Source organism: Triticum aestivum, chromosome 2B (assembly GCF_018294505.1).
Source record: "Triticum aestivum cultivar Chinese Spring chromosome 2B, IWGSC CS RefSeq v2.1, whole genome shotgun sequence".
NCBI lineage: Eukaryota > Viridiplantae > Streptophyta > Magnoliopsida > Poales > Poaceae > Triticum > Triticum aestivum.
Genome location: NC_057798.1, coordinates 706,400,408 through 706,463,586, shown reverse-complemented (window position 1 = coordinate 706,463,586; position 63,179 = coordinate 706,400,408). Strand labels below are relative to the sequence as shown.

The 63,179-nt window shown below is 45.3% G+C and overlaps 2 protein-coding genes across 3 annotated transcripts; both read right to left on the bottom strand.

Moving 5' to 3' along the window:
* Positions 1 to 9,268: 9,268 nt before the first annotated feature.
* LOC123046854 (uncharacterized) lies at positions 9,269 to 19,516 on the bottom strand. 2 transcript variants are annotated; one of them, XM_044470285.1, is made up of 5 exons: positions 19,173 to 19,516; positions 16,218 to 16,428; positions 9,799 to 14,508; positions 9,631 to 9,697; positions 9,269 to 9,542 (listed from the first exon to the last, which is right to left on the bottom strand). In XM_044470285.1, exons 1-4 carry the CDS (start codon positions 19,353 to 19,355, stop codon positions 9,678 to 9,680), a joined length of 5,124 nt encoding a protein of 1,707 aa, XP_044326220.1. In that variant the 5' UTR covers positions 19,356 to 19,516; the 3' UTR covers positions 9,269 to 9,542; positions 9,631 to 9,677. The 2 variants fall into 2 exon arrangements, with proteins under 2 accessions (XP_044326220.1, XP_044326221.1); XM_044470286.1 differs by having other exon boundaries at positions 9,269 to 9,523.
* Positions 19,517 to 25,134: 5,618 nt separating this feature from the next.
* LOC123046853 (peroxisome biogenesis protein 22) lies at positions 25,135 to 29,562 on the bottom strand. The gene is made up of 9 exons (XM_044470284.1): positions 29,207 to 29,562; positions 26,706 to 26,936; positions 26,577 to 26,624; positions 26,422 to 26,478; positions 26,240 to 26,341; positions 25,962 to 26,027; positions 25,760 to 25,861; positions 25,558 to 25,680; positions 25,135 to 25,386 (listed from the first exon to the last, which is right to left on the bottom strand). Exons 1-8 carry the CDS (start codon positions 29,354 to 29,356, stop codon positions 25,567 to 25,569), a joined length of 870 nt encoding a protein of 289 aa, XP_044326219.1. The 5' UTR covers positions 29,357 to 29,562; the 3' UTR covers positions 25,135 to 25,386; positions 25,558 to 25,566.
* Between the last annotated feature and the right edge of the window lie 33,617 nt (positions 29,563 to 63,179).

The window sequence follows — 63,179 nt, the reverse complement described above, 5'->3', positions numbered from 1 at the left end:
ATCCCTCTATACCAATTATAATCCCCACATCAGCTTGCGTGTAAAAGTTTTAAGTAACCTTTTCTAGATGTAGCATTACTCGTGTTTTGTTATGCACAAACTTGCATTTTCTCTTCTCTAACAAAACTAAACATTGACACACCATACCGCACATGACACAAGTGACCCCCAACAATTAATACAAAAACCAATGCACACCTTGGAAAAATCACTTGCGTTTTCTCTTCTTTAACAAAACTCAACAGTGACAAACCAACCATCACATGTCATAAAAGTGATCATGTTACAATGGTTATCAGGACAGTACCACATACATGCTAATTGCAAAAGGAGCAAGAGGAAACTTCCCCACGGGGCTGTGATGCTCGGAGAGGTAGCTTAAAAGATAGTAAATGCCTACTCTTGAAAAAAACGTCTTACACTTACATTATGGGACGGAGGGAGCATCAAGAAGGACACTCTAGTGTGGATTTTAAGAACACAGAGGAGACGTCAAGGCAGCACATGTTGGGTGAATGGGTGTTGTCTGGGCTGGGAATGACAGAGCAGAGATGTTCCAGTGCCCCTTTTTCTTTGAGGTTTTCATGCTTGATGCATGCCTGGTGTACTTGGAAGCACAGAAACAACAAGTTTTTCAACAATGTGCCGCCCAACCAGGAATTCATGGCTGATTAAGTCAAGGACCATAAAATTATTTCTTTGAGGTTTTTACGCAGTTCAAATTGCGTTCCATTTCAACCATAGGCTTCAAAGTAGTAACACTTCCTATTGTAAATATTTTGCCCCGACTATATTCAGTACTACAACGCAGTCAGAGTATGTGTCTGTTTTCTCGAAAAAGGGAGTTTCCGGCAAATTCTCATGCTAATTTGGTGCCCAAGCAAAATTTGATTGCACAATTCATATCACAAATGGTGATCGCACTACATATATTTCCAATGACTATAGTTGTAGCTAGTATCTACAGAGTGTTATTTCACTAGTTGTAAATACAAAGAAGAATTGCAACTTATGTTTGTGCAATCACGAATGCTATGTTGTATATCTCAAATCTAATCAAAGGTCAAAAGATAAAGTTGCCCTACTGATATGATATTACTTATAAGTTTGCGACCATTGAGGTATTCCAGATCATACTCACCCCCTCACGCCATTTTCTCTTCACTTTCCAACTAGGTTGCACATTACCCTGATAAAGAAGCCCCCCTTTGTTCCTACAAGCATAGGTGTGAAAATAATCAGCTCAACAAGTAGCATATGTATGCTCGAATTAAGTAACAACAAAGCACGGAAACAACTCGCTCACCAAGTGGGACGATAGCAACAGGTGAAGATATGGTAGATGAGGCTACAAGGACTCGGTACACCACGTATGACACACCCATCCGCTGTTGGCAACCATGTCCCAGTGGCAAGGTGGTAATGCCCAAGATAAATTTCCTTGTTATGGAGATGTACAACAGAGTCGCCCACAATGGTGGGGTGCACTCTACTGCTGACACTCAAGACCCTTTCTTCAACAAAGAGAGCATTTCCTCCGATGCTCGTTACTGGGGCAATCCTGTCTAGGATAATGTCAGATAGTCTGTAAACCTCAACGTCGAGTGAACCAGAAAGGTAACGGCCGATCACCAGGATCTCCGAATCACATTCTGCGAGGTAGTAATAAGGCTTCTGAGGTTTGCCTGCCAGACATGTGGCAATCAACTTAGGTGCCGGTAGATAACACAAAATTCTATCAAAGTCCTCCTTCTCCCCGTGCCCCGGCAAGTCAATCTGGAAAATCTGAAGCTCGCTGCCATTTGTGGGAGTGTGCAAGGTGTACATCTTGCCTTGGAATGACAGTGGCCTCCAACCATTTGATATGCGCCATGTCGAGAGCCGCCATTGCTGGTCCATGGTGGTGGAACACGCTACCCGTCCCAATTTAAAGAGCCCAATCATGGCGGTGACGGCTCCATCTGCGCTCACTGTGAATGAGGTAGCACCAACGGTCCTCAGAACGTTCCAGCTGAACATCTTCTCCTGGGAGGGTGTTAACCCTGCTAGAAGGGTGGCGAGCGGAGGGAGGTCCACACATAGTTGCCATGTTTCCGGTACGGTGGGAACGAGGAACGGGAACGGGGGACGAGAGTCGGAGGCTGGAAAAAATAGGGTACAGCGGGGTATACATCTCTAGAACGATTTATCTAAAGTGGAAACGTGATCCATTCAATTCCGGTACGATGAATCCGGTACGGTACCATGGAACGAGGAACGTGAATCTTTACTAGCTGGCTGCATCGTGGATCCATAAAGACTAAAATAAATCATCTCCTTCCCAATGGAAAATTTATTAGCAGCCTTGGAGTAATTGGAGAGCAGAACGAGGAGTTATTTAGGGGAGTGAAAAAGAACGGGACAAGGAGTAAAACGAGGAGTTTGTGATTGATATGGCTGACCTTTTGCTTACTCGATCGATTCAAGAACCAAGACTGTCGAGTCGCCGAGCCTGAATCGACGAACCGGCTGCGGAAACGCCGAATCCGCATCGAACCTTACCGAATCGACCCCCGTTCCCGAATCTGATTCTGGGTCGATGAATCCGGATCGAGGGACGGTCCACCGTTTCCCGTTTCCGGCTACTATGGGTCCACATTGTCGTCGGTGAAGGGGTGGAGGAGGCGGATGACGGTGTCCTCGTCCCGCTGCAGCAGCAGGATCCCGTCGACCGAGTCGAGGACGCAGTGGTTGCTGAAAAGCGGGAGGCGGACGCGGACGATGGCGCCGGTGGACAGGTTGATGAAGCGGATGTACCCGCCCAGCTTGCGGTGGCCGGGGTGGATGCCGTGGCCCTCGGGGAGCATCATCCAGCGGCGCGGGTGGAAGCGCGGGTCGTGGAGGCCGCGGCCGCGCGGGGAGACGGTGGCGGAGCGCCAGTAAGGGCAAACTGCACGGAATCGGACATAGTCAAGCAAGTCAGTAGCCAAGACCCGCCAGCCGATCAGGCTGACCAAGTCTTGGTGCAGCGACGCCCACGAAGATGCATCAGATTGCAAGGTGGCGGCACGACGGCGCTTCCTGCACGCAGTCATCGCGGAAGGGCGATTGCTGCTGCAGGCAGCCAAGGCCGATGGGCGCTTCCGATTCATCGATGAGCAAATAGCAGACCTGGTTGGCAAAAGAAAGACAGATCGAAGCGGAATAGATCAGATCGTGGAATAGCATAGATCAATCATACCACACAAGAACGAAAGAAAATAAATTATGCCCGCGCACCAACTGACTTTCAGGTCCGGTCAACGGCGACGTGACCCGTCCCAGATCCAGCCGAGGCGGCGAATTCTTCCATGTATCGGCAGTTCTGAAAGATCTCTACGGGAGTCCGTACGTAGTCGTTTCGTTACCGGCGCGCGACGGGGAAATTTTTTAGCCTAATCGGTGTCAAATTTTGGCAACTGCCAAATGCTGGCTAAAGATTGGTTGCACACCAACTTTTTTGCCAATCTTACAAAAGATTGCCAAATGTTGGTAACATTTGATTTGGCCAAATATTGGCACTGCCAAATCTCTACTCCTAATGGAGCAGTTGGTGAATAGTCCGCCGGTTATTTTTCGCTGGTTTTATTTCGCCTCACCATTTTTGTTGGTTTTATTTCGCTGGTTTTATTTCGTCTCCCTCTCACTTGCCTTTTCGCTTCACCACCCACATAAATCCATCAGATTAGTTACCATATAAAAAATAAATCGCAATCAATCAAGTATTGATTGGATATTTCCTTATATTGATGTGATTTTCCAATCAAGTATTGATGGGATATTTTCTTATATTGGTGTGATTTTCCCTTTCTTATCATCAATCATCTCTACTGCCTAAAAAAATGTGTAGCTTTCCTTTTTTTGCCAACCGACCGCGTCCCGTCTCCCTACATCCGCCCTCGTTGCTCTGCCTCCCGCACGAAAAAAAACCTCTCGTTTGACCTCTCCCATACCCCGCACGATGGAAAAACCCAGCCGCCTGCTTCCCCTCCTCTCGACCGCTCCATGCGTCCAGATCGCGGCCCCATCCCCATCCTCCTCTCACGTCACGGCGGCCGATGGACTGTCGCCACCACCCTCCTACTCTCTCGCCGCCGCCGTCCTCCCGCTCGCTCACTGCCACCGTCGCCACCAATCCTGGCGAAGGCGCCGTTGCTGCTATGTCACCTCCTTTCCCCATCCAAGCCTGACCATGGCAACGGCGCCCTCTCATGTGTCCCGCGGTGAGGTTTGGGGAGGCGCGACCACAATCCAGTAGGGATCTCACCGCGGACCCGCCTGCTGGGATGGGTGTTGCCTCCGTTGCGAATGGGATCGAAGGGAGGGACTACTTCGTCGTCAAGGTCACCGAGGCAGCGGCCGATTGAGAGCCCGGTTGTGAACATGGGAGTTCGTCCCCATGGAGGCGGCAGCCGTGGAGATTGGATGTGAAGCAACCCCACTTGCCGGCAGTGGAGGCTTGCCGTACATGTGATCCTTTCTTCTCCCGGTATCCCCATTCCTTGCCTCCCATTACAAAAGCGAGCATGAATGAGAGCAGGGGCTGATTTTCATCAATTCATTTCTCATATTTTTAGTTGCTTTTTTGAGATTATACAAGATGCTCCCAATCTGTTTTGTCAAATTACTTGGATCCTTTTATGGAACTGACAGCCATCATATTTTTCACCTCATGTTATTTCTTAATCCTTGTCCCACTAGGCATCCACTACATGTTTGGTAATGACGTGATGTTGAGGCGGCTAGGAGAAGCTCAGCAGCCAGATCAAGGGCTGTCGAGATGGATCTGGGAGCCAAGCAGTAGTTCTTCTGTTAAATTTTGGTTATTATCTTTTCAATTGTTACGATTGTGGGATGGTTGATTTTGACTCGGTGTAACATTTACATTTGTTTCCCCAGCTTGTTGGCGTAGATGCGTGGCACTGCAGCAACTAATCAAGAGTGAGGACAGTGCACATCAGAGCTACACTGAATGTAGCGAGCCAACCATGAATTGGGTATGTTCACACGAGGGATGGGAGAGGAGAGGAACATTAACATTTTTCATGATTTGGATGAAAATTTCAGTTTGTAGTTTCTCCGTACGTGGCAACACACTAGCGGTACTCATGGGCTTAGGATGAAAGTAGGTTGGATGGGAAGGCGGTTGTTGCCCTTGTCCCTTGGTGCTAGCCTACCGTGGCGGCCTCACTAACTTGCTCATTGCGAATACGAGTTCGTGGGGTCACGAGTTGCTGCAGATTTGTTTTTATCACTTTTTACAATATTTATTGATGTATCCCTAACTCATCGAGTCATTTTTAGTTTTGATTTCCCATATACGCCAGCCTAAATATCCCATGGTCAGAATATTTGCATGGTTAGTGGACATTGTCCCTTTCTTTCGTATTCAGTGATGGATGAAAAGTCAGAAATGACAATTCTGCTGTATTATTCAATTCGGACTAATGTTTAGTATTTTATATTGCCGATAGAAATAATTTTATCCGCTTGATTTAGGAAGTGCACATAGGTAGGTCAACATATTTTGTAGCTCTTTCAGATGTAAAAGCATATGTTGCATAAGAAATTACTATCTTTGAAGCATACTCACATTTCACTAACAAATAGGGGGAGGTTCAGACTTCAGAGCAATGATAACAAGGTTTGTTCCTCACTCTTTTGTTGGAATTTTAGTTCCAAGTTAACATGATTTCTTATCCGCTTCATAAGTCATGCATTTGCTTAATTAGGTGATAAGTAGAGCAAAAAAATATTGATCATGTTATTGTGGGGTTTGTTTAAACTCCAGCATAAGGAATTCTGGTTTAAGAAAAAAGACTTTTGGCTTCTTTAATTACAAGTTGATTGCAACATCGTGTTAGTATGTGATTTCTCATATCTGGTTATAATATTTGTGAAGACGTGCATTGCACGTGCACTTGGAAGCGGGCCCGTGGCCCGCGTCGGACGGCGTCGGCGCTGACCCGGGCCACCTCCTCCGCGTATTCTTGGAGCTGTGGTTGGCCGATTTACATGAAATTAATTCCCTCAGTTCTGGTGGCAAATAGAATACACATAATCCATATTGTTATGCACAAGTGTGTGTGTGTGAAATAGATGGATTATGGTCCCGTACCCAATAAGATGGATATGTGTGTGTGTTAGAGAGAGGGAGAGGGGGAGAGAGAGTGAGGAAGAGGGAGGGAGAGTGTGTATGTGTGAGGATTTGATGGTAAAAAAGATCGCCAATGTCGTAATATTGAACTCTTAAAGTTAATGTGGCCCCGTTGCAACGCACAGGCGTTCTTCTAGTGTTGGTAACAAACCAACTAGTCTCTTTGCCCGAAAGGACCATCCGCCCAGTCGAATTGACAAAAAAGAACCAACTCTAGGTGGGATGGACAAAACTACTATGGCGGCAGGTGCGGCAGCCGACACGTGGCATCTGCTGCTGTCGAGGCAACGAATCTAGACAGTGAGTACTAGGGGTACAAATAGGGACGGAACCTAACTACGGCACATGTGTAACACTCGCATTTATCGACTTCAGGCCCCTCTCTTAGAGGTAATAGCCCTACGTCTCGTGTCCGGAGGCTTGTGTCTTCTCTTGGGGTATATGATTACAGTAGGTTGCGAACCCTTGTCATGGCGATGGAGAGGGTTTACATAGAGTGCGCCCACCCTCATCAATGCTATGTTACAAGGGGAGATAAGAGGGGGAGTAACTATAGGCGTTACTGGTAACTGCCACTATAACTACACTTGAAGTCCAACGTTAATCCCCTCAACCGTTGCGGCTCCCACATCGCCCCTCCGCCTCCTGTGTCCGAGTGGTGTTGGTGAGGCTGACTGGTGGGAAGACGTCCGAGTGGCTAGACTGTATCCGAGTGGATACCCTAGAGTGCACATCTGAATGCGCTTATGGTCCGGAGACCTTCCAATGATGGTGTTGGACCTGTAGTGCAGAACCAGTTGTCATGGGGGAAGGACATGCGATCAAAGACATTAAGTAACCACGCCCTTGGAAGCCGTGGTTTTGTTGGGAAGAAGCTCGTGTCGACAAGCTGGACGCTATACTTGCAGCAAATGGCATCCCAAATCACTTCGAGCAATTCAAGGACCCCCTCGAATATAACTATGTCAGGGGTCAATACCATTATGATCATAAGTCAGGGGATTTTCCGCGGATCACCAAACGAGGAGACTCGAAGAAGAACTGAAAAGGCAGCACGGAACCTCAGAGCTTGTAAGGGTCCACGACCGGGTGGAACCCTCCTCTTAGCCGGTCGATCAACGTGATCATCGGCAAGGAACCGTTAGCACCTTCGGCGGGTGGCCGTGTGAACGGCGCCATATGCGGTGCCAAATGGGACTGTCATTATCCCGACGACCACGAGAGCTGCAACGGCAGAAAAGGAGAGCCAACAAGTAGACCGTCGAACAGAAAATAAATGCATCCACGGCCGCAACAACAACCGACATCGAAGCACACATCAACACGCAAAGCCAAGCCCATGCCGAAGCCATGCTGCCTTCAATAATCGAGAGCCTGAAGCAATGGATCAAAAACAACGAAATAGAAAACTTTGTCATCATCACCCAAGGATAGCAGTTGTCTCTTTCATTGGCAACCCGTCGCCAATGGCTGATCTCAATGCTCTTATGGAAGACACTCCATAAGTATATTATCATTCAACCATTACCGTGGTGCTGGTATGTGTGTTATCAACTATGATGTGTGTATATTATCATATTATTTACACATAAGTTATCGGGATGTGTCTTTTAACGATTATTTTATCGGGTGAAAAGTTACCATGATATTTGTACGTCAATTATCAGTTCTGTTGTGCGTATATTACCATGTTATTTTCACAAAAGTTATCAGGGGTGTGTTTTCGACAAAAAAACTCCCTTGGTCAAAGTATTGCAGTATTTCGAGTAAGTTATCAGCTCCGCAATGTGTATATTACCATGATATTTACACAAGAGTAACCGCGGTATGTTTTCAATGCCGACACCAGTGAGAAGTGGTATCCACTGTGGCTGGCGTCAATGCGGGGCGGCCGCTCTAAAACAATTGAATGCGGGCAGCTGGTATCGAGTGGGAAAGCATGCGGGCAAGGAAGGAAGGTTTTGGATGGGCCACGGTTACTAGACGCAGGCGTGACTGCGACATGGACGTCTGTAACCTCCCCCCCTCCCCCAACCACGGCTTCGTTTCCAGTTTGCAAAAAAAAGGGCATTCGAACTACCGAACGGTCCGATACAGAACCGTGTAATTCAGATGGTTGCCGACGGTTCGAGGTTCCGTATTGAAGATGCTCTAATTTTGTTCATGAGAGAAAGACATTTGATTGAAAAACACTGAGCAAAGCCTAAAAAGGAAGGACATTTTTTAGAAGAAAAAAAACCATATTTGGCGGACATTAAAATTAAGGGCCCACTATCAATGGGCAAGAGCAAATGTACATCTCGGTTGGTTACGTGAGCAAGTTGTGTTTGCTTTTTCTTAAAATAAAATGAGGCGGTAAGTACGTGTGAAGCGGTTGGGACCGTGCGATTCTAATCTAGCGACAATGAAAGCATTCGGATCTGTTACAAGAATCCTGTCGTTTAGAAAATAGCTTTTTCCTATATACTCCCTCCGTTTCAAAATAGATGACTCAACTTTGTACTAAAACTAGTACAAAGTTGAGTCATCTACTCCCTCCGTCCGAAAATACTTATTATCAAAATGAATTAAAGAGGATGTATCTAGATGTATACATGTATGTTGGAGAAGGGATGGATAACCGCATGACAGTTGCTAAACTAAGGCAGTTGTTGATTGACCAGATATTATTAGGCCTATAATTAATCCTTAACAATGGCAACAGGGATTTGATCTGCTATATATCATCTTGACAGTTGGTTGTCTACATGTCGAATGCCCAGTCAAGCAAGCAGAGACGCTTGCAGTCCCAGGCATCCGCCGGGGCATATCAACAGAACATTTGCAACTGTTTGGCCATCAGTAACAAGCACAAACCGTGCAAAATATTCATTTATATATGCTGAAAGATTTCACAACCAACCAACCATTCCTTAGCTTTCATGATTCAGTAGCACACTAAAAACCATGGGCATGCTGAAAGATTTGAAAGGCAACCAGACGTCTCTCATTTAGCAGGCCACCACAACCAAACTCACACATGGTCCAACATATATTCATGCTAAATAACAAGAGATGTATCTAAAACTAAAATATGTCTAGATACATCCCCTTTTATCCATTTTAATGACAAGTATTTCCGAACGGAGGGAGTAATAGATGATGGTCACAAAACATGAAAGGATAACACACCAGTACATACGAGTGTCATTTCACACCGAAAAAAACAGACAGGTTGCGGTTCATAAAGGGAGAAAGCCAAAACAAAAGTTCACAGCTAGTAATCGCGACAAAACGTATCCACAAGATAATCGAGTAGGCGCATTGTTGGACCCTCCAGATTTAAGCACCAATTAATCTCCTGCATACCTGGCCATCAGCAAGTAACCTGTAAAGTGAGCTTACTACGTAAGCTTCCATTACAATTACAGAGGTGATACAACTTCTACACAAAAACAAACAAGCAATGCACTCACCACTTCACTCCCATGTGTCGCATGCGCAAGAGCAACTCCAGAGATCACTAACGGTTCCTGCTACGACCTGCATGCATACAAGCGTCAAAGAGTTGGAGAAAACTGCATAAGGAGGTAAATACTTTCAGACTCATAAGATGAGAAATTTTTTGTTTATCAGTCACATACCTAGCGATGCAGTGTTAAGGAATTCTTCGTCTTCAGGGAAGAGCTGCAGATTTTTTGATTTCAGAAGGTACTCGACAGCGGCAGCGTGGAAGTCCATCAAGCTACCAATTTTAATGAGCTCCGCGAGCAAAGGGATCTGCTCCGCCTTCTCGAAGAGCAGCCCCTGGGATACCTCATCCGCAAAGTTCGTCGCAAACTCCAACTTCTCCTTGTAGCCTGGTGCACGCTTGCTTTTCTGCATGTACAGTTTCGAGCTCTCCCTCTCCCACCGGAGCTTCCGTGTGGCCTTCACATCCAAAACGGCCCCAGTGGACAGCTTCACCTTGTATCCCACCGTGATCGGCTCGCTGGTCTCTAGCACCGTCACATTGAGCAGGCAGGAAACAATCTTGTGCCGCTCTTCAGCAGAAATGTCGAGAGCAGGATCGGCAAGAAAAGCAAGGACCAGTTTGATCATACCAACATTGATCACCTTACCCCGAGCAGCTTTTGTTGGACTGACATTTTCCAATGTGAGTGAATCATTCTTCCCAACAGCTTTGGATATTGCCTGAACTCCAATGCTACCGTAGATGTTGTTCAGCTTTGCTCGAGACATGGAAGGCAGGCTTGAAGATGGATACCAGATGAACAATGACCGGTTAGGAAGCTTGTCGAACAAATCCTTGAGAAGTAGATCATCAGGAATAAACACATCCACTTTCTTTGACAGAAGGATGGTTCCGTCGGTACAAACTGGAACCTTGACACAAGCAGAAAGAAGCTTCTCCGTGCTTTTGCTCCAGTTCTTGGCAATGAACTGCCAGAAAGCAGAGCAGTCAGCTACAGGTAGCGCATCGACAGAGCTCTCCCATGTGCTCCATAGTTTGCAATGATCTTCAGCGCTAGGACCATTCCTCACACCAAAAACATGTGAAAAGAAGTCCAGCAACTTCTTGTCATAATATTTGTCCAAGACATGCAGCTGCAGGCTGAAAAGGTTGTCCTTATCATGAAGAACACAACCCAGAGGACTCACCCACTCTCCACTTTTCTTTTTATTTGGTATCCAGATCCAATTACTCGTCTTGTTTGCAGGCTCCCAATTGCACTCCTGAAGGTATGTGTAAATACGAGAAATAGTAGCCTTGTTTTTGTGGCTTTTCAGATGCCGAGCAACAAGCTCATGTCCGTGTCTAACATCCACAGATACTCCGATTGCCGCAAGGGCATCTCTGAATGAGGCTATCTCCGAGCCATAGAATGCTTCATCAATGAAAGGGCCATCTTCTATGCGAATTGAAGAATTCTTTGGATCAAACAGGATCGACTCATCGGGACATCGGAACCCCACTTTTGTCCTCAACCAACTGCAGCCTTTGATTTTCTCTAGAAAGCCCTTTGGGAAGTTACTTGAAGAAGCCAACCAGCTCTGAATGGACATGAGCAATGACAAGACAGTAGCTGCAGACATGTGCAAAGGATCCTTGGGAATGTTGATGCCATTGATAACAAACCTAGCACCAGCTTTCACTTCAGTAGTAACACCTAAATTCTTGAGCTCATCTTTATAACCATGTATTTCTTTGCTTAAACCGTGGTTAGAGACACTGTCATCTATGAAAGGTAAGTTTGCTACTGACGATAGAGACTGCCATTCTGCATTAAATAAGATTGCATCTTTGGGGGATCTGAAACCCAACGATGTGCACAACCACTTCTCATTCAGCATGCAACTCAAGAGCTCGACGGGAAGTGCGCCCTGTGTTTTCAGCTGCCGATAACATGCTAGCAGAGCTAGGACACTCGCCTTTTGAAGTGATGAATTCAGAACCATCTGGTTGAACAAGTTAGCTATAGCCTTCGATGCCGCCTCCAATCTTGTTATCAAGCCAGTCTTTTCTAACTCTTCTTTGTAGGGACTAATCTTACTCCCATAAAATCTGAAATCAACTACAGGAACCCCATCAAAGACCTTTAGAAGGCACTCCCATCGAGGATCCACAAGAAAAGATTCATTAGGAGCACGGAACCCCACATTGGTCTTAACCCATTTCAAATCTTTGAGTTTTCTTATGAAGGCGTCACATGAGCTCACATGCCGGATACATTTGAGGATTAGTACAGTAGCCTCAGGAGTAACAGCAGCTGAACTGAACTTGAAATTATCAATCACAAGTTTGTAGCTGTCCTCAAATCCAACAAGAACACCGAGCAATTTGAGCTCTGGTTTGTAGGTAAGGATGTCCTCGCCATAGAACCTGACATCAAGGAACGGCTGGCTGCTGATGCAGGATGCAACTGCCCAGTCTGAATCATAGATGATACACCCAACCGGAGACCTGTAGCCGATAGTACTCTTCATCCACTGTCCATCTTTGACACTGTTGATGAGTTCGCTTGGAGACAGAACTTTCTCTCGAAGAAAGCGAATCAGCCGAAGCAGTGAGTACACATTCTCTCTGGTCAGTGTATTGCTTGCGGCCATGGACATGAGGCGGCTGCCGATGTACGCTGACGCCTCCTGAAATTCGAATCGAACTCCGATCGCCTTGAGTTCATCCTTGTACATATGCAGCTTGTTCTGATAAAAAATTTGGTTAATCATTGGTATGTCAACAAAGGAAGATCCATTTTGCAGAAGAACTCCCCACTCAGAACTGGACAGAAATGATTCATTTGGTGGCTTGTATCCAACTGATGTCCTCAGCCAACTTCCCTGTTTTACACAAGCCAGAAATCTAGCCGGTAAATGTACTCTTCTTGACTTGAGATTCTGTATCCATTGCAAAAGCAAGATTGCATTGTCAACAGTCAGAGGCGATGAGACTGTAGGAAAGCTTGCATCTGGAGGGTGTATGAACGGAATGTCTGAAGCCTGCAGTTGTGTCTTTAGGAAAGCCAAGAGCTGGTCTTCAGGTGCATAGATCCCAGCGTAACTGCCTGACGACTTGTAGTCTGCTGATAGTTCAATGTAGTTCTGGTTCCTCCATGGGTTCGTGCCCATCAATCCTACCCATTTACTGCCCTTCGCAGGAACTAGAAGGCTGCTTCTTGTCTTGACCACACTGCCATAGCTGTCGATTACCGGCATGGCACGGCACAGTTCTGCCAAGTGGTAGCTCTCGATGTGACCCTTCTGAGACGAGTGGTACAGAAAATGGGCAAAAGCAATAACAGGCTTGCTATCATAATTCAAGGAATTAAGAACCGCTAGTCCATAACTGTAGACAGACACAGCCTCCACCTTTGCATAGCTCTGAAGCCACTGTGTCACTGCTGTTCTCTGTGCGAAATTTTGTAGAGCTTCCTGTGTGCTGGGAGGTACAAAAACGCGGTTAGAAGAAGGGAACTCCCGGTTCCAGCTGATAAGCCAAGGTATGCACTTCTTCTCAGATGCAATGCACAATCTGTCACTCAATTGAGTAGCTCTAGAAACGCTCCGGAAAGAGAGAGCATTGTTCCGATCAACATACTTTAGCAGGGGAATAGACATCATGTTTGTACCGGAGAAACAGTTCTGCCAATTGTCGGCGACAAAGGATAAAACTTCCAGATAAATCTGTTCATTTACCTCCTTGACAAGATTCGAGCCCTCAATGCATTTGGCGTACCACTCATTGCTCACACTTTTAACACCAAGAAATGATAGCACGGTATTATACGTGGACTTATCGAAATGAGAGCTCAGAATGTAGCTTCCATGGGTTGAAAGATTCTTTAGGTCAACTCCAGATTCCCTTGCCTTGCTGAGAATACTCCAAAAGGCTGGTTTCAGTCGTCCAACCTCACCTGGCTTGCAAAATATTTTCTGCGAACTATGAGACTCGCATGGCACTATATCCTCGACAAGAATCTTGTTTTTGATGCCAGATCTAACCGGCTCAAGTACTGGGATTGGTGAAGGATTGGCCGGCAGGAAATGAAACATAGACGGTAAGGACATTGCTGGTGCGTCAGCGCTAGATTTCACAAGCGCGACAAAAGCATTCAAGAAAGCACTTGGGACACACTCCAAAATCCCCTTGTTCCAGGGACTGTCAAACAGTATAGCCTCTCTTGAAGATGCAAGGAGGAAGTCGGCCTGAATGATGAATGGGAAGTTCGTCACCATCTCAGTGGGAAGGAAAGCATAGACCCCAGGTGATATCTGCTTCCCACGGGATAGACGCTCGCCGTGCGGGAAGGCCAGGGTGATGACCCACTCGTCGATCTCCGCACGTTTGTCCACTCTGTTCTCTGGTTTTACTGGGAAACTCTGCCTCCACATATAGTAGCCACACTCTTCTTCTTTCCCATTCTCTTGAGCTGATAAATGGACCGTGTAAGACTCTGCGTGCATGTTCTTCCTCGCTTGGTAGTTCTTTTCACTAGATATTGCAATCTCACTGACTGTGCTGCCTTTTGGATTGGAGTTGGCTTCCTGTACAGAGAGCCGCCTAATCTTTGACAGAAACAGTAGCATTTCTGGATGCAAGCTCGACAATTGCTGCTTTACGACACTAACCTTCTTGTCCTTCAGAGGCAAGATGATAGTGGTTGTTGGGAGGACCTTGGATCGCCCATATATCTTTTTTATGTCTGAAAGGATCTGTTTTGACTCAACCCACTCAGGGACAATGTATCCAATGTTACACTCCGAACAAGGCTTCTCATTGAACTTGATCTGGTAGCCATTACTGAATATATGGGGCTGGCTCGATATCAGGAAAACGCTCTTGAACCCGATACCTACATCAAGTGCAACAAGGTATCACAACATTGAAGTCATAATAATACCGAAAAAGGCTTTCGCCCCGTGAAGTCATAATAATATAAGAGGTACAAATGGTAAAGTAGGTAAATAGCTGTTTGTTGTAATTCTTCAAATGAAAGGGGTTAACAAGGATGACTGCTGAAATAAAATGCATTTGTGGATATTTTCACATCTTATAATGCTAGGCATGCATAAACTAGAAGATCGAAGCAAAATGAAGTGAAATTTCGACCATGTTATAAATCTGGTTCAACCTGTCAAAATAAAAAATGTATAGTCCAAACTGTCCCAACATCACAAACATGGTCTAAAATGAAATTTAAAGTTTAAGGTTTAAGAATCTCCAAGTTTAAAGTTTAAGAATCTCCAAGCTATTGATGCAGACTACAGTTTTTTTTTGTTAATAGCACATAGAGTTAAATAAGGGTATTGTTGCACTTCAAATAATAATCCAAGCTGTAACAAGTTATCCCATATTGTCCAACCAAGGAACGTTCAGTTAACGGTGCAATGATGTTCATCAATGTGACAAAATGACGTTTAAACAAACCATGATGTGAGACCCGCTTTGGCTGTGTTTGGCAAATTAAGGAAGTTCCATGGGAGCTCCCAGAAATACAGTTGTTGCCAAGGAAGGTCTAGGAGGGCAAGAGATCCCAGAATTCCGACGGCAATAGTAAGAAAAGAAGTTACACCTTAACACATAATAAGGATCAAGATGAGTGATGTATAGGATTCCACTACATAGTATGTCACATAGAGTGTTTGAAGTACCAGCCTTCATCAGTTTCAGTATTTTGGCTCCGTTTCTACTCTGTTTTACAAACTGGGTGGGATGTTAACACTTTCACTTTGCCTTTTGCTGACATGGATACCAATCTATGTCTGTGAACTTGGATGTATCAAACAATTTTGTTTCATTGAAATTGAGCTAGGAGCTCTCCCTACTTTCCTATCAAAAAATTGAAGTAGCAGTGACAGATTATCAGCCTTTTTATTGATATAATGGAGCATAAAATTGGGTGTCAAAGCCTAGCACTCTGACAAGTAGCAAGTCATTAATTTTATAGGAGCATCCAAAAACTATTTGAGGTTCATTGACGGCTGGATATAAGACTCCTAGGGGCGAGTTTACACCCATTGGAGGAAAAAGGTGAACAATATTTTCTTCACTTCCCAATAACACCGAAACCATAACTTAGTCTGAAATGATTTCTACAAGATTTGTCACATGCTCAACATGCACAAGCAGTGAAGAATATTTTTTACACATTTTTTTAGTATGGAAGAACTTAAAACTTGGAAATCTTTTACAAGAGTACGCATAATCGTCACATCTTTTTTCTGACAGAGTGTTAGTTTGAGTGCATGTTCATGGCACCCAAATTCTAAGGCAATACAGTACATCATGACCCACCCAAAACAAATATTACAAAATACATTTAGGTTGAGGATACTGACCCCGTCTAGAATCTAGTTCATCACCATCCTAATTAAGTACTGATTAATATTTCAATCATTTTACATGTCATCTATTAGCTATGTCAGTTATCATAGTGCTTGAGAAGAATAGTTAGAAAACCGATTCCTTGCTGAAATTAAAGGAATAACACCAAAGAGTAAATTCTCTCGTTTGCCAAAACAGAAAACAAAGGGATTTTATAAGTGGGATGCAAAGATGTACCTTTCTCTCCGATGTATCCCTTGTCCCTGTTTCCTTTTTTAGTTGACTTTCCAACACGACAAATGGATTCAACATTGGATGGAGAGAAGCCTTTCTCATTGTTGAAGATGAGCAAAGTAGATGATGCACCAGATCCAGTAACATCATTGGATGTAACTAGAAACTCCAAAGATGGCGCTACTCCGCTAGGGTACTCATTATCTTCAGCATTCTAGTTTTAGAGGAAGAAAGTATTAAACTTAAAATATGGCATAAAATTTTATTCACTAACAGGAGAGCATACAAGTGAAACATGGCGATTCTGCTAGTCTTAATTGTAAGATACACATCAAAGAAAGGCTCTTTACAAAGTGACATAATGTAACTGCACTTATATCTGTTGGCTAAATAAGATTGAGAAAAAAGCTGATCCAGCGAAACACTAGTTCAGCAAATTTTTGTTGCATTTCACCAATCTTAGTAGCAAACTTCTGAATTACAGTTACAAGGAAAATTAAAAAAAAAGTATTGCTTACGGAATTTCATGCCATCCTATCATGTTTTGGTTCATCACATAATAGCATGGTGGGATACCTGTCCTCTTCAGTGCAAATCATTGTAGTATCAATATAAAGAACACATTTGAGCACTGTGAAGAAATTTCACACTTACAGCCCACTTCTTAGAAACAACATCCAATTTTGTCTTTCTTAGTATGCTTTCTGAAAATGGTCTAATGTTGACGCAATTATTCAACATGAAAAGCTATATACCTACACATATGACAATGGATATGGCGGAAAGATAGTCCCTGCATCTGAAAAGATATGGTTTGCCACTATGTATATTATCCAGTTTATGTAATTCAAGTTTTCCATTATTCATATTACTATTGTTCATATTACTATTAGAAGTTGGTGCTCATTCTTCCGATAGTCACTTCTAACATTAAAAGGGTATACTTTTTTTTTGGAAATATGTTAAGAATCAACTAAGGAACAAAATGAGTTATATTGTAATTTCCTTTGTTGTTTTGCAATCTTCCTTAACTGTTAGAGACTGATATTGCCACACCGATATTTTGCTACTAATATCGATATAGGTCATTGACTCATTGATGTTGCTAGCTTATTGCAAAAAAATCCTATCTTATATTTCTATTGCAAGGAATACCAAGGAGCAAATTCCTGGCTCTGCCACTGCCGTGCAAGAGCTTGATTGGTCTAAAGAAATCATTGCGGTTCTAATGGCCAAAGTTAAAATTGCGCAATATGTACTCACATGTCCAAATCATTGAAATAGATAAATGCGACAACTTGAATGATGGATGCTTGCCTTTGCTTGGGGTATGGCTTGTGTTTTATGCCATATGTTGTTACACTACTACACATACAATATTTCAGTTAGCTTTCATGTGGTGATAATAATATAGTTTACTAGCAAAATGTTTGTGCATTACCACTTAACCATAAGAAACGCGAGGAGCTACCTTTGGTTCAGGAGATCTTAACAATATGATAGTGTCTTGCGGCTATTGCATGGTTCATGATTAAAAAAATAGCCAACATATAACAAAAGATCATGTTGCAGTCGTTGGAGAATCTTAAGCGGCCATAGTAGGTTCATTGAAGGATTTATAATGACAAACATTTTTAATTTTGAAACATGGCAGAATGGCATGAGTAAGTTAAATGCGCAGGATCCTGGATTAGGTAGGAGTGACAATGCCTATTGTGTGTTGAAATTGCAATTTGTTTGGTATGATATAGATCTAGAAGAATTGATTGAAACAAAAATCAAGACAATGATTTTGAGTTGGATCCACATATTTGCATTTCTAATTTGTATTTTTAAAATAGTGTTAATGTCATATAAGGCTAGCAGTGTATTTTTTTTATTTGGGATTGGTCTGGTACCAAGAAAAAGTAGCATTTGTTTACTTATGTCTCTTGGAAGGGTTGCTGGTTCCACATGTTGGTAGAAGCACATTTGTCTATCGTGGTGTCCCACTTGTGAACTCATCATCAACCCCAACATTTGTAAGTAGGAAGGACAATTCGTTCATTAGTTATTACAAGCATGCATTACTTGTCTAATTTGCTCCTTTCATGAATTAAATAGGCCATGAACTAAACACTTATTTTTTGTAGCAAATTCCTGAGTTCCAAATTCCTTGCATGGATAACCACGGTATTCAAAGAGCAGGTTTTAAAAGGGTGGAAATCACCTTCAAACTAAAATGTTAAGTTGAATCTGAATCTAATCTGTTTCACAAGTATAGAACCATTTCTAGCAACCATGTATTCCCAAACAATCTCTTGTGATGAGCAAAACACAAGAGTGACTTGGCATTTACAGCATGCAAAACTCAGGAGAAATCCTCCGAAGGAAATACAGGAACAGAAGATAACACTTTGTATGCTACAAGAAAATGTAAAGCATTTTGTTTAATTCAATAAAATCGTTTGGGGAGACAAGTAATTTTTTAACAAAAAGGAAGTAAAAAAGAAAAAGAGTGTGGTTTTGTGTAGCTCTGTAGCTTGAGCTACACGGGACTCGCAGGAATTAATCATTGGAAATTTGATACTCCCTCCGATCCAAAATAAGGGCCACAGTTAGTTTTGAACTGGGTTTAGTTCAAAACTGCGACACTTTTTGTGGATAGGAGGTAGTAGTATATAATACAAGAAGAAAAAAAAAGGTCACTTTGGTAGTGATGAACACATGGATATCCATTTCTGTACAAACCAAGTAGATGGGGTAAAAAACGTACTAGCTTGTTTTATTGGGTTGAGACGGCTTTACCGCACGGTAATTAAACTGTCTTATCATTTGTAGGCAAGTCCGAAATTAAATTAAAACCACAACGGTGGAGACGAATTTGACTGATTTCTTCTTGAAAATTGTGCAAATTGTAAATAAATCATACCAGTCCTACTAGAAAAAGTACACTGCGAGAAAGAGGAGATTCGTCACCTGGACGAGCTCCATGAGGAAGTGGACGTCCCTGGAGTAGAGCTCCTGGCTGAGGTAGTTGACGGCCTGGTGCATGTCCTCGGCTAGCGGGTTCTGCTCGCCGCGGCCAATGTAGTAGCGGTCGCGCCGGATCCTCTCCACGTGCTCCCGGGCCGCCGCCGCCATCGCGGCCGGCAACGACATCGGCGCGGCTACGGAAGGAGACCCACCGCGCTGCGCTCCGAAGGGGAAGAGATGGTTGGGGGTTTTGGTTTGGGAGCGTGGAGGCGGAGGATGGTGGTTTCTGGTTCGTTCGGAGGTGGTGGTGCGCCGTAGTGGTTCCTTTCCTGGGCTTCTTCGCCGGTATTTACAGCCAGCGTTGTTGGGATCTCTTCCTTTTTCTACGGAGCGGAATCTGGAAAGGTCGCCGCCATCTTCGCTTCGTTTTCTCGCCCTTTAGCATTCCATTTTTAATAACGCAATCGAAAAACTCAGTTGTACTATTAGAAACTAGGGTTCGCATGAACGAGGCAACTAAATTTGTAGGTATTTACAGCCATCTTCCTTTTTTTGTAGGTTTGCTTCAATAAGGTAACTAAATTAACTGTATATTCCTTTCTGTTATAGTCATGTACTCAGAGCAAGTATAGATATGATGATTTTCTTTAACACAGTACAGATGTAGAGATTCGTACATACGCATATACACTCATTCTATAAACACATGTACACACACCCTATCTACCCCCTATGAACACCTTCGAGAGACTGAACCGGCATATCATCTTGAGATTGATGAAGTCGTTACACACATCTTCGTAGTCGACGAAAACGTTTTCTTCCATTGAACGCACATTGTCGAAAGGCCTGAATAAATCTAGGAAAATGCGAGCGCTAACATCAAGTCTAGCATTTGAAGAGTAATTTGCAAAAAACCACTACATTGACGCCTAAGTCTGCGCACTCGAGGCAGCGCGTCCCTAAACACGCAGAAGCAAAGGTTTTCCACACTGCTCTGCTGGTGCGAGGCGGCGGCGGCTGCGCCATGCAGCACGTCGGCGAGCTCGACTAGTCTCTGTTTATTCTCCAACCAGCTCATGTCGCAGCTGTTGCTTCCACGCCGGTGAACGAGCTCCTGTTCCGAGCGGCGGGGCGGCAGGCAACCCCGCACCGCCGTGCCACCCGACCTCCTCCTCCGCTCATTCTTATGTTATCTCTCCTTTTCCCTCCCAGAGCTCCCTCTGTTCTCTCGTAGGTGCCGCCGCCATGGGCATACCCGAGCCCCCCCCCCCCTCCGTGCTTCCCCTCCACCGTCATAGACTAGATCTAGGAGCCAGCGCTGCCAACACAGCCCCCCTCGCGTCTAGAGCGGCCGTTGAGGAGGGCATCCTATCAGTCCACCAACGAGAGGAGGCGGGTGGCGCGTGCAGGATCTCGGCGGCGAGCGACGCGTCTCGTAATTGGGATCATTAGCTGGAGGGGCACACACCGCCAGCGATGATGTCAGCTGGCAGGAGGAAGGAAGGGCGGTGGCGTGCGGGATGGCAAGATCCCAATCTAGATTGGGTAGGGGATGGGTATTTGTTTTTGGAGGGAGGGGTTTTTGCAAAAAAAAAAGACCATTCTAATGCCATCTACCGTGAATCATTATGCCACATCATCAAATTCATGACCCACGTGTCATAATCATCATCAAAATGCTCTAAGCCATTAATTAGTATTTTTTTCGCAAAAAAATAGGCTTAGAATCAGTGGTTTTGTCCCAAATTTGCAAATTGATGCTTTTCTGGATACCTGAGCGTCAATATGGTGGTTTTGTACAATTCATTCAGCATTTGAAACACTGGTGGCCGGGATTCCATTATCTTTCTAACTATCCAAGCACTGGTTGATTTACATAAATATGATGATATTAACACGCAAGTTGTCACATCATATTTTTGCTGAGTTGGAAAAAGGGAACGGAGAGATAGAAGAGAGGTGAGACGTAGGCAGCTGCATCACGGGTTATTCTTAAAAAAAATGCAACACCGGCTCGTAAAAACTGTGAGAATAAAATAGGTCGTCCATTAGTAAGTAGCAGTACATACCTATAGTTAATTAATGTACATATTGACTAGTATTATATTAGCTATCAATAACATTTCACTAAGATATACTTCCTCCGTTTCAAAATAGATAACTCAACTTTGTATTAAATTTAGTATAAAGTTGGGTCATCTATTTTGAAACAGAGGGAGTACTATCTAGTAGTTGGTTATCCTCGCTGTAAGGCGTCCTCTAATGTTGTTGGAAAATCAGTTGCCACCCATCTATTGGATTGGATTTAAGCCGGATCATGAGCCATCCAATCTATGCAACCAAAATCCTGCACATACAACATGTATGTTGTGTGTTATTTGCAACATTTTTCTTGACATAATTGAAAACATTGAGAAAAATATTCCAACATTTTGTCACACACAAGAAAAAAAATGGCATGCAACTAGAACCCCATTGATTGTGGCAGCTCTTTCAAAAATAGGTCGGATCATGAAAAGACAAATACATCTAGCATACAGAAACAACAAAGAGTCTTGCTATGCGTATGACTCTTGCTTGTCCGATTTCATACGACATAGCAGATCAAGCCATTCAACTCCTGATTCAAACGGCAGCACACCACTAGATTAGGCATCATATAGAGTCGGACAGAGTAAAATCATACGCACAGTAATTCCGAACAACAAAAGACAACAATATATCGCTTGCGTGTGCACAAAACAATATGAATGTTTGCAGCATGTCAAAACACCGTACACATCATAAAAAAAATCTCTGACTTTCAGGGATCTCTCGCCATAGAGAATGAAGGCGCCGCCTTCTGCTGATTTGGGCTCACCAATCATGGATCCGGCTCACTGCAGTCCCATCAGAGCCGGATTAAGAGACCCTAGACCCACTCCTTCCCATAGTTCCAACATATTCCAAAAGAGTAATGGCTTGACAGCAGTCTCAGCCACGAGTTACGCATGGTGCACGGAAGGAGGACTAGAGAAGGAGCTTTACAGGGAATCTTACGAGGGAAAAGGTCGAGAAAGACGCTATGGAAACAAGAGGATCACAAAAGTAATGTGTTTTTTCCTCAGATAATAAGTGACTGGATTTCCCTCCGGGCACACTATGATAAATTTTCTTTTCTTATATAACAAGAGAATTTTAAAGAAAGAAGATTAAGTGGGAGAGGAAGGAACTATAGCATGCTGGTGTTACTTCATGAGCAAATATTGTAGATAATTCAAGAAGTTCTTATATACTTAAGTTCTTATTATTTTCTCTATATATGATGTGACTAGATTGTAGTGCATGTCTTAAGGCGAATTTGTTTTAAAAGAAATCATATTGTGATCAAACAACTATAACAATAATTGCGTGTCAATTCATCTTTAAAAGTAGTTTATTATTGTGACCAAAAACTAAAATGCATCGTGTTCTAGGCGGACATTCGCATACAACAATTGAGTGTCGTTGCTCGCCTGTCGATTTCGCCGTAACAAAAAGGCTCATGCCCAAACCCGGTGGGTATCTTTGCCCCACGGATATACGAATCAGGTATATCTCATGTATGCATATATGCATATATTTGTCTCACAGATAGCAAGTTCAATGGTAAACCCAAATCTTGGTGTTGAAAATATAATGGAATATTGACATAGCGACATTCTTATGTCTCTACCTAATAATAAAGTAAGGAGTGCTTCTGGCGATCCGTCACATAATTTTGCAAAAACAAAACCATGTATTTTTTGTGAATTAATCCGCAGTACATACTTAAGTCACAACCAACCCGTTATTTTACTTCTTTTTGGAAACCCCCCTGATTTTTCAGGTAATTCCCTGTAGATCATATTTAAGTCAAACAAATATTTTTTTAAATTATCCATATCTTTTAGACCTTAACTTTGATTTTTGAACATGTTATATATTAATTTTGATTAGAAATATATGTAGAATCTGAATATGATGTTATTTTTACCTGTTAAATATTTTTGAAATGTTATTTTGGAAGATATTTAAGTCAAACAAATATTTTTCTAAATTATCCATATCTTTTACATAACTCCGATTTTAATATGTTCTATAGGAAATTTTATTAGAAATTGTGTAGAAGCTGAATATGATGTTATTTCTACATACTAAATATTTTTTAAATATTATTTTGAAAGCAAACTTATACTCTATGGCACATGGTCCGTTTCTCTACCGGTGGTGATCTGAATTGCAAATAAACACCCACTAAAACATATAGAGATGAAAGAAAACATCGATAACCATACATGCACACCCCTGAAAAAACCTGGCAGGAGAAAACAACAGATTTCTCATCGGGGGAGCACGAGAGAGTGCGCGCGAGAGAGAGAGACGCCTTAGGATTAACCACATTCAAACACGTTTTTATTTGTGTGAACACAGAGGCCACCACCGGCGAGGGTGAGGAGGATAAGTAGCAACACAAATGTGATGCGTCGCTAAAATAATGGACGTGGACCTATTGTGGTCTTGAGTGATGGTTATTGAATTAAGAGTGTATGTTATTTTCTTCCGTTGCAACGCGTGGGCTCATTCAATGATTCAACCACATAATATGGAACGATTCAACCCATCAAGCTTATGAGCATGTGCTTTTTTATAACTTTTCAGACATTCAGGAAAACATTTTTACATGTTCATATATAATTTTAAAAAATGTGTATTTCCATGTAAAAATGTATGCCTATATCTATAATCTAATAATAAAGGGTTATTGTTTCTGATGGTACATCACGGAAATTGCCCTCAAAATTGCAAGATATTACCCATCGGTGTCACTTATAAGTGATAAAAAAACGTTTCACAAAGGGGAATCCCCCGCCTGGGCGGCCATGCAGTAGGGACCTCCTATACTGCGCTCTATGTGCTAGGAGAAGACGCGGTGCGTCCGTTTGGGCCGGCCCTTGTCCAGCGGCCTGTTTTTAAATTTTCGTTTTTTATTTTTATTTTTTCTACTTCAAATAATTTGGAGTTCAAAAAAGTTTGAAAAATTAAAAAAATGATAATTTTGAAATAAAATGCTTGTGGGTTCAAAAAATATTCACAATTTTGTTAAAACATGTTTGCTTATGCGAGAAACGTTTGCAATTTTGAAACAAATATTCGGGAAATAAAAAATGTTCATGATTTTTAAAAAGTTTGTGCATTAAAAGATTTTAATGAAATTGATCAAAATTTCGCCAATTCAAAAAAATTTTATGAATGGAAAAATATCCTAAAATTCAAAAACTGTTAGTGACTTACAAAATAGTTTACTCATTCATAAAATGTCCGCTGATTCAAAAAGATGGCCATGCATTTAAAAAATGTTCCTTAAAAATATTGCGTTAAGTCAAAAAAATGTTCATGAATTTCAAAAATGGTTCCACCAATTTCCTAAAAATGTTCGCCGATCCAAGAAAATTGTTTTTAAAAAACGTTTGCGAATAGTATAAAATGTTCTTGATTTTAGAAAATGCTCAAAAAATTATAAATGTGTTCATGAATTTGAAAAATATTCACGATTTCAAATATGTGCATGAGTTTTAAAAAATATTTATGATTTCAAAAATTGTTCATGATTTCACAAAATTGAGAGCGCTTATCTCTGTGATGCAGCAAAATGTGGTCATGGCCATTGGAAATTATTAAAAAAATCTCACATTGCAACGCACAAGCCGTTTTGCTAGTATATATAAAATAACATATTTTGTATAGGCTAAAAGAAGCCCATTTTGTTCTATGTATTTGTTTTACACCACATATTAAAATATGTATACATTTCTCAGATTCTTTCGAGGTACAGAAATACTGTTTTGGAATCATTATTTTGTCAAAAGAATGGCTACATGTACGATGTAGCCCAGACCCTAGAACTGTGGAGGTCAAGGGGTGGCATCAATATCATCTATCTCTGCCGGAGCGCTAGTGCTGGTGTTTGTGAAATACATATCATCATCTTGACAGCTGTTTACTTTGGTTATACAGGGACAATGTTGATACATGAATCTACAGGTACTGTCTTTCTATCCATAGCTTATGGGGCATTGCAGAACAAGTTTAGTACTAGCCACAACAAGACTTTTACACACAATACAAGAAAAACGAATTGCACCATTCAAGAAAATAAATTGAACAATGATGTTCCTCTGCGCTCTCACTATGCCACGGCTCACTTGAGTCTGACCTGCAAATTATGCACATTCAAAACATAAGAGCTTTTCAGGTAGAAGAGTATATGTATTTTCTGTTATCTTGAGCTCTCACTTTGGTTATATAAGATGCGTCGAACCAATTATTTAGTTCCATAAAAACACGCAAATGCACATGTAGATCTGTATATTAGTTCCTGTTGTACCTCACTTTGTCATCTCTGATCAAGGCCTCCAAAGAACTGTTCCAAGCTTGCAGAGCTGAAAACATTGGGTGACACCCTTTCCGTTTGCTGTGGCGAAATGTGCAGCTGATACTTGATAAACCTCTGCAATGGAGATAGCAAATCAAACCTCTGCAATGGTGATAGCAAATCAAACCTCTGCACTGGTGCATTTGTGACTTACAGATAACTGGTGAACAATTTCAGGACTCGAGTCAATGTGCCAGTCAGGTTCCAGTTGCCGGACGAAAGAGGTGCGGCCAATTTCCGTACTGCAGAAGAGAACCTGCAGATTTCAGCAAAGAGTTATATTTCAAACTCCTATTCCATATATCCAAAACTAAAGTAGTAATATATGTCTGTTTACAAGGTCTTATGAAGTTTACCTTCTCTCTCACCAAACCGCCACCGGTAAAAAGCCCAGCTTCACTTAGGGCAGACAGTACCTTTTCCTGCATCAATTCAAAGGTGTGGGGGTCAAGTTAAAATGGTCTGCTCCAAACACTAAACTAGGTAATGAAGCACATACTTGTAATAATGCAAACTCTAAATTCCAAAACAAATGAGCTGTAGTGAAATGAAAAACATTATTTGGCATGCATATGATGATGGTGCACACCATAATAAAGTAACAAGAGAACACGAGGGCTCTTTCAAGACCTACCTCACTTTCATCATCAAGAACATGCTCCATCAGATAGACATCACAAATTTTTGCAATTTCTAGAAGAACCTCCAAGACAGAAGGTCTCACTGTGACATGATTCTGAAGAAAGACAATACATCCATGAATTCATTAGTTAGTCAATAAAAAATAGCAAAATTTGCTGAAGCATTTCTGCCCACCTGGAGCTCCTCTGGAGTTGTTTCCTCCAAAATCACACCAAGTAACCGGCAGGTAACCTGAAACAGTTCTTCCCACATTAGTGAAACACATGCCTTGGTCCAACAGGATGCTCGAAATTTTGTAACAACACTAAAAGCAGTGGTTTGCACAGTACCCTTCGCCCTTCGCTCAGTTTATGCCTGACAAGCTGCTCAAGAGTCAGCTGAAGAAGAAACAGGCAACTATCAACCTCAGGGTTATTTAAACATTAACATTATTTAGAAATAAACAAAGAAAGCACTACATTTACTGGTTGGAAAAGCTGATTGATCGCTTCATGTGCTCTTGAATCTACCGATGAGCAGGCATTCGTTCCGACCAAAGCACCTGGCTGTGATCTACTGCTTGTGTTGCTAGATGATGGAGCATCCCGTCTCCGTGGCCTCCGAGGTTGCTCTGGAGGAGCTCTCAACAGTTTCCAGGCAAATACAATTGTGATGGCAATTGCAGCAAGTGTGGTAAGCGAGCGAAGCTTCTAAACGAGGAAACAGAAGAAGTACTTCAATAATTCTGGCAACAAGGACTCAAAATAACATATCATAAAAATGGCAAGTCATGGGACTTAGCACTTGAGAACCCACAAAACTTGTGATGACAATTGCAGCAAGTGTAGTAAGCAAGCGAAGTTTCTAAACGAGGAAATGAAAGAAGTACTTCAATAATTCTGGCAACCAGGACTCAAAATAACATATCATAAAAATGGCAAGTCATGGGGCCTAGCACTATAGAACCCACAAAACTTGATATATCCTTTTGTTCTAGCCAAGTAACACACAATGCACTGATCAGTCCACTGTTTGCATCAAACACTTATACTTTGTGGAATCATATCGTTGTTCAAACAGTGTTAATTTGCAATTATAGACGTCACAGGTCTTGATGTCTTGCATGAAGTGCTTACTTATGTTGCTTTGGTGTTTGAAACGGAATGTCTCATTACCAGAGCATTCCGTTTCGCTACGGACATATTAATTAATGTGTATTCAATTTATAGACACAAGTCATATAATTAAAAGAAAGATAAAATGTGAAAAAATGATGAAAGGGTTAATGATAGCTTGGCCTAGCATTGTTTACAACAAGAGAACGGCAAAGCCTACAAAGCACCAGGTCGAATATTCCATGTATACTGGCTCTCGGTAAAAGTAGAACCTCAGGACAATAGTACCACCTCGCTATGTGGCACCGATTTGTCCGGCAACCAGCGTGTCGTATCAAATACTGTATCTGATAAGGATACATTCCCGATATGTATCAGTGGAGTATCGGTGAGTATGGCAATAATAAAGTATCTTAATTTAGATACATTTCAGAAGCTTCCCTGATCCTTTCTTGTACGGCCTGGCCCGGCCCAGCAAAAACTGAGTAAGGGGCATATCCTAACCATAGCCTGTCCCCATCCCTTGTGTCCAGCCTCCACTCCGGATCCTCTTCCTCCCTGCTGTACCCACTCTTGGCGGCGCCACCAGATCTAGCAGGCAAACCGGCGACAAGCCGGCAGTGGGCTACTTGCCTCCTCCCCCTCTCAGGCTCTAGCAGCAGCACACTGGCCGCAAGATGGCGGTGTGCTCCCCGCACCCTCCCCTTCTCAGGCTCCAACAGCAGGCCAATAGCTCGCTCGTGGCAAGCCGGTGGTGGGCTCCTCGTCTCTTCCCCCCTCAGGCAACAGAAGCATCTCACCGCCATGCTCCCTGACTCCTGCCCCCCTTAGGCTCCAGCAGTAGCTCGCCGGTGGTGGGCTCCTTGACTCCTTCGCCTCTCAGGCTCAGCATCAAGGTATGCTCCAGTGCACCCACTCCTCTCCCACAGATTTCTATCTAATGGCAGTTCCCCTCCTGTAGACTAAAAACATCTCCATTTTTGTGTTCTTTTGCGCGCTGTTTCTACTTAATCTGCACCTTCACTATGAATGGGAAAAGACCAAAAACATCAAATTAATCTGCTGTTCCTAGAAGAAAACTGTTTCTTGTTGATTTTTGGCTGCTTTGCTATTGCAGTGTCCTGGCTGGAATTGCCAGAATTATGGCCCGTACGGAATGCATGCTGCTGCGTGCTGTTTTTGTTCTGAAGCAGAATGATCAGGTAATTCTGGCCGGAATGGAAGGGGTTAAATAGGTATGCTCTATTGATTTAGGACATCATAATCTATCAACTAAAGAATATTTGCCATTTGGCAGTCTGACCTTAATATATAGTAAATTCAGGCATAGCAAAAAACACCCCGTCACTATCTGCCCACAGCGGTATATCATCTCGAGATCACATAGTGGCCATCCAAAAGTTTGCATCTTTCTGAGTAACCGGCAATCCTATATAGCAGTACTGACTGATTCTTTCAGCCAAGGAGACATCAAAATCACAAGGACCAAAGCAATCCCCTGACCTTTAGCCGAAACCGATCACGCATTACCCTGAAAAATAGGAGACATGCTTTACAGTTCACCTGCGAATCCCCACCTTGTACATGCCCGAAGCTTGCGCAGCAGCTAACAAGACATTACTGAATCGATGCTTCGCAACCTAGGCACTAATATCTAGCGCAGCAGAACACCCGGTGGCCTATACACAGCTAAGAAGCATCAATGAATGAGCAATTGACTGCGCCCTTTACTGGTTCTGAAGTGTGACCTTTTTTCAGATGTACCCTGAAAAAGGGAATTCCTCAGCTACGAGGTAGTACTAGCGACAGATCATTCAGGCATCAGTTGACGGGACGGGAGCGAGGCCACAGATCCGAGCGGAAACCTGGCGGTCGAGGTCGAAGGGGAGGCGATCGGAGTAGCGGGAGAGGACGTCGACGATGCGCCGCACCAGATCGGCCAGCTCCTCGTCCTTCCCGCCCCCGGCCCGCGCCGCCGGGGACGAAGCCGCCGCGGCGGCGGACTCCGACGCCATCGCCGCCGACGAGACGGGCGGCTCAGACAGACAAACCCTAGGGGTCCCTCCTAGGCGCTCGTCGGTCGCGGCGAGGCGGGGGGGCTGAAGTGTAATTTGAGGTGGGGTTGGAGGGGGCGGTGGGCTGTGTGACCTGTGAGATGTCGGGGCGAAAGGAGGAAGAGAGAGAAAGAGGAAAAGCGGCTGCTTCGTGCTGTTTTTGTCACGACCTGGCGTGGGAAAAAAGCTCGTTTTCGCAGTTAAGGCCTTGGGTAAGGGGAGCTATTCCGGTTATACCCCGGGCAGGCCATGGGCCGGGCTTGGGAAGGCCCTACCTGAAAATGCCACGCCCGGCCCGGGACCAAAAGACGTTTTTGTGTTTCATTTAAAAGAATATATATATATTATTTTTTGAATCAAATACTACCTCGGTACACTAATGTAATACATTTTTGTAGTTCAATTCAAACTGCAAAAACGTTTTACATTAGTTTACACAAGGAGTAATAGAGATTATACACGTGTTTTCCAGAAATTACAAACAACCATATTGTTCTCCATATGTACAGACAGTCTATGCTCTGCCTCAATTAAGACACATGAGTGTACCGAGGATTGCTTCGCATGTTAGTTTGGAGGAAAAATGAGTGAGCAAGTGGTAGAGAGAAATGTATAATACTTAGGGGGGGAAACACAAGGATTGCTTCGCATGTTAGTTTGGAGGAAAATTTTCATCCACTCAACCCTCTTTGTAGAATCCCTTTGTTTTTCTTATGGCATCAAACACTCTTTTGATCCAAATTCATGTGGTTTTCTAATCCTATAGGATTCAATATGACATGCCATTCTAATCTCATGCTTTTCTTATTCCAGCATTCTGAAAGGACTCGAGGCCAACATAATGAAGTGTTCTTATCTGCTTGGTAAGAAATTCATGAATCCTAATTCTTGCATATTCTTTCCACCTAGACTTGTTATGCATAAACATAGGGAAAGGGTGTGTACGAAGCTGTGTTACGATGTGCAAAATTAGTATGTTATCTTCTCTTCCTCTCTTTATTTTCAAAACCAGTGTCATATTTTGTTGTTTAGTTAACTTATAACAATGATGGCCTATGTACAAAAATATGGAAAAAAGAAAACTTAGATTCTTATGACTTAGTCAATGAATTGAGATGAATACTTTTTTTGTAGACAGATCCATTCAAACGCAAAACTCTTCCCATAACTAATCCCCTACACATCACCATCATCTGTCCCAACTTCCCTACTCACACCAGGTCTCCAAGTTGTGGTATAAGACGCCACAGAGTGCATGAAGATAGTGTAGTCTGAGGGTAGGACCATCTACGAGGGGTGTGATATCTTCCTATTCATGTTAAAATAGCTTATGTGTGCACCTATGACTTTTTGTGTAGTTTTTTTGTTGCAATCGTTTAACTTTGCTTTTGTAATGTAACAAGCTCTGATAGTCAACAATAGCATGCTGCCTCTTTCCTAAGAGCTATCTACATATCCAATTTATCAAATAATTCGAATTCCCTTTCTTCAAGCATGTATTATAATAGGGCCTTCACTTGAATATAGCTTTTGTATCCACCTATTACATTTTTGTGAAGTTTTGTTCTTCCAAATTAAGTTGCATTTTGATTGACTGACTGCATACTGCAATTCCTAATGTTTTTTTGTGAGTTGTTAGTGCAATAGATTATATCATTTTCAGGTTTATATGTGTATCGAGTACATTAACCACTCCACCATCATGTGTTTTTTGCTTTGAAATTGTAGGTATTACCTTTGTTTTCCATTTATGCTTGGCATGCTAATGCTAATGTTGCCCTTACACATTTTTTGCATTTTCTGGACTTTTCCTCACAGGGTGAGAAATCATAGGCTTGGATTAGCTTCGACTCATGATTTTTTCTTGTGTTACATGATTCTACACAACACTAGTCTTTTGCTTACTTTTTAATAGTGTATGTTGATTGGAGCAAATGATCCAACCATCAACTAAGAGAAAATATTGTTCAATCATTCATATGAGGTAATTCATTGCCTTCAAATGTGCATATGATGTCATGTGACTCCTGCTGGTTTTACTTTCTGTTGATAACAAGGGTAAGTTATTAGGTTGGCATGCTTTGTTTGGAAACTACCATTGAATTAGTGTGTATCTTATTAGCTTTGGTCAAATCAAATTTCTTTTGTCTTCCTATTTTGAGGAGAAAAATAAGTTGCCATGTTATTAAAGCATATCCACTTCCAACTCCTCTTTTTTTGGAACAATGTTCGTATTTTTCATGCCTCTCTTTTCTAAGTTTATCATATGAAAAATTCATAGGTGTCCTTTTACACTTCAGATATTTTAGACATGTTGTTATGGCTGGCAATCTTGCTTCCACATATAACTTGGTTTGATGCAACAAAAATATACTAGTAGTTCTTTAACATGTTTGAGACTTCCGTCTAACAATGCAGATTTTTTTCTAATAATAATATTAAGGCCTACCCAGCCAATCGACGTCAGCCATCAAGCATCACACAACCATGGTCCATGAAATATGTCGTTGAGTAGTCGTTTATTCATTCAAGACCACCTTGGATGCCATGTCGTCATCAGTGCCCTAGTCGCCAAAATATGTTGGCCAATATCTCTTCTTTTTGCCGTCCCCAATTTAGGAACTACTTTGTTTCGATACTGCCAATAGATTTGTTGGCAAACGTTCTACAAGTCAATGGTCTATAGCGCCTTTATGGTGTGGTGTTGCACATTCCACAAATGTCCACTACCACAGTCTAGAGACTGGTACTAACTAGATCAGAGTTGCAATCTTAAAATGCTTTTCTCAAAATGTGCATTTTGTGTCTTATACTGAATTAGGCTCGAAAAGTCATGCAAGAGTTGTAAAGTTTGATTTAGGAAATACTTTGTTTCTGGTCCTGCCATCAGATTTCTTGATAGCCTTGCAAGTTAAAGGCCGAAGCGCCTTTATGCATAGCACATTCCACAAATGTCCGCTACTACTGTTCAGAGAATGGTACTAAGTGGACCAGGGACCCAACTTATTCAAATTGAAAGGAATACTATGTTTACGATGTAAAGAAATTATAATATGGACTTTGCTAATGATAACCATCATCAACATGCTAATTATTATGGATCTTTATGCGAGGAAGCTATTCAGTTAGCTCTATCAAATTCCCGTATGAACCAAACAACAAGACAACAAATGCAGTGTTTACTTAAGCAGCCCGATATTTTGCCAACTTTAGTTATGCTTATACCAAAAGTTAAAAATGTTTGGTTGTTACTGTTGGGAAACGTAGCATGCAATTTCAAAAAATTCCTACGCTCACGCAAGATCTATGTAGGAGATGCATAGTAACGAGAGGGGAGAGTGTGTCTACGTACCCTCATAGACCGAAAGCAGAAGTGTTTGCCAACGCGGTTGATATAGTCGAACTTCTTCTCATTCCAACCGATCAAGTACCGAACGTACGACACCTCTGAGTTCTGCACATGTTCAGCTCGATGACGTCCCTCGAACTCTTGATCTAGTAGAGTGTCGAGGAAGTAGAAGAGTTCCGTCAATACGACGGCGTGGTGACGGTTATGGTGAAGTTATCCACGCAGGGCTTCGCCTAAGCACTACGTGAATATGACCGGAGGCGTAAACTATGGAGGGGGGCACCGCACATGGCTAACAGGCGTTGGTGTGTGTTCTGGGCGCCCCCTCCCCACGTATATAAAGGAGGGAGGGTGAGAGAGGCAGCCTAGGGCGCGCCTAAGTAGGAGGAATCCTACTTGGGCCCCTAGTCCAATTCGGCCTCCCCCCTTTCCTTTTATCGGAGGGGGAAAAGAGGGAAGAGGGAAGGAGGAAGGGAAGGGGGGCCGAACCCCCACCTCCTTCTTCTATTCAACCTCCTACCATAAGGGGGGGGCGCCACCCCTTGTGGGCAGGTGTGCTCCCCTCCTATGGCTCATATGGCCCATATCTTTCCCCTGGGGGTTCCGGTAACACCCCCCCCACACACACACTACAAAAAAAATACACTTCCGTGATGATACGTGTTTGTCATAGTAGGTCGCATTTTCTGTCATGCATGTACATCCATGATAATTTTATGACAGAATCAAGATAGTCATACCTATGCTGTCGTAGAAGTGTTCCATGACATTACCAAAATTATCATCACGGAAGTGTCCACTTCCATGACGATAAATCGCGCGTCACAGAAGTGCTTTCGTCAAGGGTGTCCGACATGTGGCATCCACCGTAACGGAATGCCGTTAAGCTATCGGGTCGGGTTTTGGATCCGATAACCCGTTAACAGCCCCGACCAATGGGGATTTTCCACGTGTAAAATCATCATTGGCTGGAGGAAACATGTGTCTGCTCATCGTTGGGACAGATGTCATCCACTCATTGGACAGAAGGCGCCTATGATACGTCGACACGTGGCACGGCCCAACAGAGGCCCATTCCTGTGAAAAGGCCGGCCCCTTTGACTTGGTCAAAAGGTAGCGGGCCGGCCCATGGAAAGCCTGTTAACGGCCTGTTCGCATATAGCCCATTTACAGCCGGCTAACCCAAGGCCCGTTACGCCCTATCCGAATTAGGCCCAGTAGCGTCATCTGGGCCATCCAATATGATTCCAGCCCGTTTTCACTTCTGGCCCATGTATGGCCCATGACGTCTTTCGGCCCATATGAGGCCCTATGTAACTCTTGGCCTATTAACGGCCCGTGGTGAAACTGGCCCGTAATGAACAGTGTATCACTTTACACCCATTAACGGCCCGTGGTGAAACTGGCCCGTAATGAACAGTGTATCACTTTATACCCATTAACGGCCCGTTATTCCGTTGGGCCGTTTCCAGCCCATGTTATCTTTCGGCCTTCTCAGAGCCCATTTATTCTTGGGCTCATTTCCAGCATTCGTTTACTTACGGCCCGTTACTGTCATTTTCTGCTTGTGGGCCAAATTCAGCCCGTGGTTACAGTCGGCCCGTTTGTGGTCCGTTAATACGTTGGGCCGTTTTCATAGCGTCATCAAATACGGCCTATTAACGATGGACCGTTATGGTCGGCCCATGAACGGACGATTCCAACTCTAGCCCGTTTACGGCCATAATGCGGTCTGTTTGGCCCATGTTTGGCCAATCGATCATACGGCCCGTATAAGGCCCATTGATGATACGGCCCGTAGAAGGCCCATTGTTTCTACGGCCCGTAGAAGGCCCATTGTTTCTACGGCCCGTAGAAGGCCCACTGTTTCTACGGCCCGTAGAAGGCCCACTGTTTCTACGGCCCATAGGAGGCCCAGTGTCACTACAGTAAATATTAGCCCATGGTTATTGTGGCCTAGTTTTAAAAAATAGGTTATTGCAGCCACTAGCAAACCGCGGAAAAAGAACTGCACTGACTACAAGCAAACAAATAAACAAGACAACAAGGAAATAAATAAGCAAGCAACTTATGCTAGGCTATCACGGCTATTACACATATTACATCCACTGGGCATCAAAGTTCGCCACCAGTGCAAATATAGGGAACAAAGCAGCATATAAACGCCGCAGCAAAACAAGTCCAGAACTGAAACCACTTCAGAAGAGTTCAAGAAACAATATCCTGGGTACCCATAATGCTGGCAAGATGCTTAGCAAGCTTATTAACTTTCTCTTGTTTGGCGCTTAAATCCTCCAGCGCTTGCTGTTGCACAAGAAAGTACGCATCTGAATTCTGCAGGGACTTCCTCAGTCCTTCGGCTTCTTGCCGCAGCACAGCTGACTGATGCCTTTCAGCTTGTAGCTGAGACTGAAGAAGCCGAAGTGATTCAGGCAGCGAGTTCGAAGAGCTTGTGCCAGCGGTACTGGCCAGTAACTCGAACACTACATCAACGCAGGACTGTGGGGTTTTCTCACTGTCTACAAGATCGTTTTTATCACCTTTCTTGGAGACCAACAGGGTTGTCTCACTATCTTGAACCTTATCTGCATTACTTTCTCTACCATTGCATAGTGGGGTGCTCTTCTCCAATATTCTGTTTGCATACTACAAGAGAAACAAGCAGACACATCACAGGTTTAGCTTGTAGTATACGAAACTCATTTTGGTAAACCGGTTCAGTAGTAAGGTGGACAGGATAACAACATGAAACAAACATATATCTATGTACTATGGTCACTGTATTGTCCATATCATTCTAGTTTATGTTCCCTAATCAAGATAGAGACACAGTTCAACTCATATATTTTTAAGACACAACAGCATAGACAGAATATAAGTGTGAGAAACTACACAGCATTGGCAGCACTTGTAATGTGCATCACATGAGAACATAACTGTTTATACAACTTAAACTGAAATCAACATAGAGCAAGAAGTTAGAACAACAATCCAGTTAAAGAAATAGGTTTAAAACATACCTGTTGCGCCATTGGAGTTTCAATTGGATCCTTCAAATTCGAAAGTAGTTGGTATGAGTAAATACAGTGATGCAACAGCAAAGGAGTATGGACCATAGCTACGGAATCTGACCTGAGAACAGTTGCTCTTCTGCTTTAAACGTGGAGTTTGGGTTAGCTGTGGTGGTCTTCGTGCTTTGGGCACTGCAGTAGCTTTACAAACTGCTCGTGTGGGGGTACTCTGTGGTGGACATGGTGCTTTGTCAACTAGAAGTGGGTTACTATCCGCTGGGGTTGCGGTTAGATGGGTTGTAGCTGGTTCTCTGCCCAACGGTGTAAGTGTGCAATCTGGAAGAGTCTCGATTATGTGTGGTGGGGCTAGTTTGTGGGCCAGTACAACCATGGTTCTATCTGCATCGACGGGTAGCACTGTCTTTTGTGAAGAACGGGTTTTTGCTCCCTTAGATACTGCCATCACCCCCTCCAATTCAAATGGCTGATAAACAAGAAAAGAAATTGAACGTACAGACATTGTATGATAGACAGATGTGGTAATTCACATATATGTTGTCTAACCAAACAGGACAGCATGACACAATTTCACATATATGATGCCTAACTAAACAGGATAGCATGACACAGTTTCAGATATATGATGGATAACTTAACAGGATATAATGGCATAATTCAACATATGATGAGTACCTAAACAGGATGACATGACAAAACTATATGATGTCTTTCTAAAATAGGTTGGGATGAAATAATTCACATACATGTTGTCTAAGTATACAGGATGGCATGATATAATTGACATAATTGATTCATATACTAAGCAGCTGGCACTCGCATGTATGATCTCTAAACTAAGCAGATGGAATTCAATATTGTGCATATGATGTCTAAACTAAGCAATGCAAGACACCATATGCATCATATGAGAAATATAAACATTGCAACTTAGAGCATACACCTCAGGTGGGATATAGGACTGGTCATCTGTCTCTGAATCCTCCTCTGAGGAGCTCCCTGTAACCATCGAGATATATGCTTCAACAGGTACCATTGCCTGCTCTGAAGACCTTGTTTTCACTCCAGATTTTTCCATAACCGGCTCAAATGGCTGATACACATGAAGAGTAGTTCAATATACACAGATTGTCGACAAATGGAATACGTAATGAAAAAAAGATGGCATGAGATAATTCACATATATGATGCCTGGCTCCATGGCGGTGCATAATTCACATATATGATAACTGGCTGAAAAACATGGCATTGCATAATTCACATATCTGATATAGAAAGCAAACAGGAGGCATTCACACAAAGCATGTCTAATCTAAGCAGATGGCATGGCAATGCAAGACACCATATGCATGATATGAGCAATATAACCCAGCCAAGTTAGAGCATGCACCTCGGGGGGGGGGGATACGACTGGTCATCTGTCTCTGAATCCTCCTCTGAGGAGCTATCTGTAACCAGCAAGAAATCTGCATCGACAGGTAGCACTGACTGCTCAGAAGACCTTGTTTTCACTCCAGATTTTCCCATGACCGACTCAAATGGCTGATGCACAGGAAGAGTAGATGAATGTATAAACATTGTTGACAAATGGAATACATTATGGAAAAAATATGGCACGATACAATTCACATATACGATGACTGGCTAAACAGGATGGCATTGCATGATTCACGTATATGATGCCTGGCTAAAGAAGATGGCATTGCATAATTCCCATATACTCCCTCCGTTCCTAAATATTTGTCTTTTTAGAGATTTCAAATGGACTACCACATACGGATGTATATAGACATATTTTAGAGTGTAGATTCACTCATTTTGTTCCGTATGTAGTCACTTGTTGAAATCTCTAAAAAGACAAATATTTAGGAATGGTGGGAGTATGATATAGAAACCAAACAGGTGGCATTCACACAAAGCAAATCTAAACTAAGCTGATGACATATAAGATGTATAATGTAAGCAATGCAAGGCGCCATATGCATGATATGACCAACATCAGCATGCCAGGTTAGAGCAAACACCTCAGGTGGTAAACAGGCGTGGTCGGCTCCTTCTGAATCTCCATCTGAACAGTTATCTTCCTCTGGAATACAATCTGGAAATGCAGGAGGGGGGGGCACTTCGCCCACCATGGAGCGGCGTCTGCATGACATTATATTCCCACGCAACGGTCTTCTCTTTTTCTCTACATGTTCAGTACGATTGTGTACAATATCTGACATGCATAATAAAAAAATAGTTAGATTTTGTAAGGCCTAAGGGGTGCATGCAAAAATCAAGACTGATGGTAGCAAACGAGTGGATGGATCCAAAACTAATGATAGCAGGTAGATTATAGCTTCAGTTTAAAAAGATAGACAATGGATCATCTATTGTTTGTTGCCCACCCAACATGAACCACATAGAAGACCCCAGATGAACCAGATAGTAGACAGATACTATTCGTTGCTGGCTCGATATGAGACCCATGGGCATTTCAAAACTCAAGTTTGAACGATAAAGTAGCAGGTAATAATAACCGATGTATAACGTAAGCAAACACGAAAGACTGCGACCTCTCTTCCGGAACTGTGTAGTCCTCAGGTTCATCTGCTCAGTCGATGATGGTAATGCAGTTGGCGTGGCTGCCGGCAACGGGGAAGATGATCTGAGGCGGCGAAAGAAAGTCTGCAGGGGGGATCTCTGCTGCAGTGAACGCTTCTGTCGATGGTGCACCTCAGGTGGGGTGGATGACGGCACGGCAGGAGCAGGACATAACACACAGAGTTTTCTTTGACGCCTATCTGAAAATGAAGTAAATCTGTAAGGGCTCCTTAGAATTGGAGGATTCTATAAACGCAGGGACAGGAAAAACACAGGAATAGGATAGGAATGCACGTGCAAAACAGATCATTTGGAAACATAGGATTTCAGTCAACCTGGGTGTTTGGTTCACATGAATTGGAAGAACACAGGAATGGAGAAACGTGGTCAAATTAAAGTCAAACCACGTGAAAATGAAAACAAATAAGAATCTTATTTATTATGCCAGTAATGCAATTAGTTCTGTTCTTCATGCATATTAATTTGAAAAGGACGTCCAAGTGAATAAAATTCCTACGTTTTTTCTTCGAAAGAGACACCAAAGGAAAAAATCCTCCAGTTTTGCTTCGCTCCACTCCTTCTAACAGATTTGCATGAATAGTAGTTCCATAGCAAAGGATCCCTGAGGGATCGACATGAATGCAGAGTAACAAAGTGATGTGACGAGTGTAAAACCTCTTTGGCATAGCCTTGTGGACCTCAACATCATTGGGTTGGACGTGGAGGATGGTGATGATGCTGGTGTGACTATCGGAGGCGGGGAAGAAGATCCAAGGCCTCTGGAAACGGTGCCGAGGGTACTGCTCTGCTGTGATGGACGGTTCCATCGTTGGAGCAGCTCCGCTAAGGTGTACGGCGTCGAGGCTGAAGCAGGACAAGACAGACAACGTTAATCTGAAGTGGGGCCCTAATATCATCTGCAATAGATGATGCAAAATACATCACCAAAAAGTGCTAGATGTAAAATGCATCATCCGCGCCACGGCCGCTCCAACATATGTTGTAAGTACTGTTCACTCTGAAGTTAACTGAAGAAAATGAACTTTACAGTCGAAACTGAATTTTACTGTCGAAACTGATTGAACTAGTACCAAAGCATTGCAATAGATGTTTAGGGCGTTCGAGCACTAGTAGCAGAGAAGCAGTGATCTAAATCAGCAGACGCTCGAGCAGGGAATGCACTAGCAGAGAGCAAGTCATGCGGTAGCACCGCGAGCGAGTGCTAAAGCAGCAACTCATGTAGCTGTCGAAGGTCATGCAGCAGCAGCAGCACAAGGGAGAGCAAGAGCAGAGCAGCAGCATGAACGAAAGCAAGAGCAGTGCAACAGCGCGACCAACAGCAAGAACAGAGCCGCAACGCGAGCGAGAGCTGGAGCAGCTGCATCTAGTGCCGTTGTGGAAGTCGCCGCTGAGGAAGCAACGACATGGGGGAGAGATGCCGTGGATGATGTGGCCGGCGATGGCGCCTTCGATGGAGATCCGCCATGTCTGCTCGATATCAAGCACCGGGAGCCCTGTGAGATCGAATAAAAGATAAAATGCAGCAGTGAGTGCAGAACCTCCTTGGTGGCGCAGAGTTGGCCTCGGCTTCATCAGAGGAATTGGTGAGGGTGCTGCGGTTCCGGTGGGGCAGGTCAAGACGGTGCTGTGGGGATTAAGGTGGCGCGATACATGAGGCGAACATCGAGGCAGCTCCTTGGAGGTGGAGGATGGGGCGGCTGATCCGGCGGGACGACGAGATCGACAATGGATCCTCATCTGGTGCGGTGGATGAGGGACAGCAAGCTGTTGCGGTGGACGACGTAGTCGGGGAAGAGTGTCCGGATGGGCGGCGGTCGGGACGCCGACGGAGGAGCGTGGGGTTTCACAGATTTTGGCGGCCTCGGTGTACGAATGGGGGTGGGTGAAGGGGGTGGGGGGAGCCAAGCTTAGGGACGCGCTTGTCTGAAATGCAGGGTAAGTTACTAGCGTACCCCCACCGGTTTTGACACCGCGACGTGGAGCTTCATTTCCGACTGAGGGTAGAAGGGGGATTTCGCATGTCTGGGCTACAGGACCAATTTTGGATGAGGAGGGAGTTCTCGCGCGTGTCGAAATTTCGGGATAATAAGGCGTGGCGCGGGTTGAAGAGGCGGGAGTTTCAAAGCAAGTGAGACAAAAGATACTCGAGCTTGAAAATTTCGGGATAACAAGGTGCGGATTCCTTGTTCGGCAGAACAAACTTAACGTGTAAAAAAACAATTCATACAAGACACAAGAGAGTCATGTCCCTTTTACTATATTGCTATAGATGCCATTGAAAAAACTACAAGAAAAATGTAAAAAAATCAGGAGAACAAGATTACCTTGCACAGTACCAAATCGATTCGCACTTCCCTCAACAACAACAAAAAACAAATTAATTCCCACCAAAAAAAAGAGTAATGTCCCTTTTTATATGATTACAAATGCCAGGATCTCGAATTTCAATTTTTGAATCCACGTTATGTTGAATTCGAATATATCGTTAGGTGACCTTGCGGTTTATAATTGATGTAGTCATACATTTTGATCTTCCATCATATATGAACATTTTACTCCACCATGTGAACATATATATTGTCGTTTACCATATGGACTAAATTTGAATCAATTTTCCTTATTTGAATACGATTGTTGTCAAGTTATACAATAATTTAAATATTATCTTGATAACAAAAAACATGCATATAGCAGTAATGATATTTCACTATGAACTACATGTACCATACGCTCTCCAATTCAAATATTTGTATCCATTTTATGTTGAATTCAAATCATAGTACATTATTGGTCTAGGTAGCGAGATGTTCGGGATAATCTAAACCCTGTTTTCATATGTATAATTTTTGGCTGAATTGGGACAAGTTTTGGTATAAGCTTCTTGCAAAACCGGAGATTCTCTCAACAAGCCTCGTGGTTCCGAGAGGGAACGTGTCACCTTTGTGTGCGAAATGATATACGCTGCCTCCCCCTGATTTTCTTTATAGAGGCAACATAGAACTATATGAGTGCCCTGTTAAATTTTGGAATTATTTCGGGTTCATTTGGCCTTTTTATACATTAATTGAGTTTCTGGACTTTTAATGTGCATAATCTAAATATGAATTGCATGCACATGCTCCGGTGCACCAAAGTGGGTTGAAAAATCACATGTGTGTCCTTGGTTGAATTTCTAGGTCCCATGGAAGAAATGAGAATGAAATTCAAACATCTGGCGTCATGACTCGGCCGAGAACATCGAGAAACTTAGATTTTAAATTCATGTAAATCCAAAACTCGCCTGGAAATCATGAAACTTGGCATGGTGTCATGTCATGGCACTAACATGTTGTGGTAAAAAATTGGGCCGATTTGGAAGCTGGTGGTTCTAAGAGGGAATGTGCCACCTTTGAGTGTGAAACGATATACGCTGCCCCCCTTGAGTTTCTTAACAAAGGCAACATAGAACTACATGAGTGCCCTGTTAAATTTTGGAATTATTCCGGGTTCGTTTGTCATTTTTTATACATTAATTGAGTTTCTGGTCATTTAATGTGCATAAGTCAAATTTGAACTACAAGCACATGCTCTCGTGCACCAAAGTTGGTTGAAAAATCACATTTGTGTCCTCGGGTGAATTTCTAGGTCCCATGCAAGAAATGAGAATAAAATTAAAACATCTGGGCATCGTGGCTCGGCCGAGAACATTGAGAAACTTGGTTTTAGAATTCTTGTAAATCCAAAACACGTATGAAAATCATGAAACTTGGCATGGGTGTCATGTCATGGTACAACCATGCTGTGGTAAAAAAATTGGCCAAATAGGAACATATTTTGGTATAAGCTTCTTGCAAACCGAAGCTTCTCTCAAGAAGGCTTGTGGTTCTGAGAGGGAATGTGCCACCTTTGAGTGCGAAATGATATACGCTGTCCCCCTTGAGTTTATTTACAAAGGCAACATAGAACTACATGAGTGCCCTGTTAAATTTTGGAATTATTCCGGCTTCGTTTGGCTTTATTTACACATTAATTGAGTTTTTGGTCATTTAATGTGCATAATTCAAATTTGAACTAGAAGCACATGCTCCCGTGCACCAAAGTTGGTTGAAAAATCACATTTGTGTCCTCGAGTGAATTTCTAGGTCCCATGCAAAAAATGAGAATAAAATTCAAACATCTGGGCATCGTGGCTGGGTCGAGAACATTGAGAAACTTGGTTTTAAAATCATAAAACTTGGCATGGTGTCATGTCATGGTAGTACCATGCCGTGGTAAAAAAATTTGGCTGAATAGGAACAAATTTTGGTCTTGCAAATCGGAGCTTCTCTCAAGAAGGCTCGTGGTTCTGGGAGGGAACGTGTCACCTTTGTGTGCATAATTCAAATTTGAAATACAAGCACATGTTCCAGTGCACCAAAGTTGGTTGAAAAATCACATGTGTGTCCTCGGATAAATTTCTAGGTCCCATGCAAGAAATGGGAACGAAATTCAAAATTCTGGGCGTCGTGGCTGGGTTGGAAACATTGAGAAACTTAGTTTTTTAATTCTTGTAAATCCAAACACGCATGAAAATAATGAAACTTGGCTTGGTGTCCGATTTGCGAAGGTGCACACATTAACAATCAACAAAGTCATTTTGGAACAAGTGTTGTCACGTTACAATCGGAAACACAAGTATTATTGAAATCGTGGGCGTTCTATTTACTAGTACCATTTACGTGCCGCCATGCGTCCTCATTTTTTATTAGCTAGGAGGCGCCATGCAGGGTAGCTATTTGAGTACGAGAGGCGTGCGATCAGACCCCTATGCGTGCTTATCGGGAGGCGGGCCCTTTGACCTTCATGTGCCGTCCACCTCTCTCCCAAGGTCTCTATTAATGGCGCCCGAGCCTCTGTTTAATGACGTGTCTATGTCTCACTCAACTAAGATTTAAGAGAGAGAAAAGAAAATCTGAAAGCATGGATCTTGATGTAAGATCCGACGGACCTATATAGCATCTACTATGACTTATAGCAAGACTGATGAATATATAAGGACGATTAATTGTCTTACATAATTAGAAAGATAATTAAAAAAGCCACATGCGGCTACGCCCGAAATACACAAGGGCAAAAGAAGAAGGAAGACAAGGATCTGGCTCGCTGATATCTACTTTCTGATGCGTTGCTGCAGGCCGCGGGAACTAGTCTCCGCGGCGATCGGTGATGAGCTCTTTCGTGTCCTCAAGACGCTACCTGAGAACATCCACGGATTCCTCCACCAGCCTTTGGCGCTCGTTGCGGAGCATGTCATTCTCGTCCATAAGTTTCTTGACGATGACGCCGGTCCTCTTCAACAAGGCACTGGTCTCCTCCTGCTGGTCTGCACTTCGGATGATCTTCGCCCTCAGCAGGTCGCACTCGGCCCGGAGCCTCTCATTGCCCTCCCTTAGTTGCCGGATGACGCCGATAGCATGTTCAAACGAGGCTTTCATGTCGTCCTGCAACCTTGCCCAGCCGGAGATCTGATCCATCTGGCTATGGACGATCGCATGTATGCGCATGTAACAGTCGTCGCCTACCCGCGAGAAATTTTCCCAGGTTGCCGCGGCGCGGTGGGACATCTCTGCTGCATTCGCGGCACGTCGGGACATCTCTGCTGCTTCCGTGGCACGGCCGGACCAGTCTGCTGCATTGACGGTGCGGCGGGACCTCCGTGCTGCTTAAGCAGAGCGGCGGGACCTCTGTGCTGCTACTTCCGCACGGCGGGACATGTCGGCTGCTCTCGCGGCGAGGCGGTGTATCTCTCGTGCTTCCGCTTCCATGCTCGCCTCTCCCTGGTGGCAATCTCTCGACCCAGAACTCACACTGGCCATGGCGGACGCAAGGGAAGGATGTTTAATGACTTGTTTGTTTTTGTGGATGAGGAGTTGAGGAGGAATGTGCAGTCATCTTGGCATACTAGTATTTATAACCGAGTACTAATACGCTCCTAAGTGGGAAACTGTTTAGGTTGTGATCGTTGTGAACAGGTTTGCAATTCAATATAGCGTGGTACTAATACGCTCCTAAGTGGGAAACCATTTAGGTTGTGATCGGTGTGAACAAGTTTGCAATTCAATATAGCATGGAGTAATTTGGAATGTGATGAGACGCAAGCTCAAAATTTATTGACGGTTCTAGTTTTGAAGTGCGGCACTATTCCCGGATGGAGTAGTTCTTTTTCTACTCCCTCCTTTCCGGTTTATAGGGCTTATCTCAAAATTTTAGTTTTTCCATTTTATAAGGCTCAATTTGGTTGTTCCCCATCACATGTTCAGATTCCAAGGTGCATTAAATCATTGCATGCAAGTATTAAGAGAAAATTGACCAATGCATGTACTTTATGCATGCATGCATTGCAATTAATGCATTTATAAACATAATTTTTTGAGAAAAACAAGAGCATTAATTAGGTGCTTTTGCAAACTACAAAAAATATTCCACCACTCACCATCTTGGTTGGTGAGATGTTTGAATTAAGCCCTATAAATCGGAAGGAGGGAGTACTGCTGTGTACGTGCAATAACTGGCACGATCATATACATATCTTACGGTTAATGGGGCGTTCGACAGGAATAGCCGCGTGGCGAGCTCTAGGCTAGTCTTTTTTTCAGACGCATTAAACCTATCTCTCGGGACTTCTCGCACGCACCATCGTGCCACCCACAAAAACTTGTACTCTGAGTTTAGTACGTTATACAGGAAGAGAAGAGGTGCACGCACGCACTCGTCCTCTCACACACGCGTCTGTTTTTTCTCGAAAAGGAGGATGATGACCCCCGGCCTGTGCATCTGGGAGTCACACACGCATCTGTAGCTACGAATTGTAGTGTTCTCAACCATCCGATTGGCTCTATCATGGATGTACCTATATACTAAAACATGTCTAGATACATCTATATTTTGACAAATGGAAGGCATGTATTGTGGAACGGAGGGAGTGCTTGTCATCAAAATGGATAAAAAGGGACGTATCTAGAACTAAAATACGTCTACATACATCTCCTTTTATCCATTTTGATGACGAGTAGTACCTCTTACCGAAAGGAACTTTATATCCAATAGACACAAAATATCCATTCGACTGTTGGAAATTACTGATCTGATGTCGAAGTAATTGCTGCATCGCCACCAAAACTCACCATTTCTTAAGCTAAAGTAGACTGAGGTAATACCTATATTAGCATACGATAAACAGAAGGCACTGTAGAAACATTTAGGATGTGAGCTTGTCAATCTGAATGTGGAGGGACACCAGCTTAGCCCTGGCCAGCAGCTTGGGCGGAACTGCAAAGAAGGTCAGCTCCTGCATGTCGACGTTGCGAGGATCCTTGCTGCTTGTCACCTCCATTTCCACCTTGACGGCGTCGATCGTGCCTTTGGGCTCCCATGGCGGGCCGTTCGCCCACAGCTTGGCCACGTAGTACGGCAGTGGGGACGCCCCCGCTCTGATGCAGACGACCGACACGGCGATAGGCGCGCCGATGTCGAGCACGCCGCCGACAAAGAAAAACATGCGGCCGTCCTCCTCCATGAACAGCAAGAGCCGTGGCTCCGACAGTGGCAGTTGCAGCTGGAGCACCTTGCTGTACTAGATCCTGTGCATGGGCATGGGATGCGCGGTGCTGATGTGGTGGTAGAGTGCTGGCGGCAGGCCTTCGTAGCCACAGACGGGCACGGGGCATTTGTAGGGCGCGAGCGGACACACGCTCTGGTGATCGGCGAGCTTGTGGTAAGTGACGTAGAGCCCACAGCCTTCATGCGGGCACTCCACCCTCATCGACGAAAGGATGGAGTCCACCACCGTGTTCCGCACGTTGAAGCCACCGCCGCGCTTGCACTTTTGGCACTGCCGCTGGTTCCCGAGGCGCTCGATGCGGCAGTCTGCGCAGGCCAGGTGCCCTCCCTTGCACTGCAGAAATCAATCGAACAACACATCAATCAAGAAACCTGCACCTTGCTCAATCAGCTAAACGGACGAGTTGTATTCGAACCTCATACACTGGAGGCGTCAAGGGGCGGACACACAAGGGGCAGTGGAGCACGGTAGGTCCATCGAGACCTTAGAGAGCTCCATCGTCGGGTCCTGTTCGGTCTGCATGATCTTGCCCTCCTCGTGCACAACCATCTCTCGACTTGGGCCGGGGCATTACAAAGCTTTACCGTCACATATTTTATACTACTTCAAGGTGCATTAAATCAACACATGAAAGTACCAAAAGGAGAGTCACGGCATGCATGCATGCGTCGTAATTAATGCATCGGTAAACACAAGTTATTAAAATATATCGAGTGTAGTGCTTTGATGTGTCGCGTCAACTCGTACATCAACAAGAAGATTGATTATCCTCTCCCTCGCGGACTTAACTGCACCTGCCTTTAGCTATATGACAGGTTGGCCACCCACCTGTCGGGCCCACCTGTCATACACGCAAAGGCAGGAGCGTACCTCCCTCGCCCATGAGCGTGGTGGCTGGAAAGACTAGGAGAAGCTTTCGCTACACGCTCTCCCTCCCGCACGAGGTGGACATGCAGCAGTTTAATCGGTGTCAGATGGCCAGAAGCGTACTGCAGTAGTCCTCCAGTGCAGTAGTACTCCATCATTGTTCGACTTCCTGAAGAGGCGAAGAGCCAAGCGCAGCCCGAACGCTCGTGTGGCAGTTTCATGTGTAGAGTAGTCTAGGATAGCGTGTACCGTGCCTGTAAGCTTAAAATTGTTGGGGTCGGCTCCATGCTATGTGGCCGTCTCAAAATTTAAAAAAACAATTAAAATAGTCTTCTGGCCCTACCTGTCACCCTGGTGATTGTAGTTTGCATGCTCATCTGGTCAAGACAAGAATATATATTTTAATTTGTTTTTTTTTTGAAAAGGGGGAACTCCCCGGCCTCTGCATCAGAACGATGCATACGGCCACATATATTTTAATTTGTGGTGGGTAAATGTTAGAGGTTGTAGCAAATATATTGTACACTACAGGTCTTTCAGCCAAGTTTAGAGGCAAGCATGTGGGGCCAGTGCTATGATGTGTCGCGTCAACTCGTACAACGAGGACAAGCTTGATTTTACTACTACACGCCTTCTCCCTCGCCCATGCGCGCGGTTGCTCACAAATGAGGACATGCTTTTGCTTAGTAGTACTTCTACAACAAGCTATCCATCCCGCTCGCGGTGGACGGACATGCAGCAGTGGATTTGACACTGTAGAAGTAGTAGTAGTAACATCATTGTTCGTCTTCTCGAAGAGGCGAAGAGCCAAGCGCAGATCGAACGTTGCAATTGCGAGCATTGAAGCACACATATAGCCAGGCTCTTGCATGAGACAAAATTGCTATGTGAGCCCACTATTGTACTAGTATGTACAACTACTTGCTAGTATAGCCCTGTAAACCAGAAAGGAGTATTTGCCCTTCTAGAGATTTCAACAAGTGGCTAGACTACACTAAGACGGAGTACATATGGAGCAAAATGAGTGAATCTGCATCGTAAATAAATACGTACTAGTTCTATCATTTTCCTCTTCGAGGTGCACAATATTGAATATACTGACTAGTCTCTTTTTGACACACATTTACTTTTTTTTGACACAGTACAGACGCAAGCACTCATATACACGCGCATACACTCACCCCTATGAACGCACACATGCAAGGCACTATCATCTTGAAATTTATGAAGTCACCATAGGCACCTCGTCGTCAACGGGTCCATAGGTGCTTGAATGCCAAGGAGGGAGAGGGTAGCGGTTCCCGAGACGTTGAACGGTCAATGATGCATCCTCAATTACATGCAGAGGGAATTAATTGGAGAAGCAGAATAGAGCCAGCATGATGTGAATGCAACAGAGTTTGGACTCTCATATAATAAAGGCGCCCCACCACTACAATCCATCTACTCCGAAGTCTCTGTGCAACACTACTCACTCCAATCCAAGACCAAGTGACCAGAAGCCACAAACACGTATGGAGGCAATGGACGCGAGCACCAGTCGGCTGTGCCAAATCATCCAAGGCGCCGGCCTGCGCCCCGCACCGTGCAGCGTTTCCAGACGGTGCTGGCGATCGCTGGCATCGTAGACCTCGCCGACGCCGGCTTCGCCTCTCGCATGGACGGCATGATGATCAACTCCATCCGCAAGTTCACCACCGTCAAGAAGCGCGCGGACGACCTTGCCGTACTACTCCAGCCCGCGTGCCCAGGCTCCTCATTGCCTGCCACCCTCATCGGCCTCCATGGTGATGAATTCTTTCAAGCCCTGGTGGCCCTGTAGGTGCCGGAGGTCGCGACGAAGAATGTGCACCTCGAGACCGCGCTCGCCGCGCATCGCCTTGCCATGCAAGAAACCATCGACCTGCACATCCACGTCTATGAGGAAATCATCTACATAGGCCACCACAAGGCAAGCGAGGACAGAAAGACGTTGGCCTTCTTCCAGCGGCTGGAATATTTGGATGCCATTGTTCAAAAGCATGTCGACCTGGCCACAAAAGCCGCTGCTACTTAGGCGCCGTTCGGTGGGCCGGCGCCGTGAGTCGAGGAGGTGGACGTCGTTGATGGATGCATCTCTTCGTCTTGCCTCCTGTAACCAGCACTGAATCGCCTCGTGGCCTTAATGTTTTATTAGTATAGTACTCCCTCTGTTCCCAAATATAAGTCTTTCTAAAGACTCCATCAAGTGACTACTACATACGAAGCAAAATGAATGAATCTACACTCTAAACTATGTCTACATACATCTGTATGCTGTATTCCATTTGAAATAGTATCTAAAAAGGCTTATATTTAGGAACAGAGGGAGTATATGGCATTTTTATTCCAGTCATAACGTTTTCACTGTGAGGTGAGGCCGCAGTTGAGAAAACCCACCCCGCCCACCGGGCGTCTGCCGAGTTAGAAGAGAGAAACGAGGGAGGAGAGCTAGCTTAGCACGGACGCTGTTGTCAGATGGGACTCGTGTATATAGAATAGGAGTACGCACTTGTGCCTCTCTTTTTTGAGGGAAAAAAATTAGTCATATGTCTAGTACCACTAGTTGGGTGCGTGCAACCTATAGCTGTCATCACTTTAGGTCTCCTTTTTCTAACCGCAGCTACGCTTCACAGTACATATTTTTTTCACGCATTTATCCTCGTATATGTACTCCTAGGCTATTTCCACGTGCTCACATTCGCCGACATGTGGGACATAGAGCATCTGGGTCGTAGTGCATGCACGACTTGGAGCATATGCCGGGTGAGGGAGTCCCGGACTAGGGGGTATCCGGATAGCCGAACTATCATGGTCGGCCGGACTCCAAGATTATGAAGATACAATATTGAAGACTTCGTCCCGTGTCCGGATGGGACTTTCCTTGGCGTGGAAGGCAAGCTTGGTGATACGGATATGTAGATCTCCTACCATTGTAACCAACTTTGTGTAACCCTAGCCCTCTCCGGTGTCTATATAAACCGGATGGCTTTAGTCCATAGGACGAACAACAATCATACCATAGGCTAGCTTCTAGGGTTTAGCCTCCTTGATCTCGTGGTAGATCTACTCTTGTAACACACATCATCAATATTAATCAAGCAGGACGTAGGATTTTACCTCCATCAAGAGGCCCGAACCTGGGTAAAACATCATGTCGCTTGTCTCCTGTTACCATCCGCCTAGACGCACAGTTCGGGACCCCTACCCGAGATCCGCCGGTTTTGACACCGACATTGGTGCTTTCATTGAGAGTTCCTCTGTGTCGTCACCGATAGGCTCGATGGCTTCTTCGACCATCATCAATGACGCAGTCCAGGGTGAGACCTTTCTCCCCGGACAGATCTTCGTATTCGGCGGCTTTGCACTGCGGGCCAATTCGCTTGGCCATCTGGAGCAGATCGAAAGCTACACCCCTGGCCGTCAGGTCAGATTTGGAAGTTTGAACTTCACGGCTGACAGCCAAGCGTGCCGCACTGTCACGGCGAGCATGATTTAGCTCTGCAGCCGGACAGTATCCTGGAGGCCGCACTCGAACCCGCTCCGATCTTCAATTCGGAACCGGTTGCGCAGATCGAGGACGGATGGCTAGACACCGCCTCGGGGGCTGCAACCTCTATGGCGATAGAGCCGAACACTGACCTTGTCCCTCATAAAGCTCGTGACTCCGAGGTGCCGGACTCCTAGCCGGACTCCGAACCTCCCGCGCCCCCTCCGATCGAATCCGATTGGGCGCCAATCATGGAGTTCACCGCAGCGGACATCTTTCAACACTCACCTTTCGGCGACATCTTGAGTTCGCTGTCTCTCATTATCAGGAGAGCCCTGGCCGGACTGCGGTCAGGACGGTTGGGATGCGGACGACGAAGAAATTCAAAGCCCACCCACCACCCACTTGGTAGCCGCTGTCGACGATCTAACCGACATGCTAGACTACGACTCCGAAGACATCGATGGTATGGACGACGATGCCGGAGACGACCAAGAACCAGCGCCCACCGGGCACTGGAAAGCCACCTCATCATATGACATATACATGGTGGATATCCCAAAAGATGGGAATGACAAAGGAACAGCGGAGGATAACCCCTCCAAGAAACAGCCCAAGCGCCAGCGTCAGCGGTGCCGCTCTAAATCCCGCCACAGCAAGAATGAAGATTCCTGCACCGGAGATAATAATACACCGGACAGTGCCGAAGACAACCCACTCCAGCAAGATCCAGCGCAGGAGGACGGAGACGCCAGCCCTCATGAGAGAGCGGCAGAAGAAGAGGTAGAAGATTATATGCCTCCCTCCGGAGACGAAGCAAGCCTCGACGACGATGAATTCGTCGTGCCCGAGGATCCCGTCGAACAAGAGCGTTTTAAACGCAGGCTTATGGCCACGGTGAACAACCTCAAGAAAAAGCAGCAACAGCTTAGAGCTGACCAAGATCTGCTAGCCGACAGATGGACTGAAGTCCTCGCGGCCGAAGAGCATGAGCTCGAACGCCCCTCCAAAAGCTACCCTAAACGCAAGCTACTCCCCCGATTAGAGGAGGAAGCGTATGAACCCGCATCACCAGGAGACAATACGGCTGACCGACCACCCCGTGGTCGCGACAAAGAGGCCTCTAGGCCCTTCACTAGACCCGTACCCCGGCATCGCTCAAAAAGCACAAGGCCACAGGGGAACTCTCCGGACTTGCGAGATATATTGGAGGATAAGGCAAGACAATCAAGATCGATCTATGGATCGCGTGGGCGCCCCACGGTACGTCACGACAACCATCGCGCCGGACACAGTAAGTCCGGCCGGGCCGAACAAAACAGACAAAGCTCTTTTGAGCTCCATCGTGATATCGCCCAGTACAGAGGCGCCACACACCCACTATGCTTCACAGATGAGGTAATGGATCATCAAATCCCCAAAGGGTTTAAACCCGTGAATATCGAATCTTACGATGGCACAACAGACCCCGCGGTTTGGATCGAAGACTATCTCCTTCACATCCACATGGCCCGCGGTGACGATCTTCACGCCATCAAATATCTCCCCCTCAAGCTTAAAGGACCAGCCCGACATTGGCTTAACAGCTTGCCAGCAGAGTCAATTGGGAGTTGGGAAGACCTGGAAGCCGCATTCCTCGATAACTTCCAAGGCACGTATGTGCGACCACCAGACGCTGATGATCTAAGCCACATAATTCAGCAGCAAGACGAATCGGCCAGACAATTTTGGACACGGTTCTTAACCAAGAAAAACCAGATCGTCGACTGTCCGGATGCGGAGGCCCTCGCGGCCTTCAAGCATAATATCCGCGACGAGTGGCTTGCCCGGCACCTAGGACAGGAGAAGCCGAAATCCATGGCAGCCCTCACATCACTCATGACCCGCTTCTGCGCGGGTGAGGACAGCTGGCTAGCACGCAGCAACAACCTCAGCAAAAATTCTGGCAGTCCGGACATCAAGGACCATAGTGGCAGGTCGCGTCGTAACAAAAACAAATGCCGCATTAACGGCGACAATAGTGAGGATACGGCAGTCAATGCCGGATTCAGAGGCTCTAAACCTGGTCAGCGGAAAAAGCCATTCAAAAGAACTGCTCCGGGTCCATCCAATTTGGACCGAATACTTGACCGCTTGTGCCAGATACACGGCACCCCCGAAAAGCCAGCTAACCACACCAATAGGGATTGTTGGGTATTCAAGCAGGCAGGCAAGTTAATTGCCGAAAACAATGACAAGGGGCTGCATAGCGATGACGAGGAAGAGACCTGGCCGCCGAACAATAGAGGACAGAAGGGTTTCCCCCCACAGGTGCGGACGGTGAACATGATATACGCAACGCACATACCCAAAAGGGAGAGGAAGCGTGCACTCAGGGATGTATACGCGATGGAGCCAGTTGCCCCGAAGTTCAATCCATGGTCCTCCTGCCCGATCAGTTTTGACCGAAGGGATCACCCCACCAGCATCCGCCACGGCGGATTCACCGCGTTGATCCTAGACCCAATCGTCGATGGATTTCACCTCACCAGAGTCCTGATGGACGGCGGCAGTAGCCTGAACCTGCTTTATCAGGATACAGTGCGCAAAATGGGCATAGACCCCTCAAGGATTAAACCTACCAAGACGACCTTTAAAGGCGTCATACCAGGTGTAGAAGCCAATTGTACAGGCTCAGTCACACTGGAAGTGGTCTTCGGATCCCCGGATAACTTCCGAAGTGAGGAGTTAATCTTCGACATAGTTCCGTTCCGCAGTGGCTATCATGCCCTGCTCGGACGTACTGTGTTTGCAAAGTTCAATGCGGTGCCGCACTACGCATACCTCAAGATCAAGATGCCAGGCCCTCGAGGAGTCATCACGATCAACGGAAACACTGAACGTTCTCTCCGAACGGAGGAACATACAGCGGCTCTCGCGGCAGAAGTACAATGCAGCCTCTTAATGCAATTCTCGAGTCCGGCCGTTCAGCGGCCGGACATAGCTAAGCGCGCCCGGAGTAAGCTACAACAAGACCACCTGGCATGTTCCGAGCACGCGTAGCAGTGCGGCCCCAACCCCAGCCCCTGTAAAACGTCAAAACAGGTCCTTCGCGTACACCATTACGCCCTGAAGATACCATGGGCATGGGGAAAGGGGCACGGCCACGATAGGCCCAGACTGCGGCTCAACCACACTAGGGGCTCTCAAGTGTGTCGTTCTTTTTTCTTTTCTTTTTCCTTTTTTACCCACAGGACTCCGTTCGTCAGAGGCCCTGTCCAGCAGCAGACCTGCCGAACTCACGATGCAACAGCCAGGGAAGGATAAAGGCTACAACGAATATCCAGGTGGTCTCCATTACGAGCATTAAATCTGTTTTACGCACCATTCGGCAGCCTACCCCTGGAGGGGGACATGTTTAACAGTCCCATCCCTTGCTTATCGCACCATTTGTATCGTTCTGCACTTACAACAGTCTTTCTTAAATAAACAATGCAGCACCTTTTTGCTTATAATTGCATTTTCTTTTTATACATATGTTCATTTACGGCATGTTGCATCCGTACACTTTGGTACGGCTAAAATACACCAGGGGCTTATGTTTCCCGCATCATGGTGTGATAAGTCCAAACACTTTCACAAGTGCGGCACCCCGAACTTATAGCACTATATGCATCGGCTCCGAATCATGTCTTGGGTCAATAGTTGGGTTTGCCCGGCTCCCATGTTTTGGTACCTTACGTTCCGTTGTATCGGCTAAGGTAGCACTGGGAGAACCACTGCGATTGCGCCCCAATTGAGCTGGGTTAACGCCTTAGTGGAGAAAGCTAAAACTGACCGTCATGATGAGGCGAGAGCCAGTCGCTGTTCGAAGAGGTTTTTTGTGAGTCCTTAAAGACTTATGCCGCTTAGAGCGAGGAGCCGGATCTTGTCCGGCCCAGGCGTGGATAGCGCCCTAAATTCGGCCTTCCGAAGACTAGGGGCTTCGCCGAAATTTAAAATTATAGAATTCTATGGCTAAGTGAGAGTGTTCAAGCATTATAGGTTACCTTGTTCGCTATGTTGAGCGCCTCCCTAGATGGACCCAAAAATGGGAACAAGAGTGCTCAAGTTTATCCCAAACACCCCAGCACTCGTGGCATGGGGGCTGAAGCCGACGACTTGCCATCTCTCAGATTTAATAAACAGCCGCACATAAGGTAATATTTTAAATTAACAAGCGTTGCTTAGAGCATATGAACTAAGTTTACAGCGCACAGGATAACAAAATGCGAGTCTACTCAAAAATTACATCTTTGGAGCACTCCCCCGCAATAGTGCGGGCGCCCTTCAGCACACTCTTATAATACATCTCGGGCGTGCGATGCTCCTTGCCCTCTGGTGGCGGGTCCGTCACAAGCTTCTGGGCATCCATCTTGCCCCAGTGCACCTTTGCGCGGGCAAGGGCCCGACGGGCACCCTCAATACAGGCGGAGTGCTTGATGACTTCAACCCACGGGCACGCATCCACCAGCCGCCGCACCAGGCCGAAGTAGCTCCCAGGCATGGCCTCCTTAGGCCACAGCCGAACTATGAGGCCCTTCATGGCCTGTTGGCCGCTTGTGGAGCTCGACCAGCTGCTTCAGCTGGTCGCTAAGGGGCACCGGATGTCCGGCCTCAGCATACTGAGACCAGAAGACCTTCTCCGTCGAGCTCCCCTCCTCGGCCCGGTAGAATGTGGCAGCATCGGACACGCTGCGAGGAAGATCTGCGAACGCTCCTGGAGAGCTCCGAATTCGGGTAAGCAACAGGTAATTAACACTCACATGCTTACTTTGCATGAAAATAGCCTTACCCGCTGCTATTTTCTTCACCGCCTCAATCTCCTAGAGGGCCTTGTAGGCTTCGGCCTTAGCGGCTTTGGCACTCTCAAGAGACATTGCAAGCTCAGACTCTCGAGCCTTCGAGTCACGCTCTAGGCTCTCATGTTTTTTCACGAGATCCTGGAGCTCTTGCTGTACCTCCGCCACCTGCGCCTCCTGCTTCTCTCGCTCGGTGCGCTACGCGGCCGCATTGTGTTCAGCCGTGGCCACCGCCTCTTTCAAGGTCGCCACCTCGTTAGTGTCCCCTGCAATACCCACATTATCCTTGTCATTCTTTTTGCAACCAAAATCCTTTTCTATAAGGTACAATTTTAGTAAGGTGTTACTCACCTTCCTTGTCCTCGAGCTGCTTCTTGGCACGGCCGAGCTTGTTCTCGGACCGCTCGAGGCTTTCCTTCAACGTATTGACCTCCGCAGTCAGTGCGACAGAGGTCAGCAGCACAGCCTGCAATCCCATATTGACATATTTATTATGACTCCTGCATATATCTTTTTAATCCTCAGTCCAGCTTTTCTTTCCGAACACCGAACCGAGCATCAGTGGCTACTGTCTATGCGGTACCATTTTATACATATTGAAATTCTTACCTCAAAGCCTCTTAGAAGGCTGCTGCAGGCTTCGGTCAGCCCGCTCTTGGCAAGCTGAACTTTCTGAATCACCGCACTCATAACAGTGCGGTGTTCCTCTCCAATGGAGGCGCCATTGAGCGCCTCCAGCAAGTTATCTGGCACCTCCGGTTGGACGGAGGCTGCCGGCGTCACGGTCTTGCCCTTCTTACGAAGGGGTCGCCCGCCGGACTCCGGAGCCACTGTGGGTTCCGGGCCCGAGTCCGGTGCAAAGTCCGGGAGGTTGTCCTGCGACACCCCCGGGGCCTCCTCCTCCTGGTGGGTCCCTTCCTGGGACCCCACCTCGGCATCATCCGCATCACGGGGGGTGGAGGCCGTCGGAAGAGAATCCATATCCGACGCACCTAAGGACCCGCTCGACGAAGCGGGAAGATCATCCTTAGGTGGACTGCAGGGTTGTATGCGGCATTAGAAAGACATTATGTGGCGGAAAATAAAAACCTTGAAGTTATTCGGGAGTCCGGATACTTACGATCTCGCCAGGGGCTTGGCCCTTGGAGGCCAGTCCTCGTCGTCGTCACTGGCGTTGGCGAAGCAGTCCAGGGGAAGAGTTTTTCCCTTCTTGGACCCTTCGGCCTCCCTTGTTGGGGAGGCCTTCCTTCTCTTCCCTCCCCCCGCTGGGGGAGAGGCTTTCTTCTTCTCCTCCTCGCCTTGGTGGGAGGAGTCGGCCTCGGATTCATCATCCGATAGCACCTGAAAACAGGAACTCTTCCGAGTCCCCGTGGCCTTCTTCTTGGCCTTCTTCTCCGGCACCACGTGGGGTGCCGGAGCTAGCAGCCCCGTTAGGCGGGCGTCCGCTGGGTCCTCTGGTAATGGGGCTGGACAGATAGTCCGTTCGGCCTTCGCCAGCCAGTCCAGTCAAAGGTAAAGGGAGTTTAGATCCCGCATAGAGTCAAACTATGCAAAACAAATGGCAGAATCACTTACCTCGTCAGCTGGACGCTGCGAGCGGAATCCACGATCTTCGGTAGCGGATGCGGGACCCTCGGCGCCTTTGAACAGCACCTTCCAGACATCTTCGTACGTAGTGTCGAAGAGCCTGCTCAGGGTCTGGTGCTGCGCCGGATCGAACTCCCACATGTTGAAGCCCCGTCGTTGGCACGGGAGAATTCGGCGGATGAGCATGACCTGGACTACGTTGACAAGCTTGAGCTTCTTGTCCACCAGCTTTTGGATGCAGGCTTGGTGTCCGGTCAGCTCCTCCGAATTGCCCCAGATCCGGCCACTCTCTTTCCAGGAGGTGAGCCGTGTAGGGATGCCGGATCTGAATTCCGGGGCCGCTGCCCAATCAGGGTCACGCGGCTTGGTGATGTAGAACCACCCCGATTGCCACCCCTTGATGGTTTCCACAAAAGTGCCCTCCAGCCACGTAACGTGGGACATCCTGCCTACCATGGCGCCTCCGCACTCTGCTTGGCTGCCCTTCACAACCTTCGGCTTGATACTGAAGGTCTTGAGCCACAAGCCGAAGTGGGGCTGGATGCAGAGGAAGGCCTCGCACACGACGATAAACGCCGAGATGTTGAGGATAAAATTCGGGGCCAGATCATGGAAATCTAGGCCGTAGTAGAACATGAGCCCCCAGACAAAGGGATGAAGTGGGAAGCCCAGTCCGCGGAGGAAATGGGGAAGAAATACTACCCTCTCATGGGGCCTGGGGGTGGGGATGAGCTCTCCCTCGTCGGGGAGCCGGTGCGCGATGTCGCTGGACAAATATCCGGCGTCGCGCAACTTCTGGATCTGCTCCTCTGTGACGGAGGAGGCCATCCACTTGCCTCCCGCTCCGGACATAGTTGGAGAAGGTTGAGGTGAGAAGTGCGGACTTGGGCGCTAGAGCTCGAGTTCGCGGAGATGGATAAGCTAAGGAGGAAGAAGGCGTAGGTAAAAGGGTTCGATCTTTACCCCCTTATATGGGAGGACAAAAACATGTGTCTCCACCAGCCTGGTAAAACTCGCTTATCTCCCAAGCGTCACAATCAATGGCGCGGTTGGGTTACCCACGTCCGTATTGATGGGAATCCCGGAATAAGGGGAACACGATCTCTGCTTCGACAAGACGTGCCAAGGAAACCGCCTCGCTAAATGCGCTGAGGTGATACAATAAAAACAATTCGAGTAAAGGCTTGGTAATGGTGTGACGTCACGCCACAAAATACGTCAGCAGATTGAACTTGTGTAATATTATTCTCTCTATGGTGGTACGTGGAATTTATTTTTGCAGAGCCGGACACTATCCTGGTGTTCACAATCTTCTATAAATTATTCGGAGGAAGAACCCGCCTTGCAATGCCGAAGACAACATGCATGCCGAACTCGTCGTCATTGAAGCCTGGTTCAGGGGCTACTGAGGGAGTCCCGGACTAGGGGGTTTCCGGATAGCCTAACTATCATGGTCGGCCGGACTCCAAGATTATGAAGATACAAGATTGAAGACTTCGTCCCGTGTCCGGATGGGACTTTCCTTGGCGTGGAAGGCAAGCTTGGCGATACGGATATGTAGATCTCCTACCATTGTAACCGACTTTGTATAACCCTAGCCCTCTCCGGTGTCTATATAAACCGGATGGCTTTAGTCCGTAGGATGAACAACAATCATACCATAGGCTAGCTTCTAGGGTTTAGCCTCCTTGATCTCGTGGTAGATCTACTCTTATAACACACATCATCAATATTAATCAAGCAGGACGTAGGGTTTTACCTCCATCAAGAGGGCCCGAACTTGGGTAAAACATCGTGTCCCTTGTCTCCTGTTACCATCCGCCTAGACGCACAGTTCGGGACCCCCTACCCGAGATCCGCCGGTTTTGACACCGACACCGGGGTACTTTACATTTCAGACCTCACGAATTACATGCAAACCCCCTGCAGAAGAATAAATAAATGAATGAATTACTACATGAAACCGGATTATTTTCATAGAAACCGGAGCATGTTCATTAAATTTCGGACATAACACGTTTATAAAAAATGATCGGACCTAAACCAGTCTAAGGGACTCTTTGTTTTTTCCCGCACAAAAAAGGTCCTCTTTGATACGCAGGATACTGAAAACACATGAATGGGGAAAGTATGATGGCGATGAACCGAGATGAGGAGAACTCTAACTCAGTTAGAGGTTAGAGTTAGATTCTAACCCTAAGCCAAAGAGGTGTATGGATGGCAGGGTTAGATTGACAATAAATGCTCTTTCTCAATCATTTGACTACTTTGGACCATATTTCCTGCCGGATTTGGTGTGGCCGGCTCTTCTGTGGCCTCCTCCCGCTCACAATTGACATAAACGAACCACCTTTACAAATCAAGAATGCAAAACATGATAATTTTTACTTTGTCCATACAAATGAGATATCCCACTTAAACATACAAGTCGTCAATCAAGCTTCACAAAAAAAATACTTCATGAAACAAAGCATGAGCTAACTCATCACGAAAGTCATTCACGATAGGGAGGGAGCTCGGAGCCCCTCACGCACCGAGGGAGGAGCTCGCTATCGTCACTCTGGAGGAAGGATCTATAGAGCCCAAGCCCCGGGAACCCCTCCGACGCCAGCCCTTGAGAGTTGAGTTCTACACCGGCATGGGTAGCAGGGCTGCTTGCCGCCGACTGGGAACTTAATCTTTGGGCCTCTAGAAATAATGCAAGCTTGTAACTAAAATACCTAGAAAGGTGAACTGAATATTTGGGTCTCTAGAAATAATGCAAGCCTGAAATCGAAATACCTAGAAAGGTGAACTGAATCTTTGGGCCTCTAAAAATAATGCAAGCCTGAAATTGAAATACCTAGAAAGGTGAACTGAATCTTTGGGCCTCTAGAAAGATTTATTACCTCCTCAAGCAGCATCAAACAATTCCATGCGTGCACAAGTTTGATCAAGATCTACTTTTCCAAATCAGAATTAGCGCTAGAGCGAGAAAGATCAATGATATGGCCGTGAGACAGAGAAGGAACGAACAAACTCACCCCTCTCGCGACCTCCCTGGTAGATGCGCCACCGCCGCGCATGACAGAGGGAGAAAAATGACTGGTGAAGGGGGAGCGGGGCGACCTTCGAAGGCCGGAGGGAGAGGGCGGCCGGAGTAGGGCGGCGGAGGCCGGAAGGAGATGTCGGTCGGAGGAGAGAGAGAGGGCGAGCGGCGCCTGGGCGGGCGACCCTATGGGGAATAGAGAGGAGTCATGCGAGAGGGGGGGAGCAATCTGTGCGGGCAGGGGAGATTTTTTTAGTTCTCTTTTAGTGGGCCCGAGGATAACTAACCCAATTAGAACCTCTCCACCGCACTGGTTTTTTTAGCTGGGTTAGAGCAAACTAGCTCAAACTAACCCCTCTTGTTTCGATAATTTGAGGCTATTTCAACCCAAACTAGCTCTAACTCACGGATCCAAACAAAGAGGAGTGTTACTATACATGCTACAGTGTGGAGCGTAGCACATTGGTTTTTATGGCCATATCACCACATTGTTTTCTACTGCTGGTTCACTGGGCTACCGTGGTTCACACTGCTGGTTCACTGTGCTGCCGTGGTTCGCACTGCTGGTTCACTGGGCTGCCATGGTTCGCACTCCTCTGACCTGAGTAGTAGTAGTACTAGTATATACCACATCATTCTTTGCTCCTTCTTACTACTCCGACATGTGGGAGAGCCAGCATCCGGGTCGACGTGTCATGCACCAGATTAGAGCACGGAGCGGAAGGGGGCATCACCCCGGTCAGAGCGCCAGTAATTCATGACTATAGTGAGTGGTCATATCACAAGTCTTTCCAGCAGTAACGCGCCATCAAATCGCACAGCCCGACCTTTCCAGCAGTATGTTTGAGAATCCACCACTCGCTCACCCTCCTCGCCTCTCTGTCAAACCGCCTACCCGAAAACTGCCGCGCGTACTGCCCGGGAAAAGCCCCGCCCTCAACTTTTAACTATGCGAAAATAGTTCGAGCTTGTTCATTCTATATAAATAAAGTACTTACTGTATGTTTATTCACCTGTGGGGTTGTTCAATGAATGGAGGGGCGGGGAACACAAGTGAACAATACTGTAGTACTACTAGTAGTAAGTAGGAGTTGTACAGTAGTCACCTTAAATAGAGAGTTTCTTTTCTTTAATGCCACGTACACAAATTGAAATGCTTGTTATGGAGAGAAAAAAGATAATCACTCCACTATATATGTACGCAGGGGCCTGAGCGCTTGCTTTACTAGGGTTGCTCTCTTAATTCTCTCATCCTCTCCAGATATAAACAAGACAGCGGTAGCGACATTTTCTCTCTGCTCACCGCTGGCCACAGATCCGGCCAGATCCCTTCGGCCGGTGTGTGTAGAGGACTAAAAGGTGCATCGTTCATGCGGTCATCGCTGCCGAGGGAGGAAACCCACAACTGCCGAAGGGGCCCGATCCTCTGCCCGTGCTGTTCTCTTCGACACAACGTCGGCTCGGGAGTTCCTCCGACCCTTCTTCCTCCCTGCCGTATTATCCGCAGATCCGACCTGCCGCCGCCGACATCCCGACGACCCTCAGGTATAAGTTCTTCGAAAGCGGCCTTGCTCTACTGCCCCAGCTCCCCACGTGTCTGCATGTGCATCTTTTTCTACTCCCATCAGCTCTTCCAAAGCCACCTAAATTTTTAGTATTATTAGAGGTAAAGCTACTTCATGCATTCGAATCTAGGGCTTTGTTCAAACAACAAAGAAATGGGGGAAAGTTGTAGCATGAATCTAGGACTTGATTCAAAGAGGAAATAATATGGTGAAAGTAGTAGAGACCGGATACCCAAACGGTCTCTTGGTTGAAAAGGGAAATAATGGGAAAACGCAGTACAAACTGGATAAGGAACAGATCTATTATTGGTTGTAAAAAGGATAGAAAGTGGCGGCTGGTGGACAAGTCAACAGAGTATGTCCAGGATTAGATTTGCTGCCATCACATAGTAAAAGGTCTCCAGGATTAGATTTGCTGCCCTTACATAGTAAAAGGTCTCAGGATTAGATTTGCTGTCGTCACATAGTAAAAGATCTCCAGGATTAGATTTGCTGCCCTCACATAGTAAAAGGTCTCCAGGATTACATTTGCTGCCCTCACATAGTAAAAGGTCTCCAAGATTAGATTTGCTGCCCTCACATAGTACAAGGTCTCCAAGATTAGGTTTGCTTCCCTCACATAGCATGAACAAACTTGGCATCACCACTTTATGCCTCCTTGTAGGTACATTGTGCTGATGCGTCCACAGTCGCATGTCCTTATACCAACCTTTTGCTGTTGTTAATGTAAGGGCGCATGTAAAATGAAGCGATCGCACTGTTACCTTAGGGACATGTCTAACCAGTGTTATTGTTAATCTAATGCCTCCAGTGATAAGATGCAATTAAACTGTGTTACAAATGGCACTCCTGCTGTTTTCCCCAGTATGATAAGTAAGTTTTTCTTTTACGCTGCTGAGTGTCCTGGTGTCCCCATGGTCCCATGCCCTTAAACCAACTCTTTAGCTGCTATTGATTTACTGTGTCTGGTAAACAAGCAATGCCACCATTAAAGTAATCCCATATTTGAGGAATCTCATTGTTGATTGTAATGCTTCTGGTAACATGAAGCATTACTGACGTTTGAAAATTTCTACTGTCCTTGCATGATTGCCATGAACATAATTAAGATGCTTCTTTTCATTTTGTATATGTTTCGTATATTCTTATTGATCATCAACTGTTTACTTTCTATCTTTTTATGCAGATACAGATATCCATTTCACCTTGTCGCTATTGTGTCCTTTTGGTGAACTGCACAAAACACTTTTTTTGGAATGAGTGTCTTGTGCAGTTCAACTAAAATGTCACATGGGCAACATCTCTCAATTTTGGTGGAACTGCACAAAATGGTTATTGGAGTTTCTAAAATCTCTGTCAAGTTCTGCTGGTAATCTCGTGCAACATTTTATTAGCCTTTGCAAGATGGAGCCGTCACTGTCACCACAATGGCACTTTATTTTAGTGGAACTACACAAAAGGATAAGAAAATTATAGTTGCACCTTACATGAGCCGGACAACCAACCTTAATGTTCCTCAATTTTAGTGCAACTACCAAAGAAGAACCTGCCAGCTCATGAGAGCAAGTACTTCTTGCTAGCTGAATGATGCAATCTTTGCTTCATTTTAGGCGAACTGTAGAAAAAGGCGCATGAATTGAATCATGGAGCTGGAGGTTGACCTCATCCTAGTGGAGCTGCAGGTTGAGTTCAAGGAGGCCCCTATTAAAGTGAAATCATGCTCTTCTTGTTTGTGCTGTGCAAACAGGAATATTCAACTACAGATGTTGTGACGGTCAAGAGCATTCGCCAAGTTCTTTGATTGTATGACATGGCTATCCAAGATGGATTTAATCCCAATATTCA

Bases quoted from the DNA above. Each gene is read 5' to 3' on its own strand.
- LOC123046854 (XM_044470285.1), bottom strand. From the start codon at position 19,355: ATGTCGTTGCCGGCCGCGATGGCGGCGGCGGCCCGGGAGCACGTGGAG. The intron at 14,509-16,217 runs GTACATCTTTGC...CACTTGATGTAG, and splicing joins GGGATACATCGGAGAGAAAG to GTATCGGGTTCAAGAGCGTT. The intron at 9,698-9,798 runs GTATGTGACTGA...GTATGCATGCAG, and splicing joins CCTTAACACTGCATCGCTAG to GTCGTAGCAGGAACCGTTAG.
- LOC123046853 (XM_044470284.1), bottom strand. From the start codon at position 29,356: ATGGCGTCGGAGTCCGCCGCCGCGGCGGCTTCGTCCCCGGCGGCGCGG. The intron at 26,479-26,576 runs GTACTGTGCAAA...GAACTGTTTCAG, and splicing joins AACTGAGCGAAGGGCGAAGG to GTTACCTGCCGGTTACTTGG. The intron at 26,028-26,239 runs GTAGGTCTTGAA...GAATTGATGCAG, and splicing joins TTCTTGATGATGAAAGTGAG to GAAAAGGTACTGTCTGCCCT.